The sequence below is a fragment of the Cupressus sempervirens genome, chromosome 2 (genome assembly GCF_028749045.1).
Source record: "Cupressus sempervirens isolate cs-2001-9-10 chromosome 2, ASM2874904v1, whole genome shotgun sequence".
Classification (NCBI taxonomy): Eukaryota; Viridiplantae; Streptophyta; class Pinopsida; order Cupressales; family Cupressaceae; genus Cupressus; species Cupressus sempervirens.
The window spans coordinates 34,284,074-34,356,162 of NC_143119.1; positions in this window are offsets into that span (position 1 = coordinate 34,284,074).

Sequence of the window (72,089 nt, forward strand, 5' to 3'; positions counted from 1 at the left end):
TAATGTGGTGTTTGAGTTTACCATTTCTGAAAGTCTTCAAATTGTCATAAGACCAAGAAAAAACATCAAAATATTCTAACAGGAGCTTAGTGAATCTAACTCTCTCTCCTTCATCACAACAAGTTCCCAAATTGATAATTTTGGGATTATGTTTATCTCCCAGATTCACTTTTTCATAAGTAGCATTCAGATTCTCTTTAGGTGTTACATCTTGAGTTAAGAAAGTATCTTGCCTATCAAAAAGTTTCTCAAGCTCAACCAAGCCTTTGATGCAGAGCCACACCTTGGAAAAACTCAGGAGGAATCAGTCACTCAACTGATTTTCTTCAAGGTGCATCTACAACCTTCAGGATCACACACTAAAATCAGATTCAATAAACAAAACTTTGAAAATAAAATCCCCCAAAATATCTTCTTGCTGCCTTCGGATAGACCTGCAGTAAGACATGAATAAATTTTGAACCAAAAAAGATTTACTCAATCCAACCATTGATATTTGGCATAACTAGGTTTCAAACAACATATAAAAATGTGAGAGAAATCGAACGGTTCAAACCTGAGATATTGACCCCGCATCAAAGTACATTTTTCTGAAATTGTTATTCCCTAAACTGATTGCCATGAGAAATATATGAAGCATAACAATAGAACCATAATCTTGAAAATAAAAACACAGGAGACCAAAGGAGACATAAAACGTCCCATTCCTCCCCAAGTTCAAATCATTTTTTTACATAAAAGATTGACTTTTTAATAAACAAAGTCTGATTGGCCTTGCTGTCCAGTAGTAATAAAAACATTTTTCTTTTCCATCTAAGAATAGGAATCTAAAAGACGTTTTACCATCAATACCATGCAGCAATCATGGATATTCTTGTAACTGCTAAGAATAGGAATTTGAAAGATGTTTTACCATCAATATCATGTAGCAATCATGGGTATTCTTGTAACTACCTATTATTTATCACCAGTATTTGATGGAATTCTCTTGACTAAAACTATAACATTTATTTAATAAAACACCTAATTCTATCCACTAAGACATAATCCTAAATTATTAAAATTGACCATTTAAAATATATGGAGAATCTTGGACCTTTGAAATGATTTAGTAATGAGATGCGCCTGCATCAGCCTTTAGGTATCACATTTCCTTTTAATTTTAATACATCATTGTCATCAGGCAGGTTAGGACAAAATTCCCTACATTCCACATTTGAGCCTTCAAAGTCGTTCATGGAGAATTTCTCTACATTTTGCAAGAAAGAATTAATCTGAGCATCATCTTTAAATACTTGCCAAGAATTATTATTATCAGGGACACTTGGTCTGTGAATGATTTCAACTGAATACTTCTTATTTAAGAAATTAGGATGAGGAATTAACAAAGAAGTTGATACTGCTAATGAGTCTGCCTTGTCATTCAGCTCTCAAGGGATTGCTTCAATTGCAAATGCATCAAAACCTTCTATTTCATCCCATACTCGGTTCCTGTAATGCTTTAGTCTCTGTTTTTTAACTAAAAACATAACTTTAACCTATTTCACTATTAATTCAGCATCTCCTCTTTCTTTCAATAGCTTGATGTTCCTTCTTTTAGCTTCCTCTATGCCTAGAAGTAAGGCCTCATATTTAGCTATATTGTTGGTATTTTCAAAGGCTAGCTTATAAGAAAAGGGGAATTTCTGATCATCAGGTGATATGAGAACTACTCCATCTCCAAATCCATTTGAACAACAGCTCCCATCAAACTTGAGGGTCCATAGCATATCACCTTCTACTGATTTATTACCTATTTTCTCATGTTCAGGCATAATCAAATAGTTAGCAAAATCAGTTTCTTGATAAAGAATTTGAGATTTAGGATCATCAGATGGAAAGACTGTGTACTTGGATTTTGCTTCAAGTAATAAAGTTACTTTCTCCTTCCCAATAGGTATCATAGCTTGAGACCAATTCATCTTAACTTCCCCTCCTAGATCTTGATAGAAAGTCTGACTAAGAAGCATGCCATAGCTTGTGGGGATATCTGCTACCAGGATGGTGAGCTTAATTCCTTTCTCAGGGTAAGCCGCTAGTGATATTTGGGCATCTTTTATTTGACCCATCAAGGGTACTTATTTTGAATAAATGGAGTAACATTTGCCAAATGTTTTGGTTAAAGAAAGATCCAAAGCTTTAGCTACTGTTGCTGGCATTATATTATTTGAAGCCCTTGAATCTATGATACAGTTATTGAGCTTAAAGCCATGTAAGAAGAGAGAGACATAGAATGGATCAGGCTTGTGATTATAAGAGGGTTTAGGACTGATTGGGTCTAGTTGAATTACCTCTTCCTGATTATGAGATTTTTGTGTTTCTGACTTCTTGCCTTTTAAAAATTCTTTCTTTTGATGAACAATTGTTTCATTTCCATCTGAGACTTTGACCTCATTGATCTGTTTGGCTACTTTGTTAGGAGGTGACTTATTAAAATACTCAATCAACTTGTTAAGTTCACTGGAGTTCATCCTCAAATATTTTGCAAGAGAGGTTTGTATCCTTGATATCTTACAAAACTCAACAATGTCAACTGTGGAATCAGAAGTAGCCACTTTCTTTAAGATTTGAGGAGTAGATATTGAAACAAGTGATGACTTACCTTCACCTTCTCCTTTCAGCCTTTACTCCTTGGCTTGAGTGGGGGTTTATTTATTTTTATCATGAATATCAGCTACTTTAGCTCTTTGCCCTCGGGTCAAGACCAAACATGACGCCTCTTCTAAGGTCAATAACATGTCATTACCCCTATCAGAATTAGATTCATATTCAAGGTAATAATCTATAGAGTTGCCAGGTTCCTCAAAATATTCTTCTTCTATTATTACATTAGTGGAAGTGACTTTTTCTACTTTGAGCTGCTGATATCTAATATTTTTAGGACAAGAATTTCCCTCATGATCATTTTTCAGATGAAAAACACACATGTTATTTTTGCTAGTGGGAGCTTCAATCTATAATCTTTGTTTATTGGAGGGTAAATTTAGTTGTTTTCCCTAAAAACTACTTTGGCGGAGGAATTTCCTTGGAATATCTTGATAATGAGTGTTCATTTTAGGAAGTTGTTTCTTAATAGTCATCATGTTATTAATGAGCTTATGAATGAATGGGTTTAATTTTTTGGATGAAGGTGATTGAGTTTTAGAATTTTGTATCTCTTTCTTCCATTTACCTATGGCCAAAAGTTCATCTTCTAGTTTAATTACCAGTCTCTAGGTGGCTTCAAAATCTACTACTCTATTCATTCTTAAGTGAAAACTGATGTCTAGGGGCATTGCATTAACAAAGAACCCTTTACGATTTTCATCATTAGGTCTCTTGGTAGTAGAAATCTTATAAATTATTTTATTGAATTTTGCTACAAAATCTCTCATAGGTTCAAGTACTTCTTTCTTCAATTGAGTTAACATGAGTAGTAAGTTGTGCTCATCTTTAGAGGGTTTAACTTTGTTATCAAAGACAACACACATATGATTCCAATCAGTAATGGACACTTGAGGAAGATGATGAAACCAACTTTTTGCATCATCAATCAAAGTCTGTAAAGATAACCTCACAGCTACATCTTCATGTGAAATAGCAAGGACAACACATGCGGTATTGAAGGCATTAAGGTGTTCATTAGTTGACTTCTTTCCATCACCATAGAATTTGGGCAACACTTCTCTAGCACCTTTAGGAAGTGGATTAAGATTACCTCCAAGAGCCAAGGGACCTACTTGTGCACCTGAAGGATTAGTAGCCATTGTAGGGAGAACAAAATTCAAAGGTTGGATGTTTAAATGGGAAGGTATTAATGTCCTTGGTAATATTAAGGCTTGAAGATTCATAGCTATTGGGGTGGATCTTCTAGGGGAATTTGGCCTACTTTTACTCTTGACTAGTTTCTTTAGTTTCTGGGAGAGATCAGGGGCAAAGTTAAGGCTTTTTACAAATTCGTAAGACTCATTAATAAACCCATTTCTTTCTTCACTTTGAGTGTACTTTCTACTATCTAGTCTATTACTGAATAGACCAACATTCAACACTTAGAAAGGCCTTGGGATTAGTCTATCAACTATTGCTTCTTTGTTAGTAATAGGTATGCCCCTAATGAGTTCAACTCTTTCTTCTTCTCTTTCAAGCACTTGATTAACTTGTGTAAATTGTTCTAGGCTTGTTCTAATTTTCTAGGCTTGTGCACTTAAATCAAAAATGATATCTTCTTGTGTATTATCAAACCCTAAGCCTAGTTGAAATACTGGGAACACTTAATAATGAGGCAGAACGATTTTACTGTTCCCCAGCAGAGTCGCCAAAAATTGTTAGTAAACAATTTTTCCCATATTTATTCATATGTAAAAATAGAGAAAAAGCATGTAAACTAACAAATGAATTCCTATAGAAGAGATTGAGGAATTCTATGCTTGATATTTCTTCACTGAAAAGAGGTGCAACTACCTTTATTGCAATGAGATTTTTGATCTATAACTCAACAAAAAGACCTTTCAGGAAAACAATTTGCTGAAAATGTTGAATCAACTTATTTTATGTCATCAATAAAAAAATAAAATTTAATTGAAAAGAACCACTCGATTTTAATTATCAAAATGATCCACATATTTGAAAATTAAAACTACGAGTAGGCAAATTGATAAAACTAATTTCTCATAGCATCCAAGTACGAATTGGCAATTTCAAAATAAGTAACAAACACAGCTAAAAGATTAAACAATATCTTCAGAAACACTGATTTAAATAGGCAGATAATAGTATCTAATTACAAAGATTTTAACCATAAATCAAACTATAGAGTTTCATTGTATCTGCAGAAATTTTGAAATGTTACTTCTAACTTGAAAATCATAAACAAAAATAGTTTTGTCTATTGATCTGTAGGAGAATTCTAACCCCTTCTATGTACTAATTATTACATATATATGGTCATGGGGCTAGACCATTGCCAAAATTACCCCACCAAGAGTTAATTATCTTTTTCCAAAGTAACTAATAATTGAAATGCAAGAAACATGAAACTGAAAAGAAAAAGAAACTAGGCAATTAAGTGTAAACGCATGTCTTGATCAGATAGTGTTGTCCCCTATTGCCACTCCTTTAGCCATATTCCACATTTTGTAGGTAGTTGAAAAGGCCGAGATAATAGATTGATGTGGAAAACTAATATAGGCAAACCTTTGCTTCCAGATTTCTTTCATCTTTTTCAATTCAACAACCTTTTCCTCATGCATTTCCAAATGTTTCAGATTAATGATTAACATAGCCTCTATATGTGCCACATTGGAAAAGTCTTTCTTAGCTAGTGCCTTCTTATCTTGCCACTTTTGAAAATTCTTTTGAACCTCTTTGATTATTTTAGCTGATTGGGCAACAAAGTCATCTTCTCTTCCCATGAACTATTTGGCAAACCACTTAAGATCATTTTGAATGATCTAGTGTATGACCCTAAGCTCTTGCAATGCTTCTTTAATTTCAGTTACTCCTTGTGTGAGTACCTCATTTCTCCATTCAATGCAATCCTTGATGACATACATGGCCTTTTCATCTAGACCAGCTATAGGACATTTGGCCTAGAATTTTTGTAGGCCAAGCTCTTGCATGTCTTCCAACCACATCACTACTTTTTCCCAGTTGTTCTTTTCTTTTTCATATCCCTCATTACTTGATTCCACTTTCTTGGTAATGTTTTCTATTTCCTTTGAAGCATGATCCAGGTGACTTATGTGCTTCATGGTATCATGTAGTACATTTTGAACCCATTCACCTCCTACTTTAGCTACTGCTTTGCACTTATGCAGATTCTCCAATGATTGCTGATTGGTCGCAGAGGATACATCAATAATGGCTAACATCTCATAGATTGGCTTTTCTTTAGGGTGCAAGATAGCGTTAATGTACTGCACCATATTTTTTATTGTTTCCTTCATCTCTTGCTTATCTTGCCCATCTTTCCATACTCTATGCATGATCTTTTTATTAGAAACTTTAAAGAATTCCATATCTACTTCATGGTTCCCTTTTCACAAATCAACCTTTGTTATTTGGAAGTCTTGAGGCACTACAGAATCATGAGAGCTTCCATCTGGTGGTGTAGCTATTTCTGCTGCCCATCAACCTGAACTTTTGTCAAAATTGATTCTTGCTTCGGTCCTTGCTTTTTTCACTTTAGGTGCCTTACCAAGGCACTTACTGACCAGATCATCAATAGACATAGATATTGGGACTATGCTCCTTTTATTCTCCATTGATGTCTCTAGCCATTTAGGTGTAGCTTGATCTTTCATAGTAGTAGGAGAACATTTAACTAAGGAGAGATTACTTTTCTAGTTCTCAGTAGCCATTTAAAAATTCAGGGATTTAGGTACATTATCTGCCATAGGTAAGTCTTCTACTGTCTTCAAGTCTACGGTTATGGTGTTCTATGTTTTGATGGCTGATACCTTCTTCGTGCTTGAGCAGGTTACTCTCCTTCATTTTGGAGTTTCTTCTTGAACTTGAAGTTGAAGTGTTTCAAGAATTGCTTCAAATTCATCTTCAACTAGACTTGCAACAGTATCAGGAACACCTCGATTAGTTTGCTTTCTAGTAGCCCTATTATCATTTCTTTTTGAAAATTTACTAGAAAAATCTGAAGTAGCCATGGCCTTTAACTTTATCCACTTGGCAGTTCTAGCTATTACATCCTGGGTACAGGAATAGACATCATTTTCTTCCTTCTTTTTCGAATCAATTTTGGGAATGGGCATGCATTCAATCTGGTTGATGTAAAACTGATCCAACACTTCTTTATAATCATCATCTTTTATCTCGTAAGTATCCAACTCCACATTAAACATAGTGATCTATTTAATGGTTAAGTGAGTCCACAGTCTTTCCCTTACCTCAAGTTTATTAAGGCAGTTTTCTCAAAAATCCTCTAATTGTGGGGAGTGAACCAAGGATATGACATTCTTAACATGGTTTTTGATAAAGTAGGTGTAGTCAAAATCTAATCGGGAAATGAAAGGTTCAAAGCATAAGTGGGTTAATGATTTTTCTAACAATATGGCTTCTTTCAGACTAGGACATCTATAGTGTCCAATCTCAATTGGGATGAATGGCGAAGATGATCTTTTTGAAATCTAAAAAGACTCAATCAGTTAAACAAATTGCCTACACATTTCAGATAACACTATAGAATCTGAACAATAACATGGCACCTTTAAAGGTTCATCAGAAAAGCCACCCACTCTAATATATGTAAATCTAGGAAATTTAATGTAATAGCAACCATAGATTTTCACAAATTGCATAGCTTCTTCTATCATTCTCCTAACCTCAGAGTTCAAATACCAATTTCCCTAGAAAGACATCACTGACCCTTTTAAACTCTTTGCATACTGTGGCTTCTTGAAGATCATCGTAATATTCATAAATGGGTATGTCATTAACCCAAGGTGCATGTGGAAGATAGTCACATTATTTCAATGCAAGTAGGATGTAAATTAGATAAGAAGACAAGAAAAATGGGCCATAGTTGTTAACAACCATTAAACCCCTATGCAAGTTTTCTGCTATGAGATCAAACCAATCAATGAATTTAACCCCTTCAATAATTTTTGGTATGAAAAAGTACATCCAAGATTCCCAGTGGAGTGCATGCTCATTTCCTTTGATCCTATTCAATAGAAGAACCATGTCTACAATTTCTTTTATAAAATGTTCAATAGTCAATGACTTAGGCAGTCTAGAACCTCCCTCTACTAGTTTCAAAAGCCATGAGTAAGCTATCTTGTTATCATAGCTGTTTTTGTTTTCGACATATAGGTGCTTAGCTTCTTCAAGTGTCCATGGCTTATAAGGTTCCTTGTGGGGAATTATGAAGGCCGAATGGATGCTGGTTCTATTGATTCTAACAATCACTTCCTCTAAGGCTTTTTTGATACATCTAGAAATAGGGTCATAATGGCTTGCACATTCAAGGCCAAGTTCTAGGTGTGTGATAGCAGCAAGAAAATCAGCGGCTTCTAATAATCCACTATCAACTAACCTCTAATAAATGAGGCTTGACTGGGTATTCTTGGCTCATTTAATTAACTTAGATAAAAATTTATTTACCATGAATGTGTCACAAATTTTAGGCAAAGAATTGAGCAAAGAAGGTTTCTCTAGCTTAGGCAATTTTGGGCGAAAAAGCATCATGACTGCTAATAAAGATAGGCTTTACAATATATGGATTGAAATGTATCAAAAAAAAGAAAACACAATTTGAAATGCAAAGGGGAATGAAGATTACTTATAGTTTAATAGAGACAAAGCCTGCTACTCGCCCTTCTTATCCGACAATACTAGGAATTTGTTCGAAGAAAATGGAATGATCAGAAAAGGGCTAAAATGAATGCATTTAAGGAAATATTTGTGTGAAAGATCACAGGAATATATTTGGCAAGTAAGTGCACTAATTACCCACTCATGCAGCATGGATTTGAAAAGATGTCGTGTGTGCTTTTTTTTAAATACTATATCAAATCCGCACATATGTTGCTGCATTAGGTGATCATGACATGACAATTTTATCCTTCAACCAAATCTTTCCATAACCAAATCTTTCAAAATTCAAAAGAAGCGAATATGCTTCCGTATTCCTTTTCCTCTCTCCCAGGTTACCTTTCTTACTATTTGTCCCAACCGTCAGATTCGATTAGATCTACCGCTGACGTTATCTCGCTATTGAAAGTTGCATGCTCATTAAGTATAGCGAGATAGTGAGTGTCGAGTTTTTAAGCGGTGGGACCATGAAGTGAAGGTGCGGCGATCGAAGATTTGCTTATTAATTACTTTATTGTGCAGGTACACTTTGCAATTCGCCATAAAAAGGGGAAGAAGGACCCACTAGAATATCTGACATCAGAGCCGGAATGTTGATTTTTCCAGAAGTTCTGCCACTTCGCTATTGGAAAATTCAGGCACTTCACCGTTAGCGAAGTAGCGAGGCCATGCGAAAATCTTAAAATGATGACATTGCATCTTGCTTGTATCATAATTACACCAGGTGGCATGACTTGTCATGAATACTGTTGTCAGAATCAGTTTTAATTAACGGAAGTAATTACTGGGTACCCCCTTGCTTTTTCCGGCACGGAATCCTTTTAAGTGCCGAAGCTCGCTACCTTGCTATCGGAAAGTTGAGGTGCTTCACCGTTAGTGAGTTAGCGAGGCCCCGTAAAATGGTAAAAGATCGGCAAGACCTATGATGACGTGTAATGACAGATGACTGATAAAATTTGACATGTGCTAGCTATGCAGAGATTCGATTCTCATTAATGCTTACCTGACTAAATGTACAAGAAATCTGGAACATCAGCTTAAAGTGAATCAACGGAGCTCGCTATCTCATTATGATGAGTTGCAAGGAAGATAATTACAGCGACATAGCGAGATGGGCCCACCGCCTTCTTTCTTAAGAAGCCCTATAGCGTATCTTTTGATCATTTCTTGATCCGATCAATGGTTGTCGCCGCCTCGTTATGGCAAGGTACTTGTTCTTTATGCATAACGAAGTAGCGACATGCTGACACGTGTTCTCCGTCGTCAGTGGGTTTAAAGGTAAGCGCCATCAAAAGAAAGAATTATGTACGTGGAAAGCTCTCATTGGGTAATATGACTGACATGGCAAGTGTAACTCCTAGTTGTTCTCTTTGTACCGCATGATCGTAGGATCTTTGAAGATCAACGGCGCAGTTTTAAATTAAAAATGTAGTGCCACTCTCTGTATTAATTAGACAAGAAAGCTTCGTCTGTAAAAAAAAAACAGAGTATAATACAGAGAGATTGCATCAGTTTCATTTCACGCGAGAAAAGATTTGAAGCCATTCCTGTGCAGAAGCTATTACTGAAAGAAAAGCGTGCCAAGGTTGATAAGAAATTGTCAAGTTATCTGTTCGCTGAAATTTTGCAAGAATTCAAAGGAAAATTGAGACAGAATTCAAGTAAGTAAAACTGCCATCATCTTTGTGAGCTTTTAAGTTTTAAAGAGGATAGCCCAAGATGCCTCCTAAGAAGGGATTTATAGGAGCAGTAAACTACCTGGATAGAAATGTGCATGATGATTTGCTTGAGTTACTTCCTGAGTCCACTATAGAAACGGTGCAAGTTAAGAGGTTAACCTCACTCAATCCTAGGCTTAGGGTAGCTGATGGATTGTATGATAAGGGTAATTGGGTCCGGGATGCTCAAACTGCTCAGACTGGTTTGAGTTTATTCAAGAAATGGTTTGCAGAGAGAAAGTTATATGCCCCTCATGCCAACATTTGGAATTTTGATCTTGGGAAGCTTGTTGTTCCCAGCGTGTTTATGGATTTTGACTTGCTTGAAGCCATAGCAAAAAACTATGACCAAGCCACTAAGGTAGTGAGGAGAGTAGATGGTGAGGCTTTAGTTACCATCAGTCCCGAGGAGATTAGGAAGGTATTCAGTCTGGGACCCCTCACCATGTATCATGTGCCCATTAATCTGATAGATTTAGAAAAAGAATATATATCCAAGAGGGATGTAGTTAGACAGGGTGCATTAAAAGCCCACATAGGCCGAATTGGAGGCCTCCCAACCATAACATCATCTTCTAAAGAGCCCTTCAAGAAATCATGTTTTAATGCCAGGGCAGTGGAGATATATAGGACCCTGTGCAGAGTCTTTGGAGAGGGCGAAGAAGACTTTATTCCGGTGAGCTTTATGTATATGATCACCCAAATCTCTTCTTTTGGTGTGGAAATAATTTTTGATTTTGCATCTTACTTGGCAAATGAGATCCATCATGGATTGGTGGGGATTGCACAGGGCAAGGTGGAAAAGGTTTGGGGTCAGTATTCCTTACTGATGCATATGTTTCTTTTTAAAGGGGCCACTTATTTTGGTAAAGAAATGGTTTTAAATAGAGAACAAGAAGGGGAAGCACTACCAGTCCAATTATGGAGTGCAGACATGACTTGGGAAGCAGAAAATGCTAGCTTCGTTAGATTTGATAGGCACTTTGCCTCCAAACTAAGGTGCCTCTTATTGAGTGACAATCCCAGAATCCCTAAGGCATTAATGCACCTTATCAGGCCTATGGACAAAACCCACAATCTAAAAGTTTCACATAATTGGGGAGATATTATCCCATATTCAGTCTCAACGGTCATCAGGGTCTATGGTTTCAAAGGAACACCCCATGTGTTACCCTATCAGGTACCCTTGAAGGTAGGGATAGCTGAATTTTTGTGGCAGTTGGGAGGAGTGGAGGAGGCCTTTTTGCACAAAAGGGGGACAGGATCAATTTTTCCTACTTGTACTATAGCCCACCAGTTTGTGATAACTAAAGAAGGGTGGGTCTTCCTCCATAAATTTTTGGATCAATATAAAATGGCAGTGTCTCATTCTCATTTTTGTGATGCAGAAGGTTTCTTTAACTCTGCCCTTAGATTGAGAATCAAGCTGCGTCCAGTCCAGCATGAATTCTATTTTCCAGAAGATATAATAAGAAATGAATACTCTCTCCATGAGCAAGACATAAAGAAAGAAAAATGGAGAGTCTATTCAAAATTTTTGGAATTCATTAATTGTTTTGATAAAAATTTCAGTCCTCTTAGTAATGCTGCGAACAATGCAGATAAAGTATATAAGCTCATGAGTAATTTCTCTGAGATAATGGAGGTAATGAATGAGAAGAAACAGAATTTTATTAATTCTTTTCCAGATAAAACTAGAGAAATTATGAGAAAATTGGGTTTCACTCCCAACATTGGAGTAGGTCCACTGGTGGTACGGAAGAAAACAGGGTATACTATTGTCCGACAGCAGGTGCCCGTTGTGCATAAAGAAAAACAGATTGTTGGATCCACCAGCACTGTCCTAGAAGAAAGACCCCCTGAACCTTCCCCCAAAAGAAGAAGAATAATAAGGGAGGAAGAATCCCCTGATGAAAGTGGCTCACCTTCTCAAACCCCAATAAGAGTTGAGGAAGAACAACTCACCAGTGAGCAATTCGAACAAATGGGGTCACAAGGAGAAATTTTTGTTACACAAGCAGAGATTGATGAAGGGAACCCTCAGGAACCCCCTGTACCAAGTTTTGAATTAACTACAGCAGATTTCAGAGGAAGGGAATTGGACCCTGTTTTGGAACAAGCCAGTCAGTATTTTTTGTCTGATAACAATTTTGTAAAATCTAGGGCTTTCCATCAGTTTGCGTGGAGAGTAAACATGCACATTTTTGAGCAAAGGTGCAATAATATGAGAGCAGAACATCCAGAAATGGATGAGGCCTCCATTCAAAATCTAATAAAAGAACAAATGGTTCAAGAGTTCCAAAATATAACCCCTGATGAGGGAAGACAGATGGTAAAAAATGCTAATGTTTTATTATTGCCCAATTGGGACATTGCTGACGCATTAGTTTTTAATTCTGTTTCAAATAATTTAGGGCTCCAGGATCCAAATAAAGAGGAATTCTTGGGTACAGCATTCAGCAATGATCAAGATGCCCTTGTTATGTGGTCCCTGAGAAGAGGATCCAGGGTTACTTCATCACAGCCTGATGATTCAGGATTGATAGGGAGTATCATTGTAAGAAGAGTTGCTGACACTTCAAATGTACAGGCAGCCCACATGAATGTGGATTATTCTAAATTTGCCCTGGCTACTGCGGAAAGAGAAGAGAGGGAAATGATGGATATGCATAATAAATATGAAGTAGTGGTAGAAGCCTATAATCAAGAGGTAAAAAGGAGAATTGAGTTAGAAAACAGGGTATCTCAATTAGAAAAGGTACTTGGAAAGAGAAAAATAGGAGAATCCAGTACATTAAGAATTGCATATCCCCCACAGTCATCTGTAGGATTAACCCCTATTATTGAGATACCTGACACCCCTGAAAGACCCCAATTCTATACTGCAGAGGAATTTGAAGCAGAAAAAACCAAATTACATGAGTGGCAGATAGAATTTAGAAATCAGCAGGAAGAGAAATGGAGGCAGGGTGTGACATACTTGAGGGATAAAATACAATGGTCAAATTTTTATGACCAGTTGACAAGGATTGTAACCCTCATAGATGAGTTAAATAAAGAAAAGAATGGACTAGATTCTCTTACACAGAAGTGGAGATAGAGGAATAATGATGTTACAATTATTTGTATATCTATAGTTCAAATGCCTTACCATCAGGTTGAGAGGATTTTTGATTTATTAAATCAATTAGATAATTTTGAAAATAAAAGAGATTCTTTACAGAGGAAATTGACACTCTGTTTTTCAAGATATCTTGCTAAGAAATTCACCCTATTTCCTTGTGCCTTAGAATCTGTTGATACAGTAAAGGAAAAGGACAAATGGAAAAAGGAAATGGATGAATTATTTGATAACAGAATAACAAACATCATCAGTGAGACTGGCTATTGGTTTTGGGCAAAGACAAATGAAGAGCTGGTAAAAATACAACTGTATTATGCTGATATAAGAAAAGAATTCGATGAATTAGAAGAAAATGCCAATTCTTTAATAAAGATACAAAGAGAAACCCTAAGTTTTGATTGGCCAGATGATGATACTTTCAACAGATGGAAAGATCAGTTTAGTGAACAGATGTCAGGAGAAGATGACGAGGAAGATGTAAGAGTAATAGTTACTCTTGTAGTCAGCAATGATGACATAGAAAATCCCCAGGTTAAAGTGATTTTGCATGTAACAAAAGATGATACATCACTTGCAGACCTTATGGGTATGTACTCTGAAGATGAAGAATGATTGCGAGAGCAGATCATAACAACCAAGAAGCATAACAGAAAGGGACCCGCCAAGAAATGCTGTTGTAATCAACCTTTCTGTTATTCTTGTTTTTTGTTTTTCAAAAGAAGGACACCTGTCACCTTCTGTAGCCTGAAGCTTGTTGCATCTCACATTATTTAAGTGAGATCCCAAGGCTAAAGAATGGTCCGAATTTGGTTTTCACTAAGTATTGTGCTTAGTTCTTTTTTGGTCCAAACATTTTTGAAAAGAAATTTATAGTATGCTTTTTCTGTCAAAATTTTCTGAGATATGGATGAATGTAGAAAGAACTGTGCTTCTTCTCTGAAGGTTTTTATGGGTCTTTTGTAAAGGATATATCATTTTCAAAGGAAATGAATACAAGTTATGAACTGTCCCCATATCTGTTCTTCTCTGAATTTTGTCTCCTTTTTAGTACTGAGCTACCTTGATGTTGTGTGAGTAAAAGCTTATGCAATTGATTGCAATTTAGTAAGACTGTATATCCATTTGTTATTTCTGTTAATTCAATGGATTAAGTAAAGGCTTTGATGAATGTGATGAGGTTGCTTGGGTGTTAATAAGGATTTTTGAATGATAAATTCTGGTAAGAATTGCTGATGAAAATTCGTTGCAAGGCAACAAATTAGATCTAAGAATTTACTTGACTCTGAATTCCCAATGGATTAGGCACTGATCGAAAGTATTTCAGCAAAAAGAGAAGTATATTATAACTAGCTTTTTCAAAATACATCATAAAATCAATTTTCATTTATCTTTCCTATAAGATTTTCAAAGTTGGCCAGCACTTGCCTGCCTAGATTGTTTTAGCTTCGTTTAGCCATTGTTGTTGGAAACATCTGCAGAGCTATAGAAGATTTCTTGGCCATATCTGTTCAAGGGATGTGTTTATTAGTTATTTACTTATATGTTTAAGGATTTAGAGATGAGAATCAAAATGAAACTAAGGATAATTCTCATACAATTATTCCTTCTTTGAACCATCCCCGGGTGCACCCGCCCTGGTTTTACAGAGCCAAAAGAGTAGAAAACCGTCTAAGGTTTTATTGAAGTTGGGTCCTAATACTTTGCATATGCAAGTGATAATGAGAATTGGCTATTCTTTAGGTTGTGTATGTACTGATATCTAGGTACTAAGCCTTTTGTCGCCTAGTAGTTTTAGTACTGTTAACATCAAAATAAAACACCAACAATGTGTTAACATACTTTTTACTACTACAATTGGGACATAAATGATAGAATGTGAATGCAAGATGTAAAATAAAAAAAAATTAAGTGCTTTGACTACTGCAAAGGCATGTTTTTCAATTTGTGAGTATTTCAATTAATGAATTTTTAGGGGTATATTCATGAAAGCTATTGGGGCTTGTATTCCTTCATTATTATCTTGCATAAGTAGTGCCAATAAGGTGTTTTCAAAAGTGTTGGTAAACAGATTTATTCTTTTTTAAATTTTGACTCTTGAATTCCTGAATTATGAACAATATCTAATTACAAGCACTTCAAAAAGCCACTTCTAGATAGATTGGCCTTTCTTTGAATTAATAGGTACAACTCTCTATGGTAGATTTTAAATGAATTTTGTTTTATTCCAAAACTAGTTTGGGGGTGTGTTCTTGACCTTAGAATAGAAGAGGTAAAACCAAGGTAGACCTAAAAAGGATCTAACTTAGGAAAAACAATATTTATGAGGAAATGATTAAGTTTATGAACTCACACATCTTATGAGTTCACAAAGCCAATAGAAATACAACTAATACGGAACTGAATTAATTAGCATTTGAACTACAAAGAAGTTAACTAAAGGGAAAAACATTTAAGGGATTCCTCTTTGAATGAATAATGATGCTTCTTATTACATTCATTCACTACCTTGAAATAGGGGACTAAAACTCTATCTTTCCTTACTTCAATCTAGACAAAAGGGAAAACATATAACTACAACTAACAGAAATGGAATAGAAAATAGTTGATATAAAATACCATTCAATTGACTCAGCAACATCAAGTACTTCACACCAAATTTTTTTTGAACTTTTATTAATCTTTAAATTTCATACATATAGGATTTTGAGATAATTGTTAAAATAGAAGTTCAATCAGTTCATCTCCTTAAAGAATGACAAATGGAAAGAAACCAATTTTTTGGATTGCAATAATTACATAAGAAAGTGAACAGGGGGCAGAATGTGAATCACTTCATCCTCTTCCCCTTTTCTACTTTTGTTCTATAGGCCTTAGTAGCAACTATGATTGGGATTAGCTCTTCATGCCTAGGCACATGTATGTTGGTGTATCTCAAGAGCCACTTAGAATATTCCTTGTCCAACTCCTTCACAACATTCAATTGACTTGGTAATTCCTCTGTGGACTCGTGTATGCATCTGTTGAGTTTATGGAGTTCCACAACTCTATTTTGATTACCTAAAGACACATTAGTTATACTATCCAAGAATTTGGAGAAATTCTCCTTCATGATGTTTATCCCAAGGAGTGCTTTCCTTTAGCCACTCATCTATGAATCTATATGTAGCCCCCTCACGAGTTCCAATCCTCTATCTTGGGTCTTATTCACTTTATCCTCTATTTCCTTAAGTACTTTTTCTACTAATAGGATCATTTCTAACTTGAATTGCATGCTCTAAAGCCATTTGAATAGAGGTTCATCTCCCTTTTGCAAGATTTTTGCTTCAACAGCTTCCTTTGTCTTCATTTGAATGATCATCTTCAGAAGAGAGATGTAATAGTTGCACTTCACTCTTTCTCTAGCCAAAGTACTACTATTTTCTAAGATTTTATCCTTCTCTATTTGTAATCTTAAGATAACATTGCCAATTTTTTCTATTATGGTGACTCCCTCTAGCTTAAGCTTCTCAATCCAGTCTTTACCAATTTGGCCAAAATGTCTATCTTCCTAAAGTTAAGAGACAAGGGCTTGAATTTTAGCAGCAATAGCATTTTTTGTTACTAATACTCCAGAGATAATTGCCAATGGAGTGACCAATTTTTTGATGAATCTATTCAATTCTTCTATCTTAGCCTTCATCCTAGCTCTTGACAACTTCAAGTTTTCCAATTATCCCTCAATTACTTCATTAGTTGACTTCCACAAGCCAAACTTGGTGGCATGTCTAGCTTTTCCAACTTTCATTGAGTGTAGAGTAAAATAATTAGTAGTCATATCTTAAAGTCTTCCTTCTTTGTTGGGCTTGACTATCTCTATTGTTAGGTGCCCTATTTCTAGATCTTGCCCAAGTATGGACAAAGTTTTCTACTTCTTTACCTTGGTTAATGCAAATCTAGAGTGAACTATAAGGGATACAGTATCCTTGGTTGGGGTTCCTTAATCTTTCCTTTTTCTCTTTCTCTCTAGAATATTCTCTAACTAGGAATTAGTGCGTATCACTTTGGAGGCATCTGCAAGGGATCCTATGCTAAAAATATTCTTCTTAACTAGAGTGATTATCATTGTAGTTGAACAAAAGGGATTCTTTGGGACCATAGAAATTAGATTGGAAGAGCTTTGACCTTTCTCCACATTTTGAGATTTTCTTCATTGCCTCATCAAATTTAGTAGATTCATTGTTGTTGTACTTTCCATCTCCTAAATCTACTATCTATATTGGGGAGCCACTTGGTTGCAGAAGTGTAGCACTTGTTGGTAGAACTAGGCTATGATGAGGTGAGGGAATTTGGGTGATATGAGGAGAATAGATAGGTGTAACTTGAGAAGAGGGAACTGGTGTAACATGAGGAGATAGAACTAGTGTAACATAAGGAGAGGGCACTGAGGTACCAACACTATCCTTTGGCTTATCTATCTTCTTCTCCTTAGCATCAATTTGGGTTCCAATAACTAGGAGGGAGCCGTCATGACATGTCTTAGCTATGGGAATACTCTTGTTTGGGGGTTGTTCATCTCCTCCTAAAGATTGAGCCAATCCCTGAGTGGTAGCTATTGTTACACCTAGTGTAGCACTTTGGGAGGAAGAGGGCATTGCAATTCCTAGAGAAGCTTGAGTGGTTGTGCCCTTACTCTAGCTTCTTTTGGTTGTCCATTTAACCCACTTCCTAGTTCTTTTGATGATTTAGGCTATCATAGAGTCTAAATCTTCCTGAGCATCCACATAAGGCTCTGAACTAATAGGAGTATTCCTTAACTTAGTCAAATATGTATTACTATACATATAATATCCATCATCATCCAATTCCTCAACATTAAGATTGATATTATATGTCTTTATTTGCTCCATTGTGAGCCTAGGAAAAGCACAATCTTGAAGTTCAAATTCATATTTACAATCTACCCAATAGTCTTCAACAATTGTAATGTGTTTGATCACACTCCCAATCTGCAACACATCCCCAACATATCCATTCAGATCAAACATAGGTCTCAAGAGCTCATACATCTCCAACCTGTATTTTATCTCAAACACTGAGCATATTCTTTGCATCAGATTGGGACTTGCAACTATAAGCTCCTACTTTCATAGGGAACTCATATCCCTTCTTCAAGCTTCCACTTAGCACATTCACCTAGACTGCATGCCTCACGATCTCTATCAGCACGATCATGTCACTTGGATATTGGGCACCTTCAGGGGGAATCCATCAAAATATGTAAGATGCAAATATGAGAAAGATGAGAACTGGATAAAATAGCTTCCAAACTAATTAATAACTGCCATTGCCTCTGGACTGAATCTCCTCACCAAGCATCCTTGGAGTTCCCTACAAATTCTCATTGTGAATGCATGATTAACTTTGACATACTCTGCATAACTATTTTGTAATTATAAACATGGATAAATATCATAACACTTCACATCATCAAGAAATTTTTCTATTCTTGGAAGGCCTAGCCATAACTATGGCAATGCTAGCATGTAAACTAGAAAAGAAGACATATAGAAAGTGTTGTAGAACTTCATGGTGCTAAGAGCCTTGGAAATATTTTCACTTACCTCATGAGCCCAATCAATATATTACATATCTGAACAAATAACTTGTACCAGAAAGAAATATTGTTCAACAAAATTTAGAGCCTCTACCCCACCTTTTAATCTGTGTAGGAGAACTAGAATGTCTACAATCTCAAGTTTGAGATTAGTACCAAATAGAGTTTTGGGTACCCTACTCTTGGCACTCCATAGCTTTTGAAACTAGGATTGCATAATTTCCTTCCTTCACACCATCTTCTTTACAAAGAACTCAAAGACCACTCCCCCTACTATCAAGTCTAAAAACTCCTCCCATTTTGGAACTTGGAGGCAATTCAACATAGTTTTCCTATCAATGGATATTGATACTATGTGATCAGGTAACGTAATTTGTTTGGGGTCCAAATTATAGTGATTTATGCATTCATAAATCAATTCTAGAGCTTGGACTACTACCAAGAAACCAACTGCCTCTACTAGTCCACTTCCTTAGAGCTTCTTAGTTATGGGATGAAATGGCTCTGACTTCAACCTCCTTTGGAAATCTTTCATATTAGAAAAATAGACTGAAGCATCCATGAAATTTTTTAATGTGCACTTGATTCCATTGAACCCATCAAACCTCACAAATCTGTTTGCCATTCTGTATGAGAATGAAGTAAATTGAAATTTTGAATCCAAATGAAGAATAGGAAATTAAATTCACAAATACTAACTATTTGAAAGCATTGTGCAATTTAATAGAATAACAGTTCAATAAAAAGTGGTAGTTTGAATAACTATTATGTTTCCATCTATATAGGAGTCCTAATTCATTCATTGATCTTTAAGAGTCACACCACACGAATGAATTAATGGATAAATCCATTGAAGTATTAAATGTGGGAGCTCTAATAGATATTTTTGTGCCTTTTCACTATTTCCATTGGCCCAATGGTAACTTTCCTTTCTTTCATACTTACTTTTCCATTTTCCATTAAGTTTTGGAGAATTATGGACAAAGTACCCCATAAGGAAATATTTGCCCAATTGAATTCTACTCAAAATAGCTTTCCCACAATGGTTAGATTGTTTCCATTACCATCTTAATATATTTTGTCTATAATTTGTGGGCCCAATATTCTCTCAAAGTTTATTTTCTCTTGAATGCTTAAAATTGTCCTCATGGGTTGAAAACCCATCGAGGAGAAGATGATTCCCATTTTTCCACCCAGGCTTTCCTTTACACTTTATCCTTTGAGTTAATATTTACTTTATGTTTGGAAAATATTGAAAGGATTGTGAAAGTCAAAAGGTGGCCCACTTCCTTGTTTCTTTCCTTTACAATTGCCTATGGAAAAATATAGGTTTCATGGGTCAAAAGCCTGCTGAGGAGAAGTCATTTTTGAGTTTTTCGCTTAAGATGATTCTGAGTGTTGTGATGAATCTAAAATGTTTCCCAATGTAGAATATTATAATGAAAATAAGGATTTTCCATAAAATAGCTCATTATCTTCTTATATAGGCCCATAAACATCATCTATTGCTCTTTGTGGAAAATTGCCTTTATGGGTTGAAAACCCACTAAGGAAAAGGCAATGTTCAATTTTCTACAAGCTTCTTTCTTTCATTGAAAACATGATAAGTCATGAAAAAGCCTAGCTTTGTGAATAAACTTTACATGTTGCAAGAATCCCCATTGAATCAGGTATTAAGCTACCCATGATCTCACAATATTAAGGAAAACCAACCAACCATGAAATGTGGGAGAAGGGAAAGATAGAAAATCTGATGGAGACTCTTTTCACCTAAGGGGAAATAAAACTAGACCTAGACATACCTAGGCTTAAGTAAGACACAAAATTTTCTAGTTTTGCAAAATGGTTACAGGGTGAAAAGTGTGGCAACAAGAAGCATATCAGTAGATGATGAAATCTCTCTTATAATTCAGGGGACATAATACTAGATAATTAGCAATATTAGTTTTTATATTTTGAAAGGCCTATTTTCCCATCTCATTCCATTTGAAATTTGAATTTTGTTTCATCATGTCCACAATATACTTAGTGGTTTTTGCAAAATCTAGTATAAACCTTCTGAGGAAATTCACCTGCCTGAAGAATGATTTAACACTTCTTTTATTTGATGGTAGGCTCAATCTTTGAATGGATTCAACTCATTTAGGATCAATTCTAATACCCTCTTGAGAAACTATATTACCAAGGAGTTTTCCCTGTGTCACATAGAAAATGGATTTTTTTGGATTGAGTGATATTCCATGTTCTCAACATCTTTGTATAACTTTCTCCAAATTGTCTTTGTGATCTTTTCTCTTTTTCAAGAACAAAGTGAGGTCATCCAAATATATAACTATAATCCAATCCTTTAGATCAGCAAAAAATTTACTCATACACCTTTGAAACGTGGCACCAACATTGATGAGCCCAAAGGGGATTCTATGATATGCAAAGGTACCCCAAGGAGTGTTGAATGTTGTCTTATGTTGGTCCTTCTTTTCCACTTCAACTTGATTTTAACCTAAGAACTTGTCAAGCATGGACATCATTTCAAATCTAGCCATTATTTGTAGTAAGTAATCCATATTGGGGAGAGAAAAATTATCCTTCAAAGATGCCTAGTTCAAATTATCAAAATCAACACAGATCCTTATTTCTCCATTCTTCTTTTTGATTGGTACTATATTAGCTACCTAAGTGAAGTGATATATAGGATATATGATTCTTTATTTCGACATTTTATCTACTTCCTAAAATATGGCATCTACTACATTAGGATTATAATTCCTTTATTTCTATCAAAAAGGGACTGCATTAGGTTTGAGGGGCATCCTATGTTTTATCCCCCTGCCTCTATAACTTTTCAAATCTTCATAACTCTAGGTGAATACATCTTGGTATTCTATAAAATGTAGCTTAGTAGCTTCTTTCTCTTTTGCCAAATAACACTTACCAATATTGACCATTTTAGGATTATAGACATCACCAATATTTACTCCTTCATACTCACCAATGGTAGGTCTCTTTTCTGCCCTCTTTTCCTTTATGTAGGCATCATGTCTATTAAACAATTTTTTCAAAGACACAAAGTATGGGGGAATGATATTACCTCGTAATTGGATTTCCACCATCTAATTTTCTTTTAGCTAATTATTAGAGTCTTCATTATTACCTTCATTAGACTAATGTTTGGAAGTAGCCTTGTCATTTTCTAAGGAAAAGATTGCAAGCTCTTGTCATCTTCAAACACATGCCAAGATTCTATATTATCTAGAACAAAGTCTCGATATACAATCTTGATCTGATACTTCTTATCTTTGAACTCCAGATGAGGTAACAATAGAGAAGTAGAAACCACCAAGGAATTAGCTTTGGTGTTCATCTCCCTTGGCACTAATTTAATAGAAAAAGCATCTAGGCCTTCTATTTCATCCTAAACTCTATTTCTATAATTCTTCAACTTGTGATTCTTCATAGTGTAGTGCCCTTTAATTTGTCTTACAATGAGCTCTATATCACCTTGAGCTTTTAGGATCTTTATTCCTTTTTGTTTCACTATCATTATCCATAGTAATAAGGCCTCATACTCTACAATATTATTCATATTCCCAAACTCCAATTTGAAGGCCATGGGTTCAAGTTCTCCCTCAATGGGTATTAACACTACATCTGTGCTAGATCCTGAAGAGGAACAACTTCCATCAAATTCTACTATCCATATGACTTTTAAACATTTTTCCTCATTGGGAATTCCTTCACTTAGATTTTCATTTCTTTGTTCATCTAAAGCCTCATTAGTAAATAACATGTAATTTCCAAACTCTAGCTCTTGATAGAGGATCTAAGCTTTAGGATCATTTGATTTTAAGATAGTAAATTTTTCCTTTTCTTTAGGTTCTAATTTGACTTTCTTATTCCCTATAGGTATGACTACTTGGGACCAGTCTAGTTTTATTTCTCCTCCCAAGTCTCAGTAAAAACTCCTGCTTAAGAGAAGTCCATAGCATGCTAGAATATCTTCCATTAGAATGGTCAATAAGAGCTTCTTTTCTAGATGTAAAACTAAGGCTACTTGAGCATCTTTAATTTGTCTCAGCAAAAGAATCTAGTTGGCATCCAAAGAATAACAACTTACATGCACCTTACTAAGGTCGAGACCCAAGGCCTTAGCTATATAATAAGGCATAACATTGTCTGATGCACCTAATTCTATTATGCAACTGCTTAGTTTGCATCCATTAATATACAATAAAATATAGAATAGGTCAGGTTTTTTGCCTAAGAGAGGTTGCTAAAACAGTAGAATCCTCTTGATTAAATAGGTTAGATGTAAGGTTTTATCCCTTTCTTCTATTGGTCTGATTTTTTGGATGATAAATTTTCCTAATCTAGGTATTAAAAATCATTTGAGTCCATCATTAGAGGCTAAGGTTCCTAGTTTTGGTCCTACAGTTTTGATATCCTTTGAAATTTTTTTGTTAAACCCTAGGTCTTGCTTATTTTTTAATTTATCCTAGAATGCAATCTTTTAATGAGCGAATATTCCTTTCCTACTTACTTTTGAAGTCATGCTGAATACCTTTTTCAAAAGACTTTCTCATCGTCTTATCTTGGTTAGATCCATGGCTGTTGCATCATCGTTATAACAAAGTGCAAGGCTGTTTACCATCACAACATAGTGATTTCCAAAAACTTGAGTCATGGTATTGTAAAGTGAAAGCCGGCACCAAAAAGGTATATTATATTGGAAGGGATTCACTCATTTAATTCATGATAGAGTCATCAATATTAGAGAAGACACATGTGGAGCAAGTTGGAAGTGGTGTCACCAAAACTCAATTTTTTTAGCGAGTCGCTATGTCATGATCGAAAAATCTATGCAGCCTGCTAATAGAGATGTAGCGACTAATTGAATTATGAAGAAAGTAGCAACCTTTAAAATTGATGGTGACTATAGAATTCCCATGTAATATCATAAACATGCATGTTCACTATTCTAACATCAGTACTAATTGGTATGATTATGATTGACATGTCATCTTTTCTCCATCACTGGAATATAGTTCTCATCGGAGGTCGCTATGTCATGACTAGGAAATCATTATGCCTTGCTAGTAGTGACATAATGACTAGCCAGATAATACAAAGGATGACTCTCTTTTGAAATGGGTGGTGATTATGAAGATCCCAAGAAAGATATTCTAGAAAGTGTGCTTTTATTTTTGTCTCAATCGTATTGATTATTATTACCATGTTTGAGGTTTTCTCTAGCACTAGATCTTAATGGATCATCAGAAGTTCCTATGTCATAATCAAAATGTTAATGGCTTTCACTTGTAATGACATAGCGACTCATGAAAATATCATAATGTAACAAAAATTCTAGAAGGTGGACCCCAATGAATGTTGCATCAGAAGTGCTTCATCTTCCCATGACATGGTGGCATCCTACTAAGGACATATGTGCCAAAAACTATAAATCCATTAGAGGTCACTATGTCGCGACCAAAAAAGCTTTATGCTTCACCAGTAGCAATGTAGTGACTCACCTGAAAATAAGAAACATGACGAGGCCTAGAAGACATGATGTCACAATCTAGATTAAAAAGTAATTTATATGCCAGCATGTTAGGATAGTTCAACATCATCAAAAATGTGAACCCACTTCTAAGTTAGATGGTAGATGAACAACAAGGATCATTAGATCAAAGGTAGATCAATGATCATCACCAAGTCATTATAACAAATTGCAATCTATTTTCTCAACACAACTTGGTGACTAAGGGACCCACCACAATTTATATAGTTGAAATGCAAGTTCCTCGCCATTGGATCAGGTAAGATCTATGGTCATCACATAGTCAGTATGGTAAAGTGCTCAAAGTTTAAGGGTAGTGACATAGAAAGAAAAGCCAATCAATAGTGGACCCACCATTTTTTATTAAAAACTAAATTAATTTTACTCTACTCAATCAAAGAAAGATGTATGGTTGTCACTATCTTTCATAGGAAATGTGCTCACTCTTTATGCATAGCAAGATAGCCACACAGTGACACATGTCCTCAAACACTAGTGGGTCTAGTTTGAAGTGCCAATTGTGAAAGAAAGGCATATGTGGGGACTTTTCATTGGTCTGACTGCCAGTATGTCAAGGAGAAGATGAGTCATCCCTAGTTTTACTCATAGATCATAGGATTTTTCTAAGATCAATGGTGCAAATTTTAAAAAGGAAGGTGATGCCACTTTGTTTTTCCCTTACAGTTCATTTATGAAGTATGAAGGCTTCATGTGCAAGAAAACATTGAGTATCTTACAAAATATTGTACCATTTTCATCTTACATGAACAAAATTTCAAGCTTTCTGAGAAGGAGAAAATCACTAAAAATGTTGTGTTCAACTTGAGTAAAAGGTGAAATAGTTTCCCTAGTGTTTGCGAGATAATTGTGGAATTATCGAGAAAACAAGTAGAGATCAATTAAGTTCCTATATACAATAACTCTCTGTAACTTTTTAATTTCTACAAATTATAGTCAAGATGCCTCCAAAGAAAATGTTTTCTGGGGAAGAGAATTATATGGATAGGAATATCCATGATGACTTAGTTGAATTACTCCTTGAATCTGCTATTGAGACTATACAAGTGAAGAAGTTAATTTTGTTGAACCCTAGATTGAAAATTGTAGGTGGCCTATATGATAAGGGGAACTAGGTTAGGGATGCCAATACTTCTCAAATTGGTCTTTATTTATTCAAGAAATGGTTTTCAGAGAGGAATTTGTTTGTCCCACATACTAATGTCTAGAATTTTGATTTGGGAAAGTTAGTGGTTCCTAGTTTTTTTATGGACTATGACTTGCTTGAAGCCATTGCAAAAAATTATGACCATGGAGTCAGAGTAGTAAGAAGAACTGATGGTGTGCCTCTAGTTAAAATTAGTCCTAAGGAAATTATGGAGGTATTTCATCTAGAGCCATTAATAGATTATCATGTGCCCATTAATTTACAAGATTTAGAAAATAAGTACATATTAAAGAAAGATGTGATTATGGGAGGTGCATTAAGGGCCCATATTGGTATAATTGGAAATTTTCCAATAATTACAGTTGTCTCTAGGGAATGTTTCAAGAAAGATATTTTTAGTTCTAGGGCTGTAAAAATATACAAAACTCTATTGCATTTTTGGTGAGGATGAATAGAATGTCATGCCCATCAGTCTTATGTACATGATGGTTTAGATTGCTTCTTTTGGTGTGGATTTTATTTTTGACTTTGCCTCCTATTTAGCAGAAGAAATTCATACTAGTCTAGTAGGAATCATGAAGGGCAAAGCGGAGAAGAGTTTTGGCGATTATTCTTTGTTGATGCATATGTTTTGGTTTAAGGGAATGACATATATTGGTAAAGAAATGGAATTGAATAGAGAGCAAGATGGAGAAGCACTGCTAGTCTAGTTGTCGAGTGTAGACATGACCTAAGATGTAGAGAAGGCTAGCTTTGGTAAGTTTTATAGATAATTCACATCAAAGTTTAGGTGCCTCATATTGAGTGACAATCTGAGAGTCCCTAAGGCACTAATGAGTCTCATTAGGCCTATGGATAACCCTATTGGTTTGAAGTTTTCACACAATTAGGGAGATATTATCCCATACTCTATCTCCACTATCATTTGAGTTTATGGTTTTAAAGGAACCCCACATGTATTGCCTTACCGAGTACCTCTAAAGGTAGGAATGGCTGAATTCTTGTGGTAGCTAGGGGGATTAGAAGAAGGTTTTTTGATAAACAGATCAAGAGGGTAAATATTCCCCACTTGTATTGTAGCCCATCAATTTGTGATCACTAAACGGGGTTGGGTTTTTTTGCATAAAATTTTGAATCAATATAAAATTGTTGTTCCTCATCGCCATTTTTGTGATACTGAGGGATTCTATAACTTGGTTTTTAGCCATAGGACAAAAGAAATGAGTTTTCCTTTTAGGAATAGGAAACTAAAAAGGAAATATGGAGATTTTACTCAAGGGTTTTTGAATTTATACATTTTTTTGATAAAAAGTATAGCCCTCTGGGTAACGCTCTAACAGAGGCAGATAAGGTTTAAAAGTTCAGGAATACATTTTCTGAAATAATGGAGACTATGAATGAGAAGAAAAAAATATTTATTAATGCTTACCCAGATAAGGCCAGGGAGGTCATGAGGAGGTTGGCATTCACTCCTAATGTAGGATCTAGACATTTGATTGTCCAAAAGAGGCTAGGTGATACCATGATTCAAAATAAAAGGGCCACTATGGATAAGGGTAAACAAATAATGGGATCTAGCAGTGCCATCTTGGAAGAGAGACCTAATGAGACTTCTCCTAAGAGGCATAAAATAATGAAGGAATAGGATCCTCATGTTGAGGAATATTCACCTACTCAATCCCCTTTGTAGATTGGAGAAGAGCGACTCATTGGGGAACAAATTGAACAAATGAGATTACAAGGAATGTTCATTACTTAGGTAGAATTGGATGAGAGAAACCCTCAGGAACCTCCTATGCCAACCCTTGAATTGAAAATGACAAATTATAGAGGTGGGGAATTGGACCATTTCATAGAGCAAGCTAGTCATCAATTTTTATAAGATGATAGCTTTGTTAAATCCAGAGCTTTCCACCAAATTTCCATGGTAGGCCAATATGGTAAAATTTGAAGAGAAGTGCAATAATTTGAGAGTAGAGCACCCAGGGATGGATGAGAAGACATTGTAAAATTAGGTGAAGGAAGTAATGATGCAAGAATTTCAAAATATAAGCCTTGAAAAAGGAAGGTAAATGGTGAAAGCATCAAACATTTTATTGCTATCCAATTGGGATATAGCTAATGCTTTGGTTTTTAATTCTATTTCTAATAAACTAAATTTGCAAGACCAAAACAAGAAAGAATTCATAGGCACTGCATTCAGTGAAGACCAAGCTGCCTTAATCATTTGTTCATTAAGGAAAGGATCATGAGCTACATAATCAAAGCTAGATGAATCTGGATTGATGGGAAATATTATTGTGAGAAGAGTAGTTGATACTTCCCATGTATAGGCAACACAAATGAATGTAGGAACATCTCATTTTGTTTTGGCCACTGCTGAAAAGGAAGAGAAGGCCATGTTTGAATTGCAAAGTAAATATGAAACAATTTGGGAAGCATACAATAAAGAGGTCTAAAAGAGGATTGAGTTAGAAAATAAGGTAATGGGAAGGTCTACTAGGCCAAGAATAACATATCCCTACCCTCTAGTGGAGCCTTCTAAGTCCACTCCACTTATAGAACTACTAGATACACCACAAAGGCCACAATACTACACTATTGAGGATTTTGGAGAGGAAAAGAGTAAGTTATGGGCACTACATGTAGAGCTAAATGTGAAATATGAAGATAAATAGAGAAAGGTTCTAATGTATTTGGTAGATACAATTGAATGGCCATTGTTTTATGATTAGTTGGAAAGGGTAATAAGTATATGGGAAGAATTGAGAGCCCAAGATGAGACTTTGAAGCCTATTGTCAATAAGTGGGGAAAGAGAGAGAAAGAAATTACCTTTTTGTGTTATTCTATCATAAGGTCTACCCATGATCATATAGAAAAAACATATGATATTGCTAATGATTTGTTAGATTTTGATGATAGAAAGTAGCATTATGACTAAAAGTTGTTTCCTATCTAAGCAAGTATAAGAATAAAAAAAATTATTTGCTTCCTCATGCTTTAGATAGAAAGAATAAGGATGAGTGGGCCAAGGAATTGGATGACCTATTCTATTTGAGAAAGAATAAGGTTATCAATGAAAAAGGGCATGCTTGGTGGGCCACCATAATAGAAGAATTGGTAAAAGTCCAGTTATTTTTTTATTCTTTGAAATAGGAATTTATTAGTAATGATAAGGAGGCTAAGTACCTACTTGAAAATAAAAGTGATATTTTGCAATTCAACTGGCTAGATGATACACTTTTTGACACATGGATGATAGATATTACTTCTGGTGAACAATTTGAAGAGGTTGAAATAGATAATGATGAGGTGTAGGAGGATGAGGTGTAGCTTGTTGACACAACAACACTAGATCCAAAAGATGAGGAAGATAAAGGTCACCAATTGGTTCCAACTATAGGCCCAGAGGCCTAGGATGTGGACATGACAAAAGACCAATTAAGGGTAAAAGTAATTCTATCAGTTCAAGATGAAGATAGTGAAAACCTATGGGTGAAAATTGATTTGTAAGTATTACAACAAGACTCATCATGGGCTAGTATAGTAGCTACATATTCTGAGGGATCAGAATAAATAAAGGAAAATCATGAGATTTGTAGCATTTAAAGATGTAACAGAAGAGGGGTATACCAAAAGAATATCATGATGTATTACCTTTTGTTACATAAATCTTTTTCTTTTCTTGTTAAGTAAAATGTAAATATCTTTTGCGAAAGGACACCTATCAATTTCTCTATACCTAAAGTTGGTTGCATCTCACACTATATAAGTGAGATTCCAGGGCAAGGAAGGGACCAAAAGTTGTATAAATTTTTCTTTTTGTTCAAAAAAGGTACAGTCATTCTAGTTTCATGTAGATGTGTTGAGTTTACTATCAACTTTGTACTCTCTAATAATATATAGAAATGATAGAATCAACACGATATTCTAGGCTTCTCATTGAATTTCTATTGGTCATTGTATTAGTCATCTAAAAGGATAATACAAAGGGGTATTTGCACCAAATTTGTGTCACCAATTTCTATCTCCATTTTATGAGTTCTTTTTACTTTGGGGTCATTTGAATAAATTTTTAATTGATTGAATGCAATCTAGATGGGTTGTATACTAATTCTATTATTGCTTTTAATTCAAGAAATTAAGTAAATGCTTCAGTAGATTAGTAGAGTTTGTGAGTTTATGAAATGGATAATTCATAAGAATGGGAATGGGTGATTACAATTGATAGATTCATTTATAGGTTATTTGAATTAGATCTCCTACCAATAGTCAATCTGTTGCCTAATCGATAAGGCACTAGTCACATAAATCAAAAGTGAGAGAGAGTAAATTCTACCATTACATATCAAATCAATTATAAAATCAAATTTATTTTTATCCATTTTGTTCAAATTTAGAAATTCTAGTCACCACTCATTTAAATCTACTTTCTGAGTTCTGGGTAGCTACTATCCAGAAACATTTGTAAATCCTAGGAGAAGTGTGACCAAATCTGGTTATGAGGGATGCATATAAGTCTGAAGATATTGAAGAATTGGATGAATTGTCTATGTGTTTGAAGATACAAGATGAGAATCAAAATGAAACTAAGATAGTTTTCTTACAATAGTTTCCATTTGAATCATCCATAAGTATACCCACCTTGGTCTTGCAAAGCCTAAAGAGTAGAGAACCATTTTGGTTTTGTTAATGTTGGGTCCAAGTGATTTGCACATATGATTTTTACTAGGAAATAGCCGATCCTTAGGTTGTGTGAGAATTACCACTTTGATATTGGACATTTTTTTGTTCAGTAGTTTTAAACACCAACATCTTCAATAGTCACATTGTGATTTAAATATGAAGTATTCCCTTTACATCAATCTACCAATCTTTTCAACTCAAAGGGGTGAGGCTTCAAATAATCTATAGTATAAATTTAGATTTTTGATTCTTCATAGACTTGATTGAAATCAAAAGGCATTTTTTCCTTACTCATTTGAGAAGTTGATGCTTCTTGATCAACATGAATATTATTTTCTTAGTGACTAGGATCATTACTATGAAGATGATTGGAGGATTGATTCTTTAGCCTTTGACCTCGAGTAACCACTATATATGAAATTCCATAAATGGTAACATAACATTCACCTTTTGGTTCATAATCTAACTCATATTCCAAAAATAAATTCCTAGAGTCACCATTTCAATATGAATCTAACTTTGAACAAGGAGTTGTAGTGTTCAACTCACTGGTGGATAATAATTGCATCATACAAGAAATTTTTGGATAGCTCTCACCATCATGATCCATTTTAAAATGAAAGACACACATATTTGATTTATTTGGTGCCACTTCAATTGGAAACCCAGATTATGACCCTATGAGCTGTGGAAATCTTCCATCATTGTTCCTTCCTAGTAAATTTTGATAATTCCACTAGTAGGAATTATTGAATCTAGGTAATTGCCTTTTTACTACTACCAAATCATTTGACAATTTTTCAATCATTTCATTAGATGATGTGGTGTTAATAGAACTTCCTTTAGTTTGAAGTTCTTGCTTCCATTTTCCTATGGAAATCAAGTCATCTTCAAATTCAATTGCCTTCTTTTGTGCGTCTACTAAATCTATAGGATGTGCCTTTCTCAAGTCATAATTGATATCTGGGGGCATCACACTTATGAAGAAGGTTTTGAAATTATGAGTTGTGGGCCTATTAGTATTTGGAATTCTAATAATAATATTATTGAAGTTAGCAAAAAAAATCCCTCATACTCATGGTAGGTTTATTTTTAATAGATGTCAATTGTGTTAACAAGACATGTTCATCATCTATAGTCTTAAATCTTGTCTCAAAGGCCATTCTCATTATATCCCAATTAGTGATCGAGCCATCATCCAAATGATAGAAATAGTCTACTACACTTTCTATCAAGGTTTCCACAAATAATCTTAAGGAAAAATCCTCATGTCCAACTCCTAAGATGTGAGTAGTTGCAAAGAAGGCCTTAATGTGTTCATCTATAGTAATCCTCCCATCACCTAAAAATTTTGGGAAATTCTTCCTTGAACTAGTCAGGAGTGGATGATGAGCTATTAGTGCTAGTGATCTTGTTGTTGTAGCCCATGGAGTAGACATAATTGTTTTGGTAAGGTATGGTAGGAAATTGACAACTAGGGGAGCATTGATTCTATGTAGGGCCAATCCCTAGCACATAGTATGTGAAGCACTTTGATTCCTAACAAGGGAAGGTGGTCTACTTCAACTTTTCTTTTCACCTTTCTATTTCAAAATGTATAGGATGGGAAAACCAAGCTCTATAAGTTTATTAAAAATAGGGTCTTTCCCACTCTGTTCCTCGGTACTTCTGAGGAACCTTGTTTGTTCCAAGGTGCTAGGTTAATTTTCTCTTTGAGCTTCATGTCTCAATTGTCTTTTTTCTCTTCAAATGTCCCTCCTTTGAAAAAATCTTTCTAAAGCTTTATCTCTTCTTTCTTGTTCTTCTAATACTTGGCTAGTGTTCCTGTAATGTTTAGTGTTCCTTCTATGTCTCCAAACAAATGTATTAAGTGATGAAATTATGTCTTCTTGGTCATCTTGAAAACCAAGGTAAGGCTAGAACACTAGAAAAATGTTCTCATGAGGTAGTATCATTTTTTCTCATCATATAGGCTTATTAGTCAAGTGACTATTTGTATCCCTAGTAGAGTCACCGAAAATCTATTGGTAAATAGATTTTTTTTTTTAATATTATGACTCTTGAATTCCCAAATCATAAATGATATCTGATTACAAATAGTTGAAAAGCCACTTAAAGATAGACATGCTTTTCTCTGAATTAATAGGTCTAGCTCCCTATGGTGGATTTGCAATGAATCATGTTTCATTCCTAAACTAGTATGGGGGTGTGTTCTTGACCTAAGAATAGAAAAGGTAAAACCAAGCCAGACCTAAATAGGATCTAACTCAGGCAAAAAAATATTTCTAAGGAATTGATTAAGTTTATGAAACCACACATCTTATGAACTCACAAAGCTTAATAGAATAACAACTAATACTAAACTGAATTAATTAGGATATGAACTATAGAGAAGATGAAGTTAACTAAAAGGGGAAAATGTTTAAGGCATTCCTCTTTGAAGGTCCAATGAAATTGCTTATCACATCCATTTTCTGCCTCAAAATAGGAGAATGAAACTCAATTCTTTCCTTACCTCAATCCAGAGAAAAGAGAAAACATATAACTAACAACTAATAGAAATCGAATGGAAAATAGTTGATACAAAATACCATTCAATTGACTCTACAACATCAAGTACTTCACACCAAAAATTCACTGACCTTTTATTAATCTTTCAATTTCATACATATAGGATTCTGAGATGATTGTTACAATAGAAGTTCAATCAGTTCATCTCCTCAAAGAATGACAAATGGAAAGAAACTAGTTTGTTGTATTGCAATAATTACATAAGAAAGTGAAAAGGGGGTAGAATGTGAATCACTTCATCTTCATCCCCTTTTCTTCTTCTTTTCTATAAGTCTTAGCAACAACCATGATTAGGATTAGCTTTTCATGCCTAGGTACATGTATCAAAGCCTCTTAGAATTGTCCTTGGCCAACTCCTTCATAGCATTCCATTGATTTGGAAATTCCTTTTTGGCCATGTGTATGCATCAACTAAGTTTCTAGAGTTGCACAACTCTCTTTTGCTTACTAGAAGACACATCAATTAGACTATCTAAGAATTTGGAGAAATTCTCCTTGATGACATTTATTCCAATGAGTTCTTTCCCTTGGCCACTAGTCTGTTAATCTATATGTAGCCCCCTCATGAGTTTAAATCCTCTGTCTTGGGTCATCTTCACTTTATCCTCTATTTCCTTAAGTCCTTTTTCTACTAATAGGATCATTTCTAACTTGATCTACATGATTTAAAGCCATTCAAAAAGAGGTTCATCTCCCTTTTGCAAGATTTCTACTTCAATGACTTCCTTCATCTTCATTTGAATGATCATATTCAAAAGAGAGATACAATCATTGCTCTTCACTCTTTCTTTGGCCAAAGTACTGCTATTTGCTAAGATGTTATACTTCTCTATTTCTAACCTTAAGATAACAATTACAATTTTTTCTATAATAGAGACTCCCTCTAATTTAAGCTTCCCAATCTAGTCTTTACTAATTTAGCCAAAGTTCCTGTCTTCTTGAAGTTGAGAGATAAAGGCTTGAACTTTAGTAGTAGTAGGATTTCTTGTTACTAGTACTTTGGAGATAGTTTCCAATAGAGTGACCAACTATCTAATGAATCTATTCAACTCTTCCATCTAAGCCTTCGTCCTAACTCTTGACAACTTTAGGGTTTCCAGTTGTCCCTCAATTACTTCATTGGTTGACTTCCACAAGCCAACCTTGGTGTCAGGTCTGACCTCTCCAAGGTCCACTAAGTGCATAGTAAAATCATTAGTATTCATATCTTCAATTCTTCCATCTTTGTTGGGCTTGGCTATCTCCATTTTTAGGTTTCCTATTTTTGGATTTTTCCCAAGTATGAACAAGGTTTTCTACTTCTTCACCTTGGTTAATGTAGATCCAAAATGAACTACAAGGGATATGGTATCCTTGGTGGGGACACTTTCATCTTATCCTTTTCTCTTTCTCTCCAAAGTATCCTCTAACTAGGAATCAATGCCTATCACTTTGTAGGTTGTCCCAAGTGATTCTGTGATAGACATCTTCTTCTTAACTAGAGTGATTATCATCACAATTAAAGAAAATGGATTCTTTGGGGCTTTAGAAATGAGCTTTGGCCTTACTCTACCTCTCAAGTTTTCTTTGTTGCCTCATTAGATTCAGTAGATTCACTACTACTACTCTTTCCATCTACCTAATCTACTATCTACATTGGGGAGCCACTTAGTTGTAGAAGTGTAGCACTTAGTGGAAAAATTGGGCTATAATGAGGTGAGGGAATTGAGGTGATATGTGGAGAGGAGATAGGTGTAACATGAGGAGAGGGAACTAAGGTAAAAACATTATCCTTTGGCTCTTCTATCTTCTTCTCCTTAGCATCAGTTTGGGTTCCAATAATTAGGAGGGAGCCATCACAACATGTCTTAGGTATGGGAATGCTCTTGTTTAGAGATTGGACACCTCCTCCTGAAGGTTGTGCTAGTCCTTGAGTGATAGCTACTATTACTCTTTGTGTAGTACTCTAGGAAGAATAAGGAGGTGTAGTTGTTGGAGAAGCTTGAGTGGTTGTGCCCTTACTTTGGCTTCTTTTGGTTTTCTATTCAACCCAATTCCCAGTTCTTTTAATTATTTAGGCCATCATAGTGTCTAAATCTTCCTTAGCATCCTCATAAGGCTTTGAACTAATAGAAGTTCATATATTGCCCATAATCCTCCAATCCTTCAACATTAAGATTGATATTATATGTTTTTATTTGCTCCACCGTGAGCTTAGAAAAAGAAAAATCTCAACTTTCAAATTCATCTTTACAATTTTCTGAATAGTCTTCAATAGTGCTAATGTGTTTGATCATACTCCCAATCTGCAACACATCCCTAGCATACCCATTTGGATCAAACATAGGTCTCAAGACCTCATACATCTCCAATTTCTATTTCAACTTGAACACTTTGAGTATATTATTTGCATTAGATCAGGACTCGCAACTGTAAGCTCCTACTTTCATAGGGAACTCATATCCCTTCTTCTTCAAGCTTTCACTTAGTACATTCAACTAAACTGCCTGCCTCATGATCTCTATCAACATGATCATGTTTCTCAGATACTTGGGCAAGTTTAGGGGAACTCCATCAAAATTTGCAAGACACAAATATGATAAAGATGAGAGCTAGATAAAATAGCTTTCAAATATATTAATAGCGGCCATTTCCTTTGAACTGAATCTCCTCTCTGAGCATCCTTGTAGTTCCCTACAAATTCTCATTCTGATTGTGTCATTAACTTTGACATAATCTACATAACTATTTTGCAATTGCAAACATGGATAAAACTCATAACACTTCACATCATTAGGAAAGGTTTCTATTCTTGGAAGGCTCAGCCATAACTATAGAGATGCTAGCATGTAAATCAAAAAGGAAGAAATATAGAATGTGTTGTAGAACTTTGCAGTTCTTAGAGCCTTTGAAATATTTTAACTTACCTCATGAGCCCAATCAATATATTTCATTTCTAAACAAATAATTTGTACCAAAAAGAAATGCTATTCAACAAAATTTAGAGCCTCTACCTCACCTTTCAGTCTATGTAGGAAAACTAGAATGTCTACAATCTCAAGTTTGAGGTTAGTACAAAATGTAGTTTTGGGGACCTTACTCTTGGAACTCCATGGCTTTATAAACTAGGATTGCATAATTTCCTTCCTCCACACCATCTTCTTCGTGGAGAACTTAGAGACTAGTCCTCCTATTGTCAAGTCCAAAAACTCCTCCAATTTTGGAACTTGGAGGCAATTCACCAAAATTTTCCTATCAATGGAGATTAATACTATATGATTAGGTAACACAATCTGTTTGATATCTAGATCGTAGTGATTTATGCATTCATAAATCAATTGTGGAGCTTGGACTACCATTGGAAAACTAGCTGCATCTACTAGTCCACTTCCTCAGACTTTCTCAGTTATGGGATGAATAAGCTCTGACTTCAACCTCCTTTGAAAATATTGCATATCATAAAGATGAAGTATCCATGAAATTCTACAATGTGGACTTGATTCCATTTAGCCGATCAAACCCTAAAAATCTGGTTGCCATTCTATTTGAGAATGAAGTAAATTGAAATTTTCAATCTAGATGAAGAACATGATATTGAATTCGCAAATACAAAATATTTGAAAGTGTTGTGCAATTTAATAGAATAACAATTTAAAGAAAAAGTGGTAGTTTTAATACTTCTATGTTTCCATCTATATAGGAGTCTCAATTCATCCATTGATCTTCAGGATTTGCACCACATGAATTAATTAAAGGATAAATCTATTAAAATAGTAAATGTAGAATCTCTAATGAATATTTTGGTGTTTTTTTGCTATTATTTTTTGTCCAATAGTTACTTTCCTTTCTTTCATACTTACTTTTGAAATTCCCATTAAGTTTCAGAGAATTATGAATATAGTACCACATAAGGAAATATTTGTCCAATTAAATTCTACTTAGCAATGGTTAGATTGTTTGCATTCTTATCTTAAGATGGTTTTTGTGTGATTCATGGGCCCAATCTACTTACAAAGTTGATTTTCTCTTGAATGCAAAAAGTTGTCCTCGTGGGTTGAAAACCTATCGAATAGAAGACGATTCCCATTTTTCCACCTAGACCTTCCTTTAAATTTTATCCTTTAAGTTAATATTTCTTTTGGGTTTGGAAAATCTTGAAAGGACTTTGAAAGTTGGAAAGGGGTCCACTTTGTTGTTTATTTCCTTTACAATTGCCTTTGGCAAAAAATAGACTTCATGGGTCAAAATCCCACTAAGGAGAAGTCATTTTTTAGTTTTCTGCTTAAGATGATTCTGAGCATTGTGATGAATCTAGAATGTTTCGCAAGGTAGAATACTATAATGAAAATAAGGATTTTCCATAAAATAGTTCATTATCTTCTTATATATGCTCGTAAACATCATCTATTGCTCTTTGTATAAAATCGTCTTCATGGGTTGAAAACCTGCCGAGGAGAAGGTGATGCTTGATTTTTTGCAAGCTTCCTTCTTTCATTAATAACATGATAAGTCACAAACAAGCCCAAATTTTTGAATAACCTTCACATGTTGCAAAAATCCCCATCGAATTAGGTACTAAGCTACCCATAAACTCACAACATCAAGGAAAACCACCTCACCATGAAATGTGGGAGAAGGGAAAGATGGAAAATCCAATGGAGACTCTTTTTACCTAAGAGGAATTAAAACTAGAACTAGACATACCTAGGCTTAACTAAGACATAAAATTTTTCACTTTTACAAAATGGTTATAGGGTGAAAAGTGGGAAAAAAAAACCTTTTACCCATCTATCCTTGGTTGTTTTAGTAGAAGTGAGAATTGCACATAGGACATATGATGTAATCTTAACTACATTAAGATTAGAGTATAAGATATTTGAATAGGTGTCCTTGTCTTTGTCACATTCCTCCAACTATCTCTCAATATTTGATATCTTTAGAGTAATAGACTCTTTGAATTATGATAATCTCTTCAAAAAAAATTCTTTCTCAAGTTCCAATTTTCTAATATCACTGTGAACACCGACCAATAGTCCTTTAAAGTCATCAAATTTGTTAGAAGGTTGTTGTATCTAGCTTGTAAGAGCTTCTAGATCACTCAGATTTCCTTCAATCTTGCTGTCAAAATCCTTGGTCAACTTATGACATAAAGTACACTTAATGTACAAAACCTTCCCATCTTGTTGACATCTCTAAAGTTCCTTGATAAAAGTATCAAAACTTAGCAAATCATTCTTGATATTCTAACAAATGTTGCTAAATAGATTAGCATCATGAGAAATATGAGCCTTGGACTCTGCAAAATTCAAAAAAATTGTAAATTCCTCATCAAAAGACTTTAACATTGCTTGTGCCCTCTATTTCAGATCTGCCTCTGTATGCTTGACTACCAGAGTACTGTGTAATCTATTAGTTTCCTCCTTTAAGGTTCTTTATAAGCTCTTTACTTATATGTTCTTCCCAATTAGTTTTGTTAGAGATGAGATCAAGTTAGTTTGATTATCATCATCATTTGTTAGGCTAGCAAGCGAAAGTGGAGTAGATGAACTAGATGGTTTAATATCATCTTCCTTTTTCTTCTTCTCTATTACCTTCTTAGCTCTTCTCTCTTCTTTCTCTCTCTCTCTTCCTTTTCTTTTCTTTCCTTCTCTTTCTTTTCTTCCTCCTCTACTCTTTTCATTTCTTCTTCAAGTAATTTCTACTTGGCTTCTAAGGTTTTAGGTGCTAGTGTAGATGTTTCCTTTGACTCTATCATCATCTGACTAATAGCTATAGCTATTTCACTCCTTACTGTATTCTTCTCACCTACCATTAATAGAAATGGTCTTATCTTGTTCCTCAAGTAGGGTGTTAGCTCGTTCAACAATTTTTTAACTTCTTCCTCGTCATTTATTTTGCATATAGTCCTTAACATAGACTTCTAAAGTTCCATATCCTCTTTCTAAGCTAGTGCTTTCTTCTCTATAAGTATATCATAGACTTTTCAACTTAATGTACCTTCAATATCCTCAAGTTTTAGATTGTTTGCAATCATATATGTCATAGTAGAGATATCAATCTAATCTTTCTTAGTATCGTTATATAAATCATAGAATTTGTTCATCTAAACAAAGTTCCCTTCATTTGAAATGGCTACGTTGATCTTCTCAATCTTTGGATGCCAAAGTTTCCTTGCTTTCCCTATTGTATGTTTAGAAATGGTAACTCTTTCTCCCTATTTTACTTCTTGTTCTTCTTCTTCTTCACTAGATTCCATAATTGTCAACAATGACTTCTATATTTTTCCTAGTCTAGTAGCCTATTTCTTGACTCTTTTAGTCTCAGTAGTCATAGCTTCTACTAATCTTTTAGGTTTTATCTTCAGCTCACATGGTTGTTTAGATGATACTGCAACATATTAAATGCTCAGTTCTAAAGGAGTTTCTACAATTGACACACCATATGGTTGCCCAATTGGCAATGGTTGCACATACATTACTCTTTGTTTCATTGTTTACCTAATTTCATATGACTCACTTTTAGTCATACCGGCCTTAGTTAGAGCTTTCTTCATTATTCTCTCAATCTTTTTGTTAGATGCTTTCTCCGAGGATTCTTGATAGGATGACTGGATAATCTCTATATATGTCCCAATTCTATAATTAACTTGGACCTTTACAGAGTTCAACAATAGATCAATATATCCAAATGCTACTTCATCACTTAGCTCATAACCTAAGGGATCAAGGAATGTTTCTCAAGGTGAACTACTACTTGAATATGTGTTAAATCTATATCAACCATAACACATATATAATTTTTGAATCTTTCTACAATTGCAGGTGCAATTCTAAATCTTTGTTTCATCTCATTCAGAAATGTTCTCATGATCTAATTTCTACTATCTAATATTTTGTCTACCAAATGTCTTCTAAATACATCTTTAATATTTTCCATGGTACATCTCTCACTACTCATAATCTATGTAATGGATAAGTATGTAAATCTGTTAAGTACATGAAATAATATATGATTGATCAATGAATAGAATCTAAACACACCATACTTGGTCCTCTTTATTTTCTCTAAGTTTTCGAAGAGTTGCTTGCTCAAAATTTCACTTAGGTTAACTTGTTCTTTCTCAACAAAAATCTAATAAGCTACATAGATGAATCCTACTCATAATTCATCAATCTTAGAACTTGAACACAATGAATAGAATCTAAACACACCATTCTTGGTCCTCTTGATTTTCTCTAAGTTTTCAAAGAGTTGCATGCTCAAAATTTCACTTAGGTTAACTTGTTCTTTCTCAACAAAAATCTAATAAGCTACATAGATGTATCCTCCTGATAATTCATCAATCTTAGAACTTGAACAAATAGGATAGGAAATGATTCTGCTTAGGAATCTTACATCATCTTGTATAATGGTGCTAATCACCATGGCCTTCCCATAATAAACTACATTAGTGTAGCTCTCAACCTTCTTCTTAAGTAGTTTCTCACATATAGTTACACTACCTTGTTTGCTAAGACAAATTACCTCATGAATAAGGTTGGCTGAAATTTCAAATACATTGTCTTTCATCCACAATTTTCCATCATGAATTCTACTTAGTATGATCAAAGTCCATTCTTTTTTGTCCAATTCTTGGTAGAAGTGATATTTGAATAGGTCTAGTTCTTTCAAATATTCAAATCTATGCTTTATTCACATATCATGGTTAAAGAAAATTTCCATGTATTTGTTCATGTACTTGCTACCAATAGTTTCAAACTTTCTATTAAGATAACTTCCTACATCTTCCAAATACACTACATTATTTGAAGTAACTAGATAATGTTGAAATGGTGTTTCCTTCTATGGGTTTCATGGAAATAACCTTCAATTTTGGTCTCTCCTCATTTTCAACATTATGAACTATTGACATATCCATGATTTTATTGAATATAAACTTTATCAAAGAAATTATGTGAAGAAACGACAAAATACCTCTTTCCAAAATAGGGTTTAGTTCAAAATCACCTTGTCAAGTTGCTTCTGAGTGCTCTATGCTCCTAATGTGATCACAATGAGGTTGTAATCAAGTTTGTACTCCATTTTATTCATTCAATTTAAACTTGCATTAATTTCATACTTTGCAAAGATGAAAAAGTTGTCAATTACATTCTAAAATCAAATATCTACTATAAATATTTGTTCAATCTTAAAATGCTACCCAAGGTTTACCATAGCTTCCTTTCATTATGAAAATTCTCCAAGAAACTTCACTCCATTAAATTCACTATAAAACATAGTTTTTATCTTTTGCTATTGAATTAACTTTATTTGTTATAATAGTAAGTTTGCTACCCATAGCTTTATCTCTAAATGAAGTTTCAAATTCTAGTCTAGTTATTAAGATTAATTCAACTTAGTTGAATCAAACTCAATTACTGACTTTGATTTTCATGTCTCTGCATCATCTAACTTTTCTTTAGAAATATCCAATCCCTTCACAAATGCATCATGAAGTTCTTCTCAAAGTTCACTGACTATTTTTCTTTGATCTTCATTATCTTTTCTAGTTCTTGAGTTCCTTTCATGGTTCCTTCTATAATTTTTGTTGTTTCTTGTATCATTCCTTCTATTTCCAAATTTTCTTCCATTTTTCCTTCTATCTTTGAAGTTTCTATCCATTCTAAAATACTTTTTTGTATGTCCAAAGTTGTTGCATAACCAACATATTGGAGCTCTACTTCTAGGATTCTACTGATCAATAGGTGCATAACAATTTTGAGCTATGTGTCCAAAGTTGTTACACTTATAACACATAATCTACCTTATTTCTTCATAAGTTCTTCCTTCTCTCAATGTCCTATCATTAGATCTTCTTCTATCCATAGTATTAATATTTCTAGACATTCTACTATTCCTTCTATCATTATTATATTTACGTTTCCTAGAATCAATTACTTTATGACCCATACCATGATAATTATGACAATAAAAAATTGTAACATGATTAAATGACTTACTTGTATAATCTCTTTTTATATGACCTATTTCATTACATGAAAAACACTTGCCTCTAAATTCGTACATGGTTTCCTGAGGAGATTCATCTTACTTTGGTTCATCCAAAATCTCAGCTTCCTTGTGTTGTCCAACTTCTTTAGGTTTATCAAAAGATTGACTAGATTCAATCTTGTCATTAGATTTATCTTTTCCTTTTAGATCTAATCTATTTTCAGGTTTCTTTGTAGACATGTTAAATAGATAACCAAGACCAATCTTATCATAGGTAGGTCTCTGCATTAACATTGAATCATCAATCATTTCTCTACTAGAATAAAGCTTTTCAAGTTGTACTTTTCTTTGAGTCAGTTCACCTTTCACAATAATGTTGTACTTTTGAAGTTCTTTATGATTTTCTTTTAGTGCTTCAAGTTTAGATGTCATATTTTCTAGACTGGCTCTAAGATCTAAATTTTTAGTCTTCAAATTAGATTCAACTTTGCTAGGATCATTCATCAAAGCTATCTTTAGATTGGTAATCTGAAATTCATGCTTCAAGATCTTGTACTTTATTTTTAGTTTTGAATATTCATCATCATCAACTTTAGATTTAGTAGTTTCAATCTTGGATTTAAGATGTTCAATCTTGTCCTTCAATTGTCCAATGTATACTTTGGAGTCTTCATATCTATCTTTCAACCTATCTCTTTCTTTAATAAGGAGATCAATTTGTTCAAGTGCCTCTTCAAAGTTCTCCATCAACTATTTTATATCCATAAGGATCTTACTCAAGCTATTAAGTCTCTTCTAAGTAATTGGACTCTAATACCAATTGTTAGAAATAGGGAATACTGAGAGAGGGGTGAATTAATATTCTACAAACTTTTGTTTCCAACTAGATATTATTAATTACTTTGTACCGTGCATAAGAAAGTAAACAAATAATGCTTGATGAAAATAATAACCATGAATAAATAGAATTCATAACACCATATTTTATTAACTAGGGAAACCTTGGCCAAGGAAAAACCCTAGTGGCGATGATACCCACTAGATAATATACTAATATATATGTTCCTTATTGGACGATGGACCCTTTTAGGATTCAATGAAGAAATTTAGTATAGAGAGTCCTTGTTAGGAGCCTTTGAATCTCTGTTAGGAGATTCAAACCCTATTAAGAGTTGTATTGCAGTAGATGCAAGATGAGCTCACTGCCCAAATATGCACTTCCAATTACAAGAAGAGATCACTACCAAAACAAGTATTTAGTCTTTAGGTATATAAGTGTTGTAATTTCCTCCTTCACTAATCTTTGACCTTAGCTCAACCTTAGATTACAAAATTAGGTTCTCAAAAACTTTACATATATAACACTTCATAGAAAGTTCACATATCACTTGTTAAAATACAATGGCACACTTCTTATTGCAAGATGTCCTTTGCATAAATTTCATGCCTTTTCACAAATTTCTACTAGGTTAGATAAGACCATAATATATTTTTTCAACTTAGACTAAATGTCTAGGATGTCAGCCCTAATTGGTCAAGCAATTATTGTAAAATAAAACAATTCATTTACCTTTAATTCTATTGTTTTGTTTCACTAGTAAAATGTGAATCTCTTTATTTTTTATTATCTGTACTAATGTTTGAGATGATATACATCATCATCAACATGTATACAAACACCTTCTAACTTTTCTTTTCATAATATGATGTCAGAAACATTTTACAAATAAAACAATGTACTGTTGCAAACCAATTTCATACTTAGACAATTTTTGGAGTACCAAAAGCTAAGTATCTTTATTTTTAAAATTTTCTAAAAGCATGTACATCATGTGTTTCCATAAATGGAAATAATTATATACAATCATTAGTGAATTTTCAAAACATTGCTCTTACCACACCATAATTTTAAGGATCAAATCTACCAAGTAGAAGTTCTTTTTAGACCAAATGTTCCTGATAATGAAGAGTCTTGGTGGATTTTTGAGGATGAAAAAAACATACAATAGTTCATTGAAGGGGAAGAACCTTTTGAATGCTTGTATTTTGAAGGAATCACAAATTCATGTGGTGATCTAGTGATAGATGATAAAAAGAAAATAGAGCCTAATATGATTCAATTAAAAGGTAATAAGATTCCACCTCAACTAATTTATTTAGAAAGTGTTTTTGATCGGCATGATGCATATATTAAGAAATAAAGAGATAGAAAAATAAAAATCTTATGGTGAGTATGATGGAATCAATATATGGATAGAAATCAATCCTAAAATGATAAATATAGGAAAATGTTGCACATAAGAAGAGAGGGTAGAAATCTAGAAATTACTCATTAGGTTTCAAGATGTATTTGATTGGAGCTATGAAGATCAAAAAAATTCATGGGTGAGAAATTCAAACATGAAATCCCTCTTAAACTAGAATTAACACCATTTAGCTAGAGAAAAAGAAACTATAACCCTATAGTTGGATGAGCAATCTTCAAGGAGATAGACAAAATGTTGTAAGCTAGGATTATATATCCTATTCATCATTTGATGTAGGAGCACCCTAGGGTATTTGGATATCCTACATGATTAAGGGATTTTGGTGGGGTTTATTGGACCTATTTGGGTCTTAGGTAGTCAATTTTGATGTATTTAATAATTATTGTAAGGCTTTCAAGGCATTTGGTATTTAATTCTTGTTGGAGGCTAACTTGTGGCTCTTCAAGTAGTTAATGTAAGGGATATTTAATTTGTAGCATAATGAACTGACTCATGACTTAGATTGTTATAAGTAGTGGTTATGGTGAAGTATTTACTGATTATTCATCCATCTTGGAGAAGAGGGGGTGGTAGAGGAGAAATTTTTTGGGATGGTTAGTAGCTGAGGCTTGGGAAACAAGGAGATTTCTCGATGGGTTTGCAAGTACTTGTTGGATCATCTTTGAATATTTCTACCATAGTGTGAATCTAGACTAGCTAGGGTTTGGATTGGATCTTGAGGGATCTTGAAAAACTATATCTTGCTTTATATTTGGCTATAATTGAGAAGGCCTTACAGCCCAACAGCTTACATGTAATTAGTTATATCTATGACTAAATTATTGTGACTTTGCTTCACATCTTGCATTATTGTTTATCTTCCATTATGTGGTTATTTTCTAGGGGATAGAATATATCCTTTGGGGATTCTCCTACCTTGCACTAAATCAAGTGGTATCAGATCAAAGGTTGTTCTTAAGTGTCTAAACCAAGCAACAAAGTTGAGGCTATTTGCACCAGGGTTTTGTGAAGTGGATTTATTAGGGTTTGCAAAAATCTTGGATTATGCCTCCAAGAAGATTAGACCCTAGGGAGATTGATGATCTTAGTGATGTTGTGGAAGAAAGGATCTTAGATAGGGTTAATGTAGATTTTAGATCTTAAATATAGGAGGTTAAAGCTACTTTCAAATCTGAGATGACATTGATGAAGAGTTATATGATTTCTAAGATCATAAGTGTTATAAGTGGTGCACCTTGGCATATGGGTATTGAAGATGGTTATGAGGAAGCTACTAAAGACTATGAATTTTCTAGATTGAGTGGTGAGGCCAAAACTAATCATGTGGAGAGACCTATAGGAAATAGGGTTGGTCAATTTGCTAGACCTAGATCTTAGTTGAAGTTGAAGCATAAGATGAAGATTTCTAATTTCTTAGGTACTTTGAATCTTGTAAACCTGATTGATTGGATTGGTGAATTGGAAGACTACTTTGAGCTTGAGGATATTGAGGATCCACTCAAAGTAAGGTTTTCACAAACTAAGCTAAAGGGATATCCTACTCTTTTGTGGAAAGAACTTCAAAGAGATAAAGAAGAAGAAGGTGAAATAAAGATCACTAGGTGGAGATTGATGGTGACTAAGTTGAAGGCCAAGCTCATTCCTATTGATTATGAACTTGAGTTATTTAAGAGTTTGTAGAATTTGAAGTAGAAGGATATGACTATGAAATATTATACCAAAGAGTTCTACAAGTTGACTATTTGGTCTAGGAATAAATAATTGTTAAAGGAGAAGGTAGTGTGGTACATTAATTGTTTGAGATTCAATATTTGGGATGAGGTTGGTATGTTGAATATTTCATCAGTTGAGGATACTTATTAGTATTCTTTGAGAGAAGAAGATAAGCTGAAGAGGAAGAATTAAGGTAGTTCTTGAGGGAAGGAGAAGTAGGACTACTCAACAAAGGCTAAACCGAGAGTAGAAGATGAACCAAAACTTGTTGATCCGAAGAGAAGGATAAATAGAACTGAGTTTAAGGGTACTTATTTTAGATGTCATGAAGAAGGACATAGATCTTATGAATGTCTGTAGAAGGTTGGTGATAAAAGAGCTACTATTGTGAATGAGGTTAAAGACCATGAACCTGAGCAATGAGAGATTTTATTGGCTCATCAAGTGCTAGTTGGTTAGAGGACAATAGAGTCTTGTCAGAGGACTAGTTTGTTCAGGACTCATTGTAAGTCTAGTAGTAGTAATGATAACCTCCTTGCTAAGGAGATGGTTCAAAAACTTGGTTTGAAGAGAGTAAAACATCCTTATCCTTATAGGATTGGTTGGTTTTGATGTGAGCATGCTATAGAAGTGAAGGAGTAGTGCCTTGTTGATTTCCAAATTGGGCAATATAAGGATCAAGTGTTGTGTGATATTGTGGACATGAATAGTTGTCAGTTATTGCTTGGTATACCTTGGTAGTATGATTGCTAGGTTGTGCACAATTATGTCAAAATTTTGTTTACCATTGAGAAAGGTTGTAGGAAGCATTCCCTAATTCCTTTGTATAATGAAGAGGTCAATAGAAGGAACTTGAGTATTAGTAGCTAAGTTGAGTTAGTAGATTCTAAAAGGGTTAGTGATCAGTGTGGATACAAAACATGTGGAACACTAAGGATGGAGGTGAAAAAATAGAAGAGAAAGGGAAAGAGTGTACAAGTTGAAGACTTTGAGGACATGTATGTGAAGAACTAGTTTAGGATTTGTGTGTTGAATCCAAGAAGATATTCTTCCAGCTACTAAGAACATCTTTTCACACCTGGGGAGTCTGATGTAGGAGCATCCTAGGGTAGTTGGCTAGCCTACATGATTCAGGGATTTTGGTGGGGTTGAGTGGACCTATTTGGGTCTTGGATAGTTAATTTTGATACATTTAATAATTATTTTTAGCCTTTAAATGCATTTGGTATTTAATTCCTAGTGGAGGTTGACTTGTGGCTTAGATTCTTATAAGTAGGGGTTGTGGTGAAGTCTTTAGTGCTTATTCATCTATCTTGGAGAAGAAGAGGTGCTAGAGGAGTTAAATTTTGAGAAGGCTAGTAGTTAAGGCTTGGGAAACAAGGAGATTTCTTGGTGGGATTGTGAGTACTTGTTGGACCTTCCTTAGAGGTTTTTACTATAGTGTGGATTTTGACTAGCTAAGGTTTGGATTGGATCTTGAGGGATATTTCAGAACTATTACTTGCTTTGTATTTGGTTGTAATCAAGAAGGCCTTATAACTTGTCACATTGGATGTAATCAATTATATCTATGAATAAATTATTGTAACTTGGTTTCAAATCTTGCATTGTTGTTTATCTTCCATTGTGTGGTTATTTCTTGTGGGCTAGGCCATCTCCTTTGGGGATTCTCCTACCTTGCACTACATCACTATTCTACTTTGGTTGCTCACATTGTGCCAGTAAGGAAGAAAAATGGACAGATATGGATCTGTGTAGATCTCAAAAATCTAAATCAGGCCTCACTCAAAGATAATTTTTATCTTCCCAGTATGGACCATCTCTCACAAACTGTTGTAGGGTTAGAGATGATGTCTATGATAGATGGATTTTTATGATATAATGAAATTCAAGTAAATGAAGTACATCAGTTCAAAACTACAATGACCACACCATGTGGTACTTTTTCCTACAATAGGAGGCCTTTTGGATCAATCAATGCAGGTGTAAACTTTTAGTGTGGTATTGATTTAGCTTTTAGTGATTTGAAAGATAGAATCATTGTCATTTACCTTGATGATTTGACTGTCTTTTCTAAGAAGAGGAAATATCATATTAAAGATTTAGAAAGTTTGTAAAAAGGTGCAAAGATCATGGTGTCCCATTGAATCCAAAGAAATTAGTGTTTTGTGTGATAGGAGTTAAATTACTTGGTCATATAGTATCCCAAGAAGGAGTGAAAATTGATCCAAATATGGTTAAAGATATTCAACAATTAAGTTTTCCATTGAGAAAAACTAGAGTAAATTCTTTCTTTAGCCAAATAAATTTCTTAAGGTGATTTGTGCCTAACTTCTTTGAAATAGTTAAGTTTATATTTGATATGATGAAGGGTAATAAAACTTTTAAATGAAGTGATATTGGGAAAAAGGCTTTTGAATTATCAAAGGTTTCATTGCTAAATCCCTCATTCTTGTTCATCCTGACTACACTAAGGAATTTATCATATAGTGTTATGCTTTAGAACATACAATGTCAACTATATTGATGGAAGAAAACACAAAGAGAATACAACCTCAAATTTCTTTCATGAGCATGCCTTTCAAAAATCAAGAATTAAAATACTCACATATTGAAAAAATGCATATGAAATGGTGAGATCCTTCAAGAATTTGTGAGAGCCCTCAAGAATTTTAGGTTTTATGTGTTACATTCTCATTTAGTGATATGTGTGCTAGATCCTATAGTAAAAAGTATTTATACTCAACAAGAGGTTGATTGTAATAATAGAGGATGTTGGGTAGCAAGAGTTCAAGAATAAGATATAGAAATTAAACCAACCAAACTTGTAAGAGGTAATACACTATATAAAGCTTTGGTAGAGGATCAAAAATTCAAAGAACAAGATACTCCAAAAGTTCTTATAGTAAGTCTTCAAGATCCCTTGTTCTCAAACATTTCTTATTTTTTGACATATGGTGAATACCCTAATGGATTGAATACTAAGAAAAGGATGGATCTAAAAAAAAAGGATTTGAAATATGTGATTCATGATGTTGTCTTGTACAAGAGAGCAATTTATGAAACATTTTTAAGATGTGTGGATAAAGAGAAATAAGTAAACTTGTTAACATCTTTACATAGTGAGGCACGTGGAGGACACTTTTCTTCCACTATCATTACTTTTAAAATTTTGAGACAATTTTATTATTGGCATGACATGTTTAAAGATGCATATAAATGGGTTGCTAACTATAAGAAATGCAAGTACTTTACTTTTAAACCTCATCTTACTGCCCTACTTCTTAAGCTAGTCATAATTGAAGCTCCTTTTCATCAATGGGGTTTAAATTTTACTGGCCCAACCGATCCTCCTTCCACTCAAGGTCATTATTATATTTTGATAGCCACAAATTATTTCAGGAAATGGGTTGAAGCCAATACAATGAAGAAGACTTCATCAAAGGTAGTATGTGAATTTATCAAAGAGCATATACTAGTTAGGTCTAAAGTTCCTGTGAAGTTGATAATGAATAATGCATCTTATTTTTCTTCTTCAAAAATTGTTGAATTTTTCTATGATAATGGTATACAAGTTGGGAATTCTTCTAATTATTTTCCCCAAGGAAGTTGGTAGGTTGAATCTAGTAACAAAACTTTGATTAATATTTTGAATAAATTGGTCTCAGATAATTAGAAAAGTTAGCACAAGAAGATACATGATGCTTTATGAGGTGATAGACCTACACCCAAAAGAGCCATAGGTATTTTTCCTTTTGAAATAGTCTATGGGGTGGAAGCTAATTTTCTATTGCCTCTAGAACTTGTTGCATGTAAATTAAACACTCTCATTAAAGAAGATATATTTAAATATGGATTAGAGAAAAGAATCATGCATCTCACCAAGTTGCAAGAAGAAAGGGAAGAGATGGTAGAAAAAATTATTGAAAACCAAGGAAGAGTAAAGAAGTTTTTTGATAAAAGGGAAAGTCCTAGAAAATTCATGGAAGTTGATTTGGTATTACTATGGGATAAGAGACATGAGCCAAGAGGTATGCATTTACAATTTCAGTCTTTGTGGAAAGGACCATTTCAAATCATACATGCAAACTAGAATAACTCTTTCAAATTGGCATATCCCACTAGAGAAAACCTACCATGTTCTTATAATGGGTGGGATTTGAAATTGTATCAAATGCAAAACTGAAAGTAGGTAACCCATGTATAGTAGTTGGACATGTAGGTTTCCCTTCATGCATTTTTCTTTAGCTTAGTTGTTTGCTTTCTAGGTAGTTGTCTTTGTTTTTATAGTTTAGTTTATTCTTTTTTTTCCAAGTTGTCACCTTTTTTTGTGTGGAACCAAATATTTCTAGAGTTGTTTCAACAATTATCATGCTTAAATCTTCAAATAGAGCCAACTACCTAGGAAGCAAAACAACTAAGCTGAGTTGCGAAAACAAAGAGCATGTCACTAGAAAAGGGATGTTGATAATTCCTTGGATGTGGAAAAGAAAGATGATCCAGTGGAAGAGCAAGCGGATGAAGAGGAAATTATTTGCAAACCTAAAGTTGAAGAAGATGAAAGCGAAGAGGAAGAGCATAAAGATGACAAGATTTATGAACCTAAAATAGATCAAGATGATGTGAAGATTGCAGCAATCGAGGAAGAATATAGTGCCTTCGTTGGAGATCAAGCAAGTGGAGTAGTTACATGCATTGTTGATGACATAAAAGAGGCAAGCGAAGATGAAGATGTCAAATAGGTAAATTCTTATGAATCATGGGATGTTGTCTTTGATATGATTTTAAAAGATATTCATGATTTTTTGCATGAGGATCTTGTTAGTCATGTGTGGTATGTAAAGGAAGATTGGTATGGTGTTGCTGGATTTATTATAGGTGTGAATAATTCAACAAGATTGAATGAGGATTAGATTTATGCTTGGATAGAGTTCATTGCAAAGGAGAAATTTTAGCATCGGATACTTGTTCCAGCTATGTGTTGGAGGAAGAGGAAAAAAAAAATTATGTCAACAATGGCTACTTCATTTTGTGACTCCATATTCACAAAAAAAAATTTCTACCATGGGAGTCGGATGCAGGAGCATCATGCATCAGCAAAAAAAAAAAAAAAAAAAAAATGTGGAAGATTTGTATGTTGGTTTTCTTGTCCCTATTGAGGTAGAAGCTTGTGGTGAAGATGAATATGGTTCTATATCTTTCTTTTGACATCAAAGTGTGAAGATGGTTCTATATCTTTCTTTTGACTTTTCTATCTACTAGGGGAGTTTGATGCAGGAGCATCTTGCATGGAAAAATTAAATTATTAGAAAAAAAAAAAAAAAAAATTGTGGAGGAGAGAGAAAGTGACGAAAATAGAAGGAAAAATAATTTAAAAATAAAATAAGGGAAAAAGGAGAAAAGAGGAATTTCTATTTTCAAGATGCATAGGTGGCATCATGCATAGAAAAATAATAAAAATAGTTTTTATTCCATTAATTGAGGTGTGTAGGTGGCATCATGCGTAGAAAAATAATAAAAATAGCTGTTATTCCATTAATTGAGGTGTGTAGGTGGCATCATGCATAGAAAAAAAAAAATTGTGGAGGAGAGAGAAAGTGACAAAAATAGAAGGAAAAATAATTTAAAAATAAAATAAGGGAAAAAGGAGAAAAGAGGAATTTCTATTTTCAAGATGCATAGGTGGCATCATGCATAGAAAAATAATAAAAATAGCTGTTATTCCATTAATTGAGGTGTGTAGGTGGCATCATGCATAGAAAAATAATAAAAATAACTATTATTCCATTAATTGAGGTGTGTAGGTGGCATCATGCATTTAATATTTGTTGTGATCCACAGAAGAAATGTAATTTTCTGATTGGGCCACATAGTGGTGCTTAGTTGTATTTAGGTGGAAATTCTAGAAGGTTGTAGATATTGTAGAAGGTTGTGGAGATTCTAGAATGTTGTGGATAAATCATGCCTTGGGTGGTAAGTGCCTATTTAAGAAAGGCCTATTATCATTTGTAAGGAAGTTCAAGAAATGGAAGCTCTTCTAATGGAAGTTGGAGAAATAGAAGCTCTTCAAGTAGAAGCTCTTCGAATGTAATTTCTTGTAGAAGCTCTTAGCGAGCAATCCCTCTTATATTGTAAGACTCTAGAGTTTTTTTCCATTTGGAGAATATTATAGTGAATTTCAAGTATTAATGGAAGTTTTATGAAGCATTTTGTCATCTCTCTTATCTCCATATTATTGCATTTTCTTTTGTGAGTTGGTATGGGTGGTGTGGCCCGTCATCATTTTGAGGGTTTGTTATGCATCATCCCAATGAGAAGAAGGTTTGAATCTTCTATTGATTTATTCCTAACCATGATTGAAGACAAAGATTCAGTGCTATGTTGCACTTTCCATGGAAGATATTGCAAATGATCAAGATCAGTGAGCAAAGAAAGCAATTTATGTTGAAGAAAATAGTAAAAACCCTTCAGACACCAAAATATGAGAATAAGTAAATGTGTTCTATCAATTTTATACTTAAACAATTTAGATGTGATCATAATAGTATATGTAGTGGAGAAAAGTCAAATGGATGAAAGAATGTATGATTTTGGCTAGTTGAAAGTCAAATGCTTACCTGTCAGATTGGGTCACATTCAATTATTTTCAAGTGATTCTCAGAATGGTCATAAGATCGTAATATCTTAAGATTGGGAGATATTAGAGAGTTACAATGATATGACTAATTCCCTAGTCATGAGACCAAAAAAGGTGAAGAAAAGATATATGATGACTCAATAGTCATAAGTTTAGAAGCCTTCAAGTTCTGGGTTGACATGCTATGACTAGTCATATGATCGTATTGTTGATAGATCAAAAATTGTAGGAGATATCATATGATTGGGAAGCTGAATTTATAAAATTAAGTTGTTGCAATGAGGTCATAAGATTGTGTCATCATTAGATTGTAGGTGGTCAGATGGATTGTATCATTGAAAGACTAAGATGAAGGAGCTAAGATGTTATGATAAGGTTGTAAGATCATGTCGTTGAATGATCATAAAGATTGAATGGAATAGTCATGATTGCCATGTAATTGGGAGCCTTTGAAATCAAAGATGATATGTTACAAGGCTATTATGGGATTTTAAAATCATCATATCATAAGTTGAGATGCCTATCAAAAGATCAAAGACCTTTAAAATTAGAGCTGAGATGCTATGATGACTTTTGTAAGATCACAAACGGCAAAAGACTCTCAATGATATGAAGTAAAGGTTGGCAAAGGATCATAGAAGGAAAAACTAAGTATTTCAATATTACAAATTTTAGGTTCTTGTATCATCATAGGTATAGATTATTAAGGCTGAGATGTTATGGTAGATTCATTATTGTGAGATTGTAAGTGCTTCAGGCTATTGTAAGATCACAAATGCTAAAATGAAGAGTTAGATAAAGAACATCATAACATTGCATTGACATATCATTGAAAGATTGTGAGATCTTATGTTCATAAGATCAAAAGTCATGAAATGCAAATAATCTTTCAAGTTTTGATCTTGTAGATAAGTCAAAGTCAATAAGGAAATAATCATTACATCATTGTGTCAAAAAAAAGTATCGAATGAATGATAGATGAGACATGAAAATTGAAAATGCATTCAATCATTAGATCTTGGAAATCTACAGTCATTGCTAGGTCAAATGTAGTTAAAGAATAGTCATATATAATGTTGTGAGGTTATGAAGAACAATAACAATCAATTCATGGTAGTCATCGCATCATCTCCAGTATTCATGTAGTTAAGTACCTTCAACTTGTGAACAAAATGGAAACCATATAGTTACTAATGATTAATGAAAATGATAGGTTAAGGCCACAATTGAGAGAAATGAAGGAATCACACTATCATAGGCTAGTGGAAGTAAATCATGGTTAAAGTTGTGATAGAGAGAAAATGAAGAGAGTGCATGGTCGTAGGGTTAGATGTATGGTTAAATATCAAGGTTGCAAAACAATAAAAATAGCGGAATAGCATTACCCCAAATATTAAAGCATAACTTCTAGTTAAGGTAGTGATAGGGTGGAGAAGGAAGAATCACATAGTCTTATGATTAAATCATAAATAGAGATTAAGGATGCAAAACTGTGAGAGATAGTCATCACATGATCACATGCTAGAAGACATGCAAGAAATGTGAACTGGTGACTATAGTAACAATTAGCATCAAATCAGTCATTGCATGGTCATGAGTTAGAAATGAAAGTTAAGTTTAATGTTGCAAAATTGCAATCATGGTTAATGAATAGTTGTCACCTAGTAGTCATGGTTAATAAAGTAAAGACATGAAAAGTTGCACCCCAACAAAAATGGTTAAAGCTAATCACATCATCACATCAAATAAAAGTATCAAATGAATGGTAGTTGTAAACATGTGATATGAAACAAATATACATGGAAAGGAATGAAAGAATCTCAACCATTTGTGTTCAAGAAATTAATGATGGAAATTTAAATTTACAATGGCCATTGGAATATGAATTATATTGAATTGGTGCCAAAAAAAATAATATGAAGAAAATGATGATTTCTACACAGTATTTAAGATTACATAAAGCTAAACAGTCCTTGTTTGTTTCTTAAAGTATTATAGATACAGAACCATCAATAGGAAAGATGCCATATGTTCATATCATTGATAATTTTATATTTTATCATCATTTTCTTTTCCATTGGTATTTTTTCTCTACTAAACTAAGAGATGTCAAAAAACTATAAATGTAATTTCTTTTGATAATAGAGAGGTTTCCAAACTTGATGGTGAATTGGCTCTCTAATTCCATTTAACTTATTTTCTTGTCATATTTTGTTGCCCATTGTTAGATTATTTTTGCATTAAGGTTTGAAGGACAATGATATATGATCCTATGATAATGAGGTTTGTTACATTTCACCATTAATGCTAGGTACCATACTATCATAGTGCATGACAGACTATCATCCACTGACCTAACTTAGCAAGAGTATCAACTTGGTAGACAAACCAATTTCCTTTTACTTTTGACCTTGCTTGCTAAGGTCTTAAACCACTTTCCTTAGTGGACTCTGATGCAACTTGATGAAAGATAACCTTTCTGTGATTCGGGTGTATCTGGAATACTAATTGGATCATTTGCATTCCTCATATTTCTTGGAACTACTTATGATTTTCTTGCTGAGTACAGCTCCAACACATTCTTAGGAATTTATTTTGAGGGGATGGAGTCACCCACTTCTTGAGTGACTTCACTTTGATGATTTGAGCTTGTGTCTTCAGTGGATTTAGGGAACCATTACTACTTCATTTTTTCCTTATGTTGTCATCCCTTGCTTTCTTTTCATCTTTAGTTTTGCCTATATTCATGCAGTTTTTAGCTATATGACCGAGCTTAGTGCATGTGTTACACCTTGTAGTAGTGTCGTTCTTCCTTAGGTGATGCCTTGCACAATTTATACCAGTGTGTCTATATTCTCCACAATAATGACATTTGCACCAGGTATTGTAGTCCCATCCAAATATTTCCTTTACAAGTTGTTTAGCTAGATTGAATGATTTGGATCTGCATTGAGATGCCTTGTGACCATGTTTTTTGCATTTGTGACAATTACCTTCAAATTTTGGTTTCTCCTTGCATTCATTGGCTTTGTGACCATGCTTATTATAGTTATAGCATTTTCCATTCAATATTCCTTTTCCATTTCTCCAACATTTGTTTGATGTATGATCAATTTTCCCACAATGATTGCATGAGATTTTTAGATTCCTTTTTGCACCTTGCTTGGAAGATTCACCTTGCTTTTCATTGTAGCCAAGTCTTGCTTTACCTTTTTTCTTATGATGATTATTCTCATTTTGCTAATTAGTTGTTTCGTGTCTTCTTGTGATTTCAACATTCTTTCATTGATTTATTTTTCAATATTTAGGTCATTCTTTAATTTTTCAACAATTTGCTTTTCACATCTCAGTTCTCTCAATATTCTTTCATTAATTTCCCTTTCATAATTTAGATCACTTCTTATTCTTTCATTCTATGCTTTAAGAGTCTTGATTTCTTCATTTGCTCTAGTGATTTGATCAATGAGGTCTTCATGCTGATTGGATTGATTTTGTTCTTCATTGTTTTTTGCCTCTAAGTCTTCATTTTCCTTATTCCTTTTTTCCAAAATTTCAAATATCCTGATTGATTGGATTTCTTGTTCTCTTTTTAGTTTTCTTACTTCTTCCTATAGAGAGCCATTCTTTGCTAGGAGTTCCTTGATTGCCTCATTAGCTTCATCTGAGTTTCTTGATGGTAAAAAGTCTTCAATATTTTCTTCAACATACTGATGGTCATTCATTTGTCTTCCAAGTTCCTTCCTTCTTTTTAGGGATTAGGAAAGATGCTCCTTTTCTTCTTTGAGTTGAGCTATGGCCATCTCTAGATCTAGCTTTTCATTGTCAATTGCCTTGTCAAGTTTTAATATCTCCATTTGTCTTTTATATCTTTTCTCAAGCTACCAAAATTTTATCCTAAGAACCACATAGCTTTGATACCAACTGTTGGAAATATTCAAGATATGACAAGTTACTGAGAGGGGAGGGGTGAATCAATAACTTTAAAACTTTCCTTTAAATTTACCACACATCCATCTATGCTACTGCATACATTAATTCTAAAATATAAAACATTCATTACACAAAAGAACACAATATTTTGGTGACCCAAAAAGCTTCCAAATAGAAAGTAAAATTGGGGTGGGGATGATACCCACAAAACTTCAATATTGTATCATAAAGTTGGCCTATTAAGGCTTACATTGAACATGTCTGGTGATCTACCCTATTAGGAGCACAAAGGACTACTAGGTCCACCTTGTTAGAGGATTTACAAACATACAATGAAGTATGCACTTGGTTAGGAGGTTTATATAGAGACTATTAAGTCTACCTTGTTAGAGGATTTAGAAGATTGATTCACCTATTAATATTAAATAGTGCATCTACTTACAACTGATTGCTAATAAGACCCTTTATGCACTAATCACCTTATGTGATGAATATAACTTTTCTACCTCTGTATTGAGCTTGTTGTATTCCTTGAACTATTATTGAAAATCCTTCACACATACTTTTCAAAATTACTTCACATTACTTTGCTATTCCTTGAACTTTTTGATATCTTACAATACATCTTACATATATACCTTTCAAATTTACAAAATTGAAAGGTTGGCCAAAATACAAGTGAACAAATATATTACAAACTTGGCCCAATAGTAAAGAACTTAGGTTCATTGAACTGACTTGGTGACCTTCTAATACATGGCATCCACTGCATTACTCAACATCATCATGCACTTAGTAGAAGTGAAGGCTTGGTCCATACTAATCACTTAATGTAGTTCTAAACTCAGTAACCACTGGTGACTCGGTAGATGTAGTGTCACTTAGTAGATACTGCACACTATGTTTACCTTGCTTCACTTGGTAAACACTACTTCTTCCAATGCTTGGTTTACATAGAATCTTCATGATACAAACTTACTGCTTAGTAGATAATATGAAGCATAGTAGATACTAAGAAACTCAGTAGACACTATTAGTCTTCACATTGCCTGTATTTACTCGGTAGCTTCAAGAATGCTTGGTGTAAATTGTATAACTACTAATCTTACAAGGTAACCACTGGATGCTCAATAAGCATTTATAATTGAGTAAGTTTTTTCACTAATGAAAAATATAACATAATGCCACCATCATACTAAGGCCAAATTATGGAAGAACACTAAGTCATGCCATGTTTTCTATCACTTGTGCTTAGCTGGAAGTACTTATGCTATGAGCATGGAAATCTTAGCAATTAATGCAGTAGTCAGATGGGTCAAAGCATGAGGGTTGAGAAGAGTCATTCCATTGGTCCAAGTGGATGCTTTGATCATAAAGTGTAGAGTTTCTCACACCATAGATCTTGTCTTGATCAACGACTAGTACAAGCTCACAATTTGAAGATGCTCGTTCAATAAGGAAAGTGAGAATGGACTAGCTTGACACATGGAAACAATGACGTCAAGCACCTGGTCACTCACAAGAAGATATGGGACTCACTAGCATGGAAGTTTTTAGGAGGCACAAAATCATATAAAGGCTTCCTATTGGTCAACATAGCTGACTAGACTTTGTTCAATTGTAGATCTATCTAACCGTTGATCTTACCTTGATCAATGAATGGCACTTCCCCATAATTCTAAGGTGCAAGAAATTTAAGGAATGTGAGTAAGTGATATTACAACATGTGGCCTTGTTTTTAAATCCATAAAGCTTGTTTCTTTTTAAATCAAAGCTATCTGATTTGGTGAAAATCTATGGATAGGATTCAAATATAGTTGTAATTTGGAGGTAATGGTTACTGAGATTAAATATGGTTCAAAGTTCATTCATGTGATTTCAATGCATGAAAAGAAATCACGATCTCACCATTAATGAAATACCAAAGCGCAGAAAGAATATCAAAGCATACAAAAATTTTAGAGCCAAGCCATAGAAACCTTATCTAGCGATCCAGTAAGTTGTAGAGGAAATCACACAATGTAGAAGTACAAATTTTAGCAGGTAAGTACTCTATGACTCTTTAAAAATCAAGTATCTATTGTTATAAAATTTCTAGGGTTTACTCAAAATGCCTCCCTAGAAAGAACTAACTGGACAAACAAATTATCTAAAATGTTTCACGATGATTTTCTTGAACAATTCCCTTTATTAGTACATGAAATAACAAAAGGGAGGGAACTCATTCAAAAACACCCTAGGGTAGCTATAGTAGAAGATTTTTATGATAAGGAAAATTGGGTAAGAGATGCCCAAGTTTCCATGGGGGGTTTGAAGTTGTTTAAGAAATGGTTTTCAGAACACAAACTAGATACCCCTATGAGCAAAGTCTGGGAGTTTGATATTGGGAAATTAATAGTCCCCACAATTTTCTTTGATAGTGATTTATTGATAGATTTAGCCAAAAAATATGATCCAATTATAGGATGGGTATAGAACCATGCTAGAGTAAATATTTTTAGGGTTTTCCCTAAATTAATTAGTGAGGTTTTCAATCTCAACCCTAACTATGCTATGCATGAAACTATTGATATGGATGACCTTCAAGCAAGGTATGATGCACAAAGGATTTACTTAAGGACAAGGCCACTGCAAGAACATGCTGCTAAAATTGGTACTTTTTCTGTGATTACTGCCAGCACCCTAGAGCCATTATTGAGAAGACATTTTAACATTAGGGCTCATACATTATATTTTTCTCTTTGCAAAATTTTTGTGATGGATGAAGGTGATAAAATCCTAGGCTCAATTGTCCTTGTTATGGCTCAAACTCTTCAATTTAGGATGAGCACCATTCTAGATTTTTCTACTTTTCTTGCAAAAGAAATTCACAATGGTTTGTTGGGAATAGCATGAGGAAAAGTGGACAAACCATTCTACTGGTATTCATTACCTATGTAAGTATGCTTGTACAAGGGATTTACCTTTTTCTCCAAGGGTATGGAGCTGGAAACAACCAAGGATGGAGAGAGGAATCTGGTGTAGTTATGGAGTGTGGATATGACTTCAGAGGCTATAGATGCTTGTTATGTGAGGTTTGATAAATATTTTAGATCAAAGATTAGATTAATTTTGAGAGGGAATAGCCCTATGATTCCACAAGCATTATTAGAAATGGTCAGACCTAAGGATTATGTAATAGGGCTTTTAGTTAGTCATAATTGGGGGGATATAATCCCTTATAATGTTTCAATAGTAATAAGAGTATATGGTTTTTTGGGAAAGCCACATGTACTACCATTTCACATGCCTTTGAAGATAGGAATAGCTAAGATGTTATGGAAAATAGGCACTATAGATGAGAGGGAGTTGCCTAAGAAGGGTACCTTTTTTCCAATTGTTACTATGGTACATGATTTTGTCTTTGTGAGAAAAAAGTTGGAAGCATTTGAATTTGTTCCTAGATAGATATAACATGGTAGAATCTCATGTCAAGTTTATTGATCCTAAAGGATTCTATTACCTCTTAAGAGAGAGGGTGAAAGTTTCCCATATGGTGTAACAACTTTATTATTCAAAGGATATAATCAGAATATTTTTTACTTTGCAAGAGTAAGAATTGAGAAAGGAGAAGTGGATAGTATAAAGAAAAACCCTAGAATTCATTAATAATTTTGACCCTCATTATGACCCATTGAAAGATAAAAAAAATATTGGGGAGCCAAGATGCAAGCATTAATGAATAATTTTGTTGTGATTATCCAAACTATGAATGAAAAGAAAGCCACATTTGTTGAGACATATCTAGACAAGGTTGCAAAGGCGCAAAGGAGGATTAGTAGTAGAAATGTAGTGGCCCCTATCCAATACACCTTGTAGAAAAAGGGTGAGATATGTAATGATCTAGAATTTGTAGTAGGTTCCTCTTCAGTAGAGACCAAGCCCAGGAAGCCCATCTGCAGTCAATGCTCCAAAAAGACAAAAAATAGAGCAAGGGTCTTGTTCCCAAGTGGAGAAATATTCCCCAAGCCAATCCCCAATTAGAATTTATGATGAAACAAATCTAAGGGAGCAACTTAGACAAATTGGTGTAGAGGGAGATGTAATTGTTACTTCCATAGATTTGGAGATTTGAGAGCCTCAAAAACCACTTGCACCTTCATTGGATCTCACTGTGGCTAATTATGAAGGTAAGGAGATTGATCCCATAGTTGTCCAAGCCTTAGAAAAATTTATTAATGATGTGAATTTTGTAAAATCTAGGACTTTTGCTCAATTTTTGTGGAGATTAAACATGGGAAATTATGAGAAAACTTGTGAGAAGATAAAGGTAGAACAGCTAGAAAAACTTGAATCTACTATTAAGGAAGAGGTAAAGTCTAAATTTTTTGAATGACTTTGTTCAATTTACACCTAAATTTGGGAGGTAGATAGTTAAATAGTTACGAGTCCTCCTTCTGCCAAAATGGGATATAGTAAATGCCATTATTTTTTATTCAGTAAGGAAATAGAGCGATGAGCAATTAAGGATCAAGGAAGAGATATTACAGGTTCACAAAGGAGTAAAATTTAGTGATGACCACCAAGACCTTGTTATTTGGTTTATGGAAAAAAGGAACAATACCATAATGCATGATATTTCTACTGTAGAGCATACTGGTGCATTTATAGTATTCAAGGCTGGTGAGGTAGGTAGTAAACAAATAATGGGAATGGCATCAAAAATGCTAAAATTTGGCAGTGTGGTGTCTGGCCAAGAAGAATATAGATTTTCCCAACTCAATGCTAGGTTTGAAGAAGTTATAAAAGCATATGAGGAGAGGGGTATGCAAATACATTCATTAGAAAATAAAGTGACTCAAATGGAGAAGATTCTTGGGAAAAGAAAATTAGGATAATCCAATAAACCCAAGATTACATACACCACATGTCCACCTGTTGAGCCTTTTAAATCAACACCAATTATTGAGATACCAGATACCCTAGAAAGGCCTTTATTCTCTACTATAGAGGATTTTGAAGGGGAGAAAAATAAGTTATATGCATTGCATGTAGAACTTAATAATCAATATGAAGAAAAATTGAGCTAGGGTATCATGTATTTAGTAGATAGAATTGAATGGTCATCATTTTTTGATTTGCTAATAGGGATTGCAACTATTAGGGGTGATTTAAAAAGAAATGAAGTTGTATTCAAACCCATTGTACCAAAATGGACAGAAAGAAATGAAGATATTACTGCTATGTGTATATTTGTTATTCAACTGGCATTTCATTAGATAGAAAAGATCTTTGATTTGTTAAATAAATTGCAAGGTTTTGATGATAAACAAGTTTCTTTCCAAACAAGATCAACTATTTGTTTTTCCAAGTATTTTGAAGAGAAATTTGATTTATTCCCTTGTGTTTTAAAAACAATTGATAAAATAAAGGAAAAGGAAGAATGGAAGAGGGAGTTGGATAAGATCTTTTGTGAAAGAATGAATAAAGTTATAAATAAACCAAGCCATCTATTATGGGCAATGAAAAATGAGGAGTTGGTAAAAATACAATTGTTCTACAACACCATTAGAAAAGATCTTGTGGATATAGAGGCAATTGCAAATTCCTTAATAAATATGCAAAGAGAGGTCCTAAGTTTTGATTGGCCTAATGGCACTACCTACAATGAGTGGAAAGATAAATTTATTTCTATAGAGCATGATGAGGTAGAAGATGATGAGGAAGAAGAAGGTGCAAAAATAGAAGTCACCTGTGCAGTTGATGATAAAGATAAAGAGAATCCTCAGGTAGCTAGAGATGACTAATCACTTTCAAACTTGATGGCAACCTACCCTAAGGAACTAGAATGATAAAAGAATCCAATCATAGTGTTTTTTTTCTTTCCAAGGGAAATAATAGAAAGGGACCCACAAAAGGATTTTCAATGTACCAGTCTTTTTGTTATTCACAATTTTGTATTTTTGTGATAGGTGTGTGTAAGAGTCTTTTGAAGGACACCTGTTATTCACATTTTCCCTTTTTGCAACTCATGCTTATATAAATGAGTTTTCAAGGCAATGTGATGGTATAATTTCTAATACTTTTAGTGATAGACTTGGTTTATTTTTGGTACAATAATTTGGGCAAGTTTTATGATGTATATTCATTGCAAATTTTCTGACAATACATGAATATAGAATTATCTCTATGTTTCTTTCCAAGGTCATTATGGGTTTACTACAAATGTATACAATTTTCAAAGAAAATGAATACAAATTATGAACTATCCACATATCAGTTATTTTCTAAATTTTGTCTCCTCTTGGTTACTTAGTTATCTTGATATGGTGTGAGTAAAGTCTTATGCAATTTAATGCAATCCACTTAGGTTGTATATCTTTTCATCACTACTATTAGTTCAATGAATTAAGTAAAAGCTTTAATGAAATTGATAAGATTTTTGTAGTAATAGAAAGGATTTTTTGAATGATAGAGTCCAGTAAGAATTGCTAATGATATTTGTTATAAGGTAATAGATTAGATCCATGGAATTGTAGTAGACTTTGGACCCTAATGGATTAGGCATTAGTCAAATTAATTTAGTTGGAAGAGAAATAGATCATAGATGGGTATCAAATGAAAATTTACAATCAATTTTACTTTTACTTCCTAAAGATCTTCAAAGTTGGTCAATACTTGTTTGCATGAAATATTCTAGCCTTAGTTAGCCACTATTGCAAAGAATACTTGTAAATCTATAGAAGACTTTATGACCAAATCTATTATATGGGATGTATTCTATTTAAAATGTCACAATTAGCTAGGTGTTTATGTATTGAGGATGAGAATCAAAATGAAACTAAGATAGTTTTCATACAACAATAGTTAGATTGAGTCATCCATTAGTTATACCTACCTTTGTTTTGCAGAGCCTAAAGAGAAGAAAACAATTCTTAGTTTTGTAAATATTGGATCCAAATGGGTTGCATCTGTAACTAAAAATAGGAAATGGCTAATCCTCAAGTTGCATAAGTATTATTATTTTTCTATTGAGGCTCTCCACTACTCTATAGTTTTAAAAACAACAAGAGGATCAAACACATGCACTACATCAGAGAGATGATACAAGAGCAGGTCACTAAGTTGAAGTATTATCCTACAGAAGAGCAAGTTGCAAACATCTTTACCAAATCCTTCACTGAGGTCAAGTTTATCCATTTTTGAGATCTCTTGGGGGTACATGATATCTCATCAAGGGGGTCACTTGACTTCTCTCTTCTTTCTTATGGGATGGATCTTATCCTCACATGAGGTCTTATTTTCTCTCATTTTCGCTTATTGTACTTATCTCTCTTTTTGGAGGGGGTTTTCCCATGTAGTTTTCCCTCTTTCTCTAGTTTATGAGAAATTGCCTTGAATTTTTTCTTTTTGCACTTGTAGTTTGTACATGGGTACCTAACATGGTCTAGTAGCTAAGAACCAATTTGCATTATTATCTATCTTTTGTGAGCTTAAGTACATTTCCCTAAGTTGCACTTAAAGGGGGGTGTTGGTGTAATTAAATATTTACTAATTACACTTTACTTAAATTTAATATGTGAACACATTAACGTATTAGTTGTCATGTAGACACCTAGGAGTTTACATATTCATATGAGTTGTCATGTAGACAACACTGTAGTTTGGACTTCAATTGAACACATGTTGTCTACTACATCTCTTTATGAGATACACCTTTGTATTCTTATCCTCTCATTATTGCACATATATTTATGCATAATGGAGGATAATCAACTCTTGATAGACATGTTCTTAGTTATTATGCTTATCTCTTTTATGACTCTTAGACATATTAGTTTTTTTTATATACAGGCACTACTATAATATATTCATCAATTATCAATTTGATCATTATTGAGATTCTCATTTGATCATCTCTTGTCTCTCTTGTACTATCACTTGTGCTTCTAGATCTTGCATTGTATTATTGCCTTAGGAAAATTCTTACGTAGAGATCATGGCCTTTGGGGTATATAAAATGTGTTAAAGATAATTAACTATCAAGCTTATTGATTTCTTTAGAAATTACCAATAATCATTTTATTTTCCCTCTAGATGAAGCATTTGCATATTACATCTCATGGTGGATTTGTTATTAAATATTCCTTAAGCCTTAATTGCAATGTCAAATCTTGGATGAATGTCATCAATTACAAGGACATAAAACTTTGTACTACTCATTCATTCTTGCTTGACTATGACTAATGCAAATCAATTCTTATGCTGACATTTTCACTTTGTTGTTAATGGAGTACAAGAAAGAGAAATAAGTATACCACTATTGTATTGATTTCCATGATGTTAGGTACTATAATGACCACCAATATGACTGGGGGATGTCAAAGATTGTTTAACTATCAATTGATCAATATCATATGAACAATAACTTATATAAAAAAAAATTGAAGCTATTTTGTTTAACCCACAAACTGGATGCATTGGCTATGACTCCATGCTTTTTTTTATGCATGTATTTTTTCTTAAGCTTGTGATAGAGTTCTGAATAAGGTCTTATTGGTGAACCATTTTTTCTCCTATTATATTTTATAACCTAACTCTTTCAATACATATTAAATTGGAGAAAATAAAAGAATGTTACCAAAAAAATGGTCAGTTTATGTATTCTATCACCACCCTTTCAATTACAAGGTACAACTCCCTTAAGACTTTCAGTGATTTGCAATGAATATGTCTTTATTAGATCATAAGATTGATAGAATAAGCTCTAAAACTTAGATTAGTAAAGGATAACCAAGTTATTTGTATGTACAAGAAAATCAGGAAAAATATAGATATGTATAAATTAACACATCCAATGGAATGACTGTAGTAAATTGTCTTGAGATTTTTTGAATCATACTTCTATTCTAAATACAAATTAACCATCTAAAAGAAAAGGAAGAAGAAATTTACATGAGGGAAAATGGAATTAATTTGACTACTAGATTTGAATGAAATGGAATTCAAAAAGTTACTAATAGATTCATACCCATCTATACTTCAATACTTGTTGAAGCCATCTAACATGTTATAAAACTAGCAAGAGAAGAATCAGAACAATACATGAAGAGAGTAAATGGAATCATCTATACTATAAAATTAGAGTGAAATTTAATAAACCTCATTATCATAGGATCATATATCATTTTCCTTCAAACCTTAATGCAAAATTTGAAGGTAATTGTCACAAATGCAGAAAGCATGGTCACAAGATGTCTCAATGTAGATCCAAATCATTCAATCCAGCTGAACAACTTGTAAAGGCAATATTTGGATGGGACTACAATACCTGGTGCAAATGTCATTATTGTGGAGAATACGGACACACTAGTATAAATTGTGCAAGGCATCACCTAAGGAAGAAGGACACTACTACAAGGTGTCACACGTGCACTAAGCTCGATCATATAGCTAAAAACTGCATGAATATAGGAAAAATTGAAGATGAAAAGAAAGCAAGGGATGACAACATAAGGAAACAAATGAAGCAGCAATGGTTCCCTAAATCCACTAAAGACACAAGCTCAAATCATCAAAGTGAAGTAATTCAAGAAGTGGGTGACTCCATCCCCTCAAACTAAATTCCTAAGAATGTGTTGGAGCTGTATTCAACAAGAAAATCATAAGCAATTCCAAGAAATATGAGGAATGCAAATGATCCAATTAGTATTCTAGATACACCTAGATCATAGAAAGGTTATCTTTCATTGAGTTGCATCAGAGTCCACTAAGGAAAGTGGTTAAAGACCTTACCAAGCAAGGTCAAAAGTAAAAGGAAATTTATTTGTTTTCCAAGTTGATGCTCTTGCTGAGTTAGGTCAGTGGATGATATTCCATCATGCACTATGATAATATGGTACCTAGAATTAATGGTGAACTTTTTATCAAAATGGGTGAAATTCAACTTCAATTTTCATTGTATCCTTAGAGCAAAGAGTTCTCCAAATCCATTTCAAGAAATTCCAAGTGATTTTGAGAAAATTTTTAGTTAGGGAATTTGTTCAAAGATTTCCATGACTTACCCAGCAGCAATGGCATCGAAAAGTACTAGTAGCAGCAAGGCAAAAAGAGGATCAGAGATGTTGGTCAAGGGTGTAGAATGGAAAGCACCAAATTTCAAGTTCATTCCTATAGTGGCAAAGGAACTCGACCCTAATGGCATGCAATCACAAATTCCACCAAAGGTACTTCTAATTAACAATATTCACACTCATTTTAAATGTTCAATTCAAGAGATAGGAACCCTAGAAATGGATAGTGCTTTAGAAGAAATGCATGTTGATGGCTCATTGAAACCCGAGTACAAGCATTTGGAAACAAAAGGGTTGACACACATATCCTACCTACCAAGAAGCTTTCAAATAAAATGGATTAGGTCTATTCTTAGTTGTGTTCACAATGGTCAGTTATAGTTGGAGTGGCCCATATTGATCACCAAAAAGATGATTCACAAGATTATTGGCCTTCCCATTCTGAGAAAAGCTAAATCCAGCAAAACCCTAGGTCGGGATGAACTCCAAAAGAAAACCCTAGCTGAGTGGGATGGTAGAGGCTTAAAAATTAGCACTGTTACCAATATAGAGCTAAGCTTCAGAATTCATGTAATTTCTCACAAGATTTATAGTTCCAATCATTTCAGCAGCATGCCATGTGAGGCAGTAGACTTAGCATTCAAAGTGCTGAAGAAAAACTTGGAATTTGACCTATCAGAGCTACTACTAAGGCAACTAAATAAGAATATGGATAACATCAGGTCATCAAAGAACAATCCTTGCAAATTTAGTTCTTTGTTAGCATGTCTCTTCTTTTATGTGCAAAAATTCTTTACATCCAAAGGTTCTATCATATGGAGAAAGGATGTTCGCATTTTGTATCAGATAAATGAGTTTATAGCAGAAATGGGTGTAAAATTTGACAGTATAATGGATAATTATTTTGAAGACTTCAAAGAAAGAATGAACAACACATTTAGGATACCTCCTAAACTTGTTGAGGACTATAAAGATGATGTATGTTTCATGGTAGACTACAATAGAGTATACATTTAGGTAGTCAAGCCTCGAGTTACATGGGTGAAACCTCTCTATTAAGAGGTCAATATTGATGAAACTAGGGACAAAATTGAAGCACTAGTAAATGAGCCTATAGATCCCAACCAACTAGTCTTTGGCACTTATGATGAGGCAAAAGCTAGAATTGAATTAGAAATTAAGCTACCTCAAGCAATTAGCAAAGGTAAGAGAAAGATTGCTAAGATGAAAACTATCACTGGTCCCTTAATTCTTACCAAGGGAAAAGGAGAGGATGAAGAAGAGGATCAAGAACAAGAAGATGAAGAGCAAGAATCAGAGAAAGAGGTAGAGCTAGAAAAGAAGAAAGAGAAGTTTACCATTACTAAACCTCCAAAGGCCTCCATAGCTATTTTCACCAAGAGAGGAAAAGGAAAAAATAAAGGTGAAGTAGTATTCAACAAGCTCCAACTTACCTTCTAAGAAAGGTTGAAATAGATGGAAGAAGGAGTTGGCATCACAAACTTCAAAGCTTTAAAGTTTGAAACCAAAACTAATGTGGATAAGATGTAGATTAAGGAGCTGGTACTCACCAAAATGGGAAAGTGGAAGTATTACCCAGACTAGATTGCTCCTCAGATCTCAAAAGAATTATCTATGAATAATCCTTAAAGAATCTACTACCAAATCTCACTGAGGTAGAAGTAAAGGTAGCCATGAAGAATAATGAAGGTAAAATGATGATTAGATTTCACACATGTTTGATTCTAATTAAGGACATTAAGCATGTTGTAAGAGATTCAACAAACATTTGGAAGAATATCTATCATCTACATAAGCCTAGTGATGATCCAGTTGTGATCAAGGATGATGATGGTCATAGTGATGATGAAGAAGATGAAAACACTCCATATGCTACTATTGATATTGAAGATTATCAGGCACTAAGGGCTAATGATAAAGAGAAAGGGGAAGAAGTTGAAGAGGAAGACAAGGAGGAAGTAGATGAAGAAGAAGACCCAATGAAGATTGTAGAAAAGGTCATTGCTTCCCTTCCTCACTCTCCACCTAAGCTAGCAACATCATTAGGGTTGGAGACAACTTCAACAGGATTGATTGCATCTAAATCAAAAATATCATCTGCTCCTGTCACCCCATAGCTCCAAGAATCTTCTATGGAAGTATCAGTTACTTCATCTACTGAGCTGTAACCCTCTTCATCAACACTCGAGCAATCAATCACAACATCATCAACAATTCCAACTTCTTCTACTCCATGTACAATAAGTTTGCCAACCCATTCTACAATTTTGTCTACCATAGCTCTAACTACACCAATCTCTATTAGTACTTCAATTATAAATACTCTTTCATGTACATTACCTATTAGTACATCATTTTTGGGAAGCACGTCAATTTTTGGATATAGTTGTTATTTTTCTTAGTTTTCCTCTAATTGGACCAATTCAATTTTTTTCTGCTAGTCCATCTATATCAACTATTGTTTCTACTTCTAAATCCAAGGAACTAAGAATTGAAGTAAAACCTAAGACTCCTCTAAAAAAATTTCTTATTAGTAAGGAAATTGATGAAGATTTAGACTTGGATAAAGAAATTATTATTCTCAAGATAGGTTTGGACAATACCTCAGCCAACAAAATGAGAATGGTCAGTCAACTTTTAGAGCTAAAGGCAAGGTAGAAGCAACTAAGAGAAGAGAGGGATAGAGAATACACAATAATTGAGAATGGCAAAAATATAATTAATGAAGCTATTGGTATTGATGTTGATCCATCTCAACACATTTTGTTATAATTAGAAGAGGCTATAAATAATTTCAATGAGGACACCTCTAGGTAAGAGAAGCTCATTGAAGAGGCAAAGAAGAAATTTGACAATAAGGTGCTTGTGCACATTGCTTAGCACATTGCAATAAAGAAGATAAAACTATCCACAATTTTGAGCAACCTTGAGCAATATTTTACAAATGTAACATTACTTTTTGGCAAGCTCTGTGATGTTACTAAGTAGACCAAGGATGCTAAAGAAAAATTAAATAAGATAGATGTGAAAATGAAGGCTAGTGCTCAAAATTTATAGCTTGACCATAGTTCAAGCTCTTCACATCACATGAAGGTGAAATTTTTGTCAAAAATGTAGCCAGAGTTACTTAGAGAAGAAGCTAGGATCAAATCTACACTGATTGACATCCAAAATATGATCCTTCTAGTCATGGACCAAATGCAAAAACATATTGCCTATTACAAAACATTGATTCACAACAACAATTTTTCTATAGAAGATCATATGATTGAACTTTCGATAGAAGTTCAATTGGTTCTCTCCACCAACATAATTTTACAAGATAATTAGGATAAGACATTGTCTCTTATTCTCAAGGTACACTCTAAATTTCTCTCACATTATAGTGTCTCTACTTGAATTTATTGTATATATTCTTTGGCATTATTGTCAAAAAGGGGGAGTATGAGATGAACAAGAGAGCAAGGGGAGTAAAAGAGACTTGTGAAGAAATAAAAATAAATTGACACATGTATAGATAAAAGCTATGTATTCCATATGTATGGGGGAGACATGTAAGATATGTATATATAGCAGATTTACAAAGATCAATTTTGGTAAATTAAAATCAGAATGTCAGTTAACATAAGTTTTGGTTCTTAAGTGTTTTTTCACTAATGCCAAAGGGGAGATTTTTGGTATTATGTTATATTTTTCATTAGTGACAAAAATTACTCAATTTTGAATGCTTACCAAGCATCTAGTGGTTACCTTGTAAGCTTAGTAGTTATATAGTTTACATCAAGCATTCCTGAAGCTACTGAGTAAATATAGGGAATGTGAAGACCAACAGTGTCTATTGAGCTTCTCAGTATCTACCTTGCTTCACAATGTCTACCAAGTAGTAATTTTGTATCATGGAGATTCAGTGTAAACCAAGCATTGGAAGAAGCAATATTTACTAAGTGAAGCAAGGTAAACTCATTGTGCAATATCTATCGAGTGACACTACATCTACTAAGTCACTAGTGGTTACCAAGTTTAGAACTACATCAAGTGATTAGTATGGACTGAGCCTTCACTTCTACTAAGTGCATGATGATGTTGAGTAATGTAGTGGATGTCGTGTATCAGAAGGTCACCGAGTCAATTTAGTGAACCTGAGTTCTTTACTATTGGGCTGAATTTGTAATATATTTGTTCACTTGTATTTTGGCTGACCTTGCAATTTTGTAAATTTGAAAGATATATATGTAAGATGTATTGTAAGATATCAACAAGTTCAAGGAATAGCAAAGTAATGTGAAGTAATTTTGAAAAGTATCTATGAAGGATTTTTGAAAGCAGTTCAAGGAATATAACAAGGTCAATATAGAGGCAGAAAAGTTATATTCATCACATAAGATGATCAGTGCATAAGGAATCCTATTAGCAATTAGTTGTAAGTAGATCCATTGTTTCATCTTAACAGGTGAATTAGTCTCATAAATCCTCTAACAAGGTGGACCTAGCAGTCCTTTGTGCTCCTAATAGGGCATATCACTACAAGTGGTCAATGTAAGCCTTAACATGCCAACTTTATGCTATAGTATTGAAGTTTTGTGGGTAGCCTTAACAGGCCAACTTTATGCTATAGTATTGAAGTTTTGTGGGTGTCATCCCCACCCCAGTTTTACTTTCTATTTGGAAGTTTTCTAAGTCATCAAAATATTTCTTTTGTGTAATGAATGTTTTATATTTCAGAACCAATGTATGTAGCAACATAGATGGATGTGTGTTAAATTTAAAGAAAAGTTTTAAAGTTACTAATTCACCCCTCTCCTCTTAGTAACTTTTCATATCTTGAATATTTTCAACATGTGACACGTGGTGTAAAGGCACATACCTGCATTCCTTATTGAATGAGCAGCTTCATAATGCAAGTTTGTGTTAACCCTCAATCTTTGAAAGATCTATGGTTGATAAGGCTTTGCTTCCATGTGGCACACAAATTTCTTTTGTGGCACATCTGGCAGTACATATCAGTGATCATTTTATAGCATGGAACACCATATAAGCACACACTAAAGATTCTTGACCCCACCTTGTTACATGTCAAAAAACCACTTGTCTGCTTTATTTATCTCTCATGTGGCTTGAAAATGCAAGCATGTGCTAGCCTTTGATCTTTGACAGATCAACAGTAATAGAATCATGTGTCTTAAATACCACGTCAAGTGAATTGATGAATGAAATACTTCCATCTATTCCAACTCATCTAACACTTGCTACATAAGACATCTCAACATCATCCTTGGTAATGGCATGCCCATGTTGTTAGATTGTGCCACGTGCCCTATTTATGCTTCCCCACATTATTCAATTCTTGAGTATCTCCTTCTTGTAGGAAAGTGCTAGCCCTAGATTTGAATGAAATCAATGCTTGATGAATCTTGGTGATAAAGAAATACCTCTGTTAGCAACTCAACTAATGATATTTGTAAGAATTCCAGAACATGCACAAAAAGTACTAAAAAGTCTGCAAAAGGTTCTAACAACTTAATACTCATCACAAACTTTGTAGCTCACTAAGACTTAAAAAGGGCAAGGGCTACATGTCATCAAAGTGCATGCATGCATTATTTAAAAACCTTACATCTTGAAATTATGGGAATGCAATACTCATTGATCTAAACAAGATTAATGATCAAAGGGGTATTTCTTAGTAAAATGATCAAGCAATTCATGGGCAAAGCACAACCACATAAGGTTTAAATAAGATT